Consider the following 72,089-nt stretch of genomic DNA (forward strand, 5'->3'; position numbering starts at 1 on the left):
TCTGTGTATCTTGGCTTTATGATGGACTCGTTTCTAACCAATTATTTGTATCTCAATTTTTACTGGTATTAAAATAATCCATAGTATAAGCAAACCTTAAAAATTTCTGTGTAGCATATAAGAGAATTAGCTTTGAAGATCTTATCTTCCACTTGCAAGTTTATGGAAATGCAACTATATCAAAATAAATTAAAAAGTAAAAGAATTATTTGTCTTACAAAAGGTGTGATTATTTTGATGGTATTATGAAATACTTTTTTGTTTTTAATGGAAGGGATCCAATCAAGGTACTTTTAAACTGAAACTGCATACACAAAATACATTGGCTAGTAATATTCTTGATTTATAAACAACCAACTCTCATCCCTTCCTTCTGAACTTAAAATGTTGAGGCTATCATATTTGTTTAAACCTTTTGGGGGTATAAGGCATGGAGATTAAGCCTGCACAAAAGTGTACATATATTCATATACTTAAGGTTTTGGCTTTCCTTTAGAGTTCTTAGGATCTAGCTTTTATTTTTATTTTATTTTAATATTTTTTCTAGTTTTTATTCATAGAAGCAGATGTATAGTAAAAAAATAAAGATGTTAGGTTCTTTGCACATTGAGATATAATTGATATATAGCATACTAATTTCAAGTGTATAATGATTGGAGATATGTATATATGAAATGATCACCACAATAAGTCTACTTAACATCCATCATGATGCATATCTTTTGGACAGGTTTTAACTATTAATAGCTGATTCTTTTGATGTTTTCTATAAACTATTTCTTAGATAACAAAGTCTAATATCTGATTTCAGTAAGCCTGTCTCAGCGAAACAAGATATGCCGACCATATTCAATAGGATTTTTGATCATTAGTCAAATATAACCAAGTAAAAATGTTTTCACAAAGTCATATCTTGCTAATTGACATTGTACTGACTGTAGAGAAAACCAAACCTGTATGATCCAAGTTAGATTTTCCTTTGAGAAAAGTTATTTGTGAATGTTCAGTTCTAGCCAAGGCAGCTTTTACTTTCAACTTTTTATTAATTTTAGTATATGTGCTGCTGAAGCAAAGACTGAATTTTTATTAATATCCCCTCCTTGGTTTATCTCTTTTTCATGTTCATTTTCCAGTCTGAAATTCACCAGGATAGTTCTCTAAAATATGAAACACATGATTGGATAAATGGATTGAAAAATAAAAGTAGCTTTAACTTGAAGTTTAAAGCAACATGCAGTTTTGCCATAGATTTTAACTTATTTTCCTAAGTTGGTATACTGAAAGCATTGCACTACTAAAGTACAACATGAAAAAATGTTCTTGTCCCATATCTATACCCTATTTCATGGAAATTGTGTCAGCTGGCCTCAGCATCAATATTGAATATGCATACGTATGTGGGTAGAGGCATGCAGTCACAGTAGGCCATATTATTGGCTAATTCAAGTAGACTGTAGTAAGTGGCATAAGCATGATAGGGAGCCTGATAGGTTCATGTGGTTGAAACTTTTCTTACCTCAGGATACTGACTTTACACAGAAATTCCTGTCAGGGTGGAGAAGGAACCAAAGAACTATTTTTCCTTTAAATAGGAAAAATATTTATAAATATTCATATTTATATTTGTATTTACAAATATAAAGCTAAATCAAACAGAACTATTAGAGCAAGTAACAGGAAAGGTTAAACGACCTTTTCTATTTTTCCTAATTTAGACTTATATAACCTTAAAATAATCTTTAAGGTATTCACATTGTTTAATTAAATAAGGAGGCCATCAGCCTAAGGTGGCTGTAATGCCTTGGTATCCTATGTAAATAAACCAAAACCTAAGCCAGAGTCAATGCACTCAAACTGAGAAAATGAAATTTAAAAATAAGCCATCACAAACAGCTAGGTAGGCTCTCCCAGCAGCAGCTGAAGTTATAGCCAATAAGATAATTTCCTTGCTTTGCTTCTCTATGAAAAAGCCTCCTCTAGCTCCTGTCGATGAAGCACTCCTAATCATCTTTGGTTTGGCCTTGCCTGATTCCAATCCATGTAATGTATGCTCAGACATACTCTTGAAGAAAAAAAAAAAAGTTTAACTCGCCTCAGTTTACCTTCTAATAACACTAAAAGGTTAACTGTACTGTTCTTCTAAAGCAGCCATGTACAGTGCAGTGTGGTATGCCTTGTAACTGCACATTTTTCAATGATCTCGTTTAATCTTTTCTAGTAATCTCTTAATCATCTCAATTTATTTTCGTATACCTTTACAAGATTCTGGATTAACGGGTTTTATTCCTGCTTAACAAAATTGGGCACACGGGCTTCTTAAAGCGGACCGTGAACGTTCCTTTGAAGGACTGCAAATAAATCCATGACAGTCTCCCTTTAACTGAGGGACTTAAACTTGATCCACAGATCTGCACCACGAACCTCAAAAGGTGGATTACCGCGGTGGGATTGTGATGACCTCATTCTTCCAAAGGTGGTTCAGGATCAGATACAGCAAACTGGGCGGCGTCCTCACTTTCCTGTCTCACTCCCACATCGATTTCCCTGGACGCTTCCGTGCTGCCGAGCTTAGTGCTTGCCCTCCTGTCCTTGAGCAGCCTAATGGGATCGCTCTCACGTCAACGTCTCCGGCTCTGGATTCTCCCCGCGTCCGCGCCCCAGGGTCGCGGTCCCAGGGTCGCTCAGGCTGTGTCCGTGGTAAGGGCAGGCCTGCGGCTCCATCACCACGGGCCCCTTGTCGGATGGACAGGCGGCCGCTGCAAACTTAGCTGCCTCCCGAACTCACGGAGCATCCCTTCCACCCTCCGCCGGTCCAGGGACCAAGCGTCCTCTCCCGCAGCAATCGGGGCTGGCTGCCGCCCTCGCGACAGCCGTGCGCATCCCTGGTTCGCAGCGCCATCGCCAAGGAGCGGCGGGCAGACGTCTTGGCTCCCCTAGTACCTACAGGCCTGCGCGACGCCAGCTCCCAGGGCAACCGGGGTCGCCTACCTGTGTGTGCATCGCCCCCCCCTTTCCCTCGAGCCCAGCCCCCGCCCGCCCGCTCAGCTCTGCGAGAACGGGTCGCACGGAGATCCCACGAGTGGAGCTCGAGCCCTGAGCCCGGAGGAGGTGCTGACGCCAGCGGTGGGGCTGATCCCGGGCTCCAGGCCCACGCGACACCTTCCTGACCTTCGCGCAAGTGACAGAAACCACGGATACAGCTGATCCGCCTTCAGTTCCGTGCGCTGCGAACAACTGCACCGCCCGGTAGTATCCGAGCCCATCCTCCCGGGTGAGCACGGTTGTCACCGGGGCGGGGGGGGGACCCCCCCCCTCTAATCGATAAAGATCGCACTTCTTAATTGCAAACGTAGCATCGTGTGCATAGTTACAGGGTGCCACCAGCACTCCGCGGGCGGCTCCGGGGCGACGGCGGCCGCCGGCATCCTCAGCCGCCCAGGGGTCCCGCTGCCCTCGCGGCCTCCCTCCGGGGCCGCCCTCTGCGCCAGCGCCCAGCAGCGCCACCGTGACCGCGCTGGCGACACAGGCCGCGCCCCCCGCGCCCCATCACCGGGTGGCCAGCCCCGGGCCTTCCAACCACATTGCGTAAGGTCGCCTCGTTTCCTCGAACACCTGACCGTACAACACCCCGATTCTAAGCAGTGCCATAGTCATTGCTAAAACCTAATAACGAGAGTCCCTTCTCCCTGCTAAACACCACAGCAGCGCATCCTGACCCTGGATCAATGGAAGGGCGGGGGGGGGGTCCCCCAAGACACACGAAGGTTCTGACAGGATGGGCCCAAGATAGTCTTACCAGTGTTTCTTTAAAGTCTTTTAGGGATCCCTGGGTGGCGCAGCGGTTTGGCGCCTGCCTTTGGCCCAGGGCGCGATCCTGGAGACCCGGGATCGAGACCCACGTCGGGCTCCCGGTGCATGGAGCCTGCTTCTCTCTCTGCCTGTGTCTCTGCCTCTCTCTCTCTGTGGCTATCATAAAAAAATAAATAAATAAATAAATAAAGTCTTTTAAAAAAGTTCTTAGAATATGTATGAACATTGTATCCTACTCCATAATATACCATATTTATCTTAATGTAAAAAGAAAGATGCAAATTATTCATGATTTACATACTTGACTTTAAAAACACACACTTCTAAAAGAGAAGTTGGTGTTCCAAAAGAATATGGCACATTTATTCTATGGTTTCTAGTGCTTGTGTCACCTGAGGGGAGGGTCTGGGGGAGGCAGTTGATGATACCTAAACCCCAACCATAGAATGACAGTCTAAGCCCAATAATAAGCTTTGCTTGGTGTGGAAAGTGTGGAGGTAGGGTTGAGATGCAGATTGTGGGTAACCACCAACAAGTTTTTGATGTGGCACTTTTCCTCATCTTATAATAATCCTGAATCATGTCCATTTTTATTCTGATTTTCTAATTTGCTTTTTTTTTTTTTTTACTGTCTTTACCTTGTAAGGCCTTCAACCCAGGTCTTCTGGGTTTCCACAGAAAACATCAAGATGCAGGTGGCTTTTATATCGACCTAAATTGAATCAGTCTTAGTCCAGGATATGGAGAAGCATTTTCTTATAGTACTTCTTTATAGTAATCATTAGAAAGTGTAACTGTGTAAGGTGACTCACTATATAATATACAGTTTGGACTGAAAGAGACCTATAGAGTTTGCTTAAGTCACCGGTAACAGTTCAGTTACCGGTGTCACAGGACAAAAGAAACTGAAGGTCTGGGGTTACAGAGATCACATATCATTTTCCTTTTTTGTGTTTTTACTAGGAAGGTGATTTTTGTACCCTAATAAGCCACAGTCATATCCAGGGATCTGGTTCTATTTAGACTACTAAGCAATTTACCTCAATGCATCCTGTTTTATATCCACTGCCTGTTTATAAATAAAGACACAAATAAAATGCAAGATCCGTGTTTGTAAATAAATCCTTACCCAAATTTCCCTATGACATGTCCAAAGCAGCTGGCTTCTCTAGGTCTCCTTGCAGGTGTTATTTTTGAACACTTCTTTTGACACTCTGGCAGGAAGTAGAAAAGAGCTTGTTAAAAAGTTACAGTATCTCTTAAAACTTGATCCTCCGCCACCTTCCCAGCCCAGCCATCATAATGGGCCTCCTCTTTTTGCTCAACTTAAAATTCTGCTGTTGGAATTCATGGTCTTGCTGTGTTATTTGCTCTCTCTTTGATAGTTAGCCTCCCTCTGCTGTTCTCTTTCATTCCTTCAGGTATTGGACATCTCCAGGGAGCATTATCTCCATGAGAATGAGAAAAATGACACTGTAGGATGGAACAGTGGTGTTAATGGGTCACTGAGTGACAGCTGAGCCTTCTCTCAGAGGTATCAGCCAGGCTAGCACCGCCAGGAACACAAGAGCTATCCAGTAAAGTGTGCCAATTTAATCTTGTCATAGGTAGTCTGGGCTGCAAAGATAGAGCTCCCCTTAAAAGCCCAGCGTGACGAGGCTAAACCCGACTCATGCCAAAGGAGAACACGCAAAGATGCTAACTGGAAAATACCTGTGCCACAGGTCACTACAGAAGATAGCCCTTTTTTGCTTGTTTGTTTGTTTAGCCAACAGGCTGTGGTCAAGATAATACATAATAAAATATGAAAATCCAGGGGCCTCTTGGACATCATATATAGTTAACCTATATTAACCTAGATTCAACTTAAAGACAGATGCAATCATATTTCTAGAATATGATATTCAAGTATTTCCCCTAAACGGATTAATTCCAATAATTTTTTTTGCATTTTTATTTGTCATGTTCCTAAACCCATCCACATTTTTTAAATAAAAGTGGAATTTCCAGACAGCAGTGTAAAAGTTGAATATTCACCAAGGAGCTCCTGAGCTGCTGAGCTTCTCCTCTTATCTGCCCTCAGCTACACGGGATTTCAGGCGCTGCATGGATGACAGAGCCGGGAGTGGTATACTTTTCTTCACATAATTTATTTTTCATCCTGTCATTGTTCAATACCATGTTTATTACCAAACAGAACTAATAGTCATCTACATGCTCACCACTGAAATGCTGTTTGCAATTAAAATCTCCATAAATTCGAAGTTTTAATTAACGCCAAATCTTATTTCTAATCTATTTGAAATTAAAGGAAAACAGATGAGCACTTTTATAAGGCCAATGGTCGACTTTACATTTAATTAATAAAAACCTAATAAAATTGAAGCCAATGATTATAGTAGCAGTCATTCACATCAGTATGACAGAATTTCACATTTCATGTCTAATGGTTGATACTCCAGGGGCATTTCTGAATCTATCTTAAAAGTGTCACCCCTTTGCATCAATAGTATGTAAAATATTTTTTAATAAGTGACAAGGAAATGTAAAAAAAAAAAAAAGAACAGTGATTTGAAGGATATTTGAATTCTTCCAGCAATAATTGCTCTTTTTTGCCAAATGTTAAGTGAAGAAAACTGTTAAAAAGTGAATATGTTCTAGATAAATAATATCAAGTCTCATGATATGATTAATGGCAATGCATTTTTTTCTTAGCTCTAAGATTTGGTAATTAAGAGTGATGAGCAAGAACTTGGTGAAAAAATTAAGACTTATATATAACTTGGAGAATAATTTTTCCCATTTGATCTATTACTTTATCTCCCTTGGAGAAAAGGGAAAATGTCAGTACCATATATTCTGCAAAATAATGACAATCAAGCAAAGTTCCTATTTAATGTTATAATAAGCACGATTATTTCAGAATAGTTCAGAGCCCTGGGCAACCAATATATATATATATATATTCTCACCCCCATGAAAATTCTGAAGTATTGTTAAATAAAATTCAGGACAAATTATCATGACAAGAACATTTGATTAAAAACAAGATGTGAAGTGAGAGTGCTCTTCATTCCACCCAGATAATAATGGTGTTAGAAAAGGAAAGATATTATGGGTTAATTTTTAGCAGCAACTAATAAAGCCACCATATTTCTCCTGCTGGACAAGCAAAATCACGTGAGTCATCATGCTCTCAGCACATAACCCCCTATCCTAAAACTTTGGGACCAGGGTCTAGCAGAAAATGATAAAAGAGATCATAACACAAAACTATAAAACTTTTCAAACTTTTAATAAGCTTCTGATAATTAAAGCTGTAATTGAATATGGCCAAGTGAGATAGAAATAAAAATTCATGTATAACTCGGTGTTAAGATTTAGTATGGCTTCATGTCTCAACCAGTAAAGGATGAATAAAGGTGTCAAAAGTTGTGGACTCATTTCTGCTCAGCATAATCCGCATTCAGAATAAAAATCATCAATTCAAAACATATTTCTAACAAATCAAAACAGATTCAAGAAAGTCTAAGTCAGAGGTAGGTCTATCTGCATTTCTTCCAAAAAGTGTCATTTATGCTTTCTGGGAAAGTGTTTAGTTCAGAAGATTTCAATTCTCAAATAATTAAAAACTCATGTCCCAAATTGTTAATCTTTAAATAACATAAATTTTCCCTAATAACCTTAATTTTAATAGCAATAAAGTATATATTAAGTGTTATAATGAAAATAAACTGTATATCCAATAATGAAATGAGGGCTTCTCTCCTCTGTATAGTTTTTTGTAATAGATTAGTATCTCTTAACTATACCATATTTGATGTTTTCTTTATAAATGACCTCCAACAACCCTTCTTCCCAACAACTTTGGGTAAACTCTTCCCTTTTTCTAGTACCAGTATGCAGTAACAAAATTAGCATATTTATTTCTCTTCACCTTACTTCTTTGAAGACCTGAGTCACTGAACTAGGTTTAGAGAGACAAAGGAATATTGGCAAAATTCCAGGGCACTGCTGCCCCCTAGAAGGAAGTTTGAGCAGCACATTTAGCCATTACAGGCAAATCATTGGGAAAAAGAGCACTCTGAGAAAGAAGGCAAATCTTGCACCCCACTTTAACAACCTCCTGCTGGCCACGTCATCAGTTTTCTTTGCCCTATTCCTATCTAAGTGTGGGCACAGTGCTGCCTATTACATCCTAAACCTAGATCCTGGTAGAGTCCATGGCTCACTCTCCAGAGTTCCTTGCAAATATGTACAGATATAAAGCACAATTTCCTTGGCAAAATAATACCTTTTGAAAAACGAAGGTGAAATTTTAAGCTATCGTATGCATTAATTTGAGATTCAAGGCACTGTTGTATATACTACTCTGGTAGGTGATATTCTGCACATCTTTGCTGGACTTACAAAGTGTGTTCATATGATCCTCATAGAACCAGGTACGGAAGGCAGTTTCTAGCATTCTCAATTTCTGTGTGAAGAAAGTGAGGCATAGAGAGTTTAAGTGGAAGGGAAAAATTACAAAACCAGTAAAAAAAAAAAGTGTAATATTTATTCTTCACTTTTGCTGCACATATAATCAAGTGCTTTCCTTCTGTATGTCCCCTTTGTGTACTAAGTTGTAGAGATGCAATGATGACATTCAATTAGATTTTCCTCAACTTAATCCAGTTCATATGGAAGTGCTGTGCTATGAGCTTTCCCAGATTTTCTGGCACTGGGTACAGAAAAGGACACATCATTGAATGACAGAAGAAGCGACACATGAGCAGCTGTTATAGAGGCAATAAAACTAATGTATTGCAATCCAGGCAATGGTTACAATGACAGTTTGTCTTTATTAGGATCAATGATGAACAAATTAAAAATAGAGTACTGTCAAACTGCAACATTCAAAACAGAACACTCTAATTTTGTAAAGTTGTGTTGTCTTCTTTAATTTGGTAATACAGCAGAGCTGAAAAGGCACACTGGGAAATATGAAAATCAGGATCTCATAATTATGCAATACGTTATGAATATGAATGGCGTTTCTCCAAGCAACCTAAGACAATGCTGTAGATGTTTTATGGAGCTTTCTGTGCGTGAGAATCTTTCTGTTCCCACGGACCCACTGTGTATCTAGAGTCTAAGATATTTCCATAGTACCCAATACAGTAAATCTAACAGGCCACCATGGGAGAAGCCTCAGAGAGGTTTTTAAATAAGAGGCCCAATAAACATCAACCATATCGGTAAACGAAGATAGGATGCAAGAAGAGATTTTAGACTCAAACATGTGAGGCACTCATCAAAAGCTCAAACATGTGAGGCACTCATCAAAAGCACCATATTCAGAAAGCAAGATTATTGCTGAATTATAGAGCAATTTAATAAGCTCCTATCAGGGCCACCAGCTGGCTATGCTGCTTCCATTCTCTTAGGCCATGAGCATCATACTGGAGTTTATGATGAGTTTCTCCAAAAACTCTTAACCTTTATCTACCCTCATCTGGCCCAATAAAATTATCATCTATTTACAAGAATGCATTACAATTTTTAGAGATTTTCCATATTTTATGGAAATTTTCCATATGGAAAATTTGAAAGATTTTATGAAATGTATCATATCCCCATTGACCTGAGGAGAAGCAGATCCAACGTGGTTAATGATCTGTGTAAACTTTGGATATATCCTCAGGTCATACATCTAGGTCATGGAGAGCCAGTCTCACCTTCTGATCCAGTGTTCCTTGTCTCCACATACTACACTGCTCCCTGCAACCCAGCTGCCTATCTTCTGGTGAAGTTTTATATTTATCAGAGCTTTCTTCCCACTAATCTCAATAGAAGAGGAGTTCTCATCTTATCTGGAAATCTAACTCCTCAGCCCTTGCCACACAACCTGCTGTTCACCCATAATGAGACACCCCTCTCACTTGTGTGTTGCCCCCCACCAGAGAATCAGCAGTTCTGTCTTCTCCTTTGGCTCTCTTTCATGCTCATATTTCCTTAACTCTGAAAGAAGATACCTGAGTGGCCATTGTCTCTTTGAGATCTCATCCTAGAGTGTTCCTTTTATCTAGTCAAGCTCCACAAACAGGCAGCCCGTCTCCACGGTCTCCATTTACTTTTCTCTAATTGCTTCCATATGCTTCTACAATCTGTGTCATCAACAATGAACTGAAATTTCTCACATCAAGGACTTGGCTAAATGTAATGACAACTTTAGTATTATCAATCTTTGGAACTCTCCACCACATAACATAAGTGTTTCTCCACAGATATTATCTTACCCTAACTTTGGGGGGGGGGTCATGTTCTTATGTTGCTTATACCCCAAACTTCATTTCCTGATATGTCAACCATGACCCAAAAAAGTAAATGTGGTTCTAAAGTTTAATACTATGTGCTCTATTCTTGCCAGCTTAAATGATTACCCACAGAGTCTCATGTGATTTATTGGTTTAATTCTCACCAGTAGGGAACTGCCAACTATATTTTCAACATAAATTCCCTTCATTCTCTCTAATCTACCAGGGAAAAAGAATATTTTAAAGCTCTGTGGTTATTTAAGCCTGAAAGAGTCTAAAAAAGAGTTCTTGCCATTTACCCCTTTGAATAAAAATTTCTTCCTTCTCAATTATTTTTATCATTAGAAACCCATTCTGGGTTTATAAATTCAATATATACTTTGACTATGAAATATTTTTTTAAAAATTCTACACTCTAAATGCAGAAAAGCAAAAAATATTTAAATCACCCCAAGATAATTGCTGTTAAGTTTTAATGTATTTCCCTTTATTTTTTATTTCTAATATAATTAGGATATATTATGAATTTTTACCGAGCTCTTTTTCTTGGTATTATATAAAATTACTATTAAAATAATCAAAAGCTATTTAAAAGATGATTTGAATGACTGCCAAAAATTCCCCACCCTATGGATGTGCCATAATTAAAATATTTACCTAAGACTGAATACTTATATTCTGACTGAGTTTGTACTATATTCCATACTTAAGGGGAGTACTGTTTCTCAGAATTTAATTTACAACGTTTTTAATGCAAACATATTTATTGTTTTATTTTATTTTTTTTAATTTTATTTATTTATTTATTAATGATAGAGAGAGAGGCAGAGACATAGGCAGAGAGAGAAAAACAGGCTCCCTATGGGGAGCCTGTTGCAGGACTTGATCCCAGGACTCTGAGACCATGACTTGAGCCAAAGGTCAACCACTGAGCCACCCAGGTGCCCCTAACACAAATGTAATGTATTCAATGTATCAGTCTCTTCTGTTATGGTTCCACTCTTTGCAGATAGTCATGTGCTCATATACTATGAATAACTATTTATTGTTTTATACTTTTGTATTTAGTCTTTGAGATAGCCAGAAATTACTGGATACTACAAAGAGGTGATATTATAACTTTATTTTGTCCACTCAATTCTTCCACTGTCATGTATTGTATACTCTGTACTTTTGTTATTTTGGGATGCTGATTTTATATCTATCTATCTATATTTGTTTATCTATATTTATATCTATGTGTATCTATATAGATAGATCTATAGATATCTACATCTCCATAAGCTAAAAATTTGTTTCTAGGCTTTTTAGTTTTATTATCTGTCAGTTGATTCATATGCTAACATTTCCCCGGTTTAATTATTAGAGCAAAAATAACTACATATTTGATAGACCAAGCCCTTTCTTATTACATTTCCTTTCCTTTTTTTTTTTTAAAGATTTTATTTATTTATTCATGAGAGACACACAGAGAGAGGCAGAGACATAGGCAGAGGAAGAAGCAGGCTCCCTGAAGAGAAGAAGCCCAATGTGGGACTCGATTCCTAGACCCAGGATTATGATCTGAGCCAAAGGCAGATGCTCAACCGCTGAGCCACCCAGGTGTCTTTCTTTTCCAAAATCCTTCTAGATTTTATAGCCTGTATACTATTGCATATGAAGATCAGAGTAATTATATAAAATTTTAAAGTAATTAGTAATTAAGATTAGAAGTCCATTAAACACATAGTTAAATTGGAGAGAACTCTATCTTTAATATTTAGTTTTGCCATCCAAAAATATGTATCTCCCAGCTTATTCTGAATTTGACACACGGACATTACGTGGCTTTCCTTGTGAATTCCATTCATTGTTTGTAAGTTGCTTCTCATCTTAAATGAGGGTGGCTTTAATAGACAATTATTTATTGACTTCTTGTTATGTTCCAGGCACTTTGCTGAGTATATTGCAAATGATACTTCACTTAACTATCATATCAATTCAATGGCATAAATAAGATTGCATTTCTTATTTTACTGATGAGAAAACTAAGGCTTTAATAATAAATATTTCCAGGGTGCCTGAGTAGCTCAGTGAGTTAAGTGTCTTGTCTGCCCTTGGCTCAGGTCATGATCCTCGGGTCCTGAAATTCCCTCCCACTCTCCACATTGGGCTTCCTGTTCCGTGGTGAGTCTGTTTCTCCTTCTCCCTCTGCCCCTCCCTCCTCATGCGTGCACTCATACACTCTCTCTTCCTCTTTCATAAGTAAATAAAATCTTAAAAAAATAGTAAATGTTTCCAGGAACCAAATGTCAGAAAGTGATAGAAACTGAACTCAAATCTAGATTTGTCTAATACTAAAGCTTCTAATATTTTACCAATGATTATTAAAAAGGATTAGGCAATTCTTTGAGAATAAATGATCTGTTATAAACAAAAATGTATGTTACAAATGTTCCCAACTGAGTCAAAATCATGAAATTCAGGTATTTAACAGTTCAAGAAGTAACCGTATCGAAAAAGATCTTTGTCTCTTATTTATTCCATGAAATTGCACTTTCTGTAAAATAATAAAAAAACAAAGCAGAGGTAATATTAGGAAGGAATGCAAGTGAGACAATCATTCACTTTTTAAAAGAAGACAGTGAGATTCTAAATGGTACTTTGCATTATGCTCAGTGCCCTTTAAGCTCAAATCTTATCCATTCCTGAAAGGTTACTACATTTATCTGCCATTGCTAAAAGTTGTTAAAAGATAACAAGTTAATATGCAGTCCTTTATGAATGAAAAGGAAGCATGTCTGATACATTTTTAAGGGAAATTGTATATACATTTGCTTTAGCAATTCAATATTGTTAATTTGTGGTGAACCATAGCACACAATTACCTTAAATTCTAAATGACGGAAGATTTGAGGCCAACATGTGAAAATACAGATGGCTTCATATCATTGACAATAAAGTAAAACAGCAACCGACCATAAACAAAAATAAGGATGATGCTAAAACAAGAGTCATTTGTAAATAAAAGGGGAGAGTATCAACTATTGGACATCAGGGGCACTTCAGACTTTGTCAATATGCTAAATCAGGGCCTGCAGTAAACCATGCCCTAATTTTGTATTATGAATATGAAATTTTAGCAACCACAAATATCTTAATCAGGAAGTTAGTAGTTAATAGCCCTTAATCACATGTAAAATTGTATCTCTCAAACTTTGTTCATTCTACTATATAATAGAATCAAAGATTTACATCTTTGAATCAATTCCCAGTCCATCAAGAGGATCCCTTGTGGCTTTTAAGTGGGCAATTCAATCATAATCTAAGCATCCTGGCTGAGGGGCAGGAGCTTCAGAAAAGAAAAAGAAACACTGCATTTGGGGGCTATTTTATTATTGTCCATCTACCTGGATGGTGGAGCCAGAATAACAAATTCAGGGTAAGAAATGCATTTCTTTTTCTTCTAAACTAGCTTGAGAAGCAGCTCATGGTGAAACAACAAACAAAAAAGAGGGAAGAGGAGGGAAGTAAGAAGGGAAGGAAGGGAAGGGGAGAGGACGGAGTGGAGAGGGGGAGGAAGGGGAGAAGGGAGGGTAGGGGAACTATTTGTGAAACCAACAGAGCTATAAAGTCTTCATTCTGAGCAGAATATCCCATCATTTGCCTCCCAATCATTACTGTTTGCTAAAAGATGGAATGTTCAACCATGTGGAGCATTAACATAAGCATTTATCTGTGTCACTTAAGGCAAGGGAAGGAGTATATAACTTATGAAAACTAAAAAGTGACACATAATGTTATCATTAGACCCCACCTCTACTTATCAGCATTGTTTAGTGGTTCTCATCAGGGGTTTCAGAGTTTTTGGTCTAGTTCTCAAGCTTTGTACTGAGACTGAATTAATACCAACTTTCCTGATTCTTCAGTTCTCAGATGGTAGACTGTGGGACTTCTCAGTCCCCAGAACTATGTGACCCGTTGTCTACATCTATACCTACCTGTAACCATATCTATCTATCTATCTATCTATCTATCATCTATCATCTATCTATCTATCATCTATCTATCTATCTATCTATCTATCTATCTATCTATCTATCATCTATCTATCTATATTGATATTCATACCCATAGTTATATCTATATCCATCCATCCTATTGGTTCTACTTCTCTGGAGAACCCTAATACTCTTGCATATAAAAACTTATATTCCCTCAAGTAGAAGACACGTCAGGAACCCAGGCTCCTTCCAATTCTCTGTATCCCTATCCTTAGCCTTCATTTTTTTTTAAGATTTATTTATTTATTCATGAGAAACACAGACTGAGAGAGAGGCAGAGACATAGGCAGAGAGAGAAGTAGGCTCCTCGCAGGGAGCCTGATGCGGGACTCGATCCCTGATCCCAGGATCATGACCTGAGCCGAAGGTCCAACTGCTGAGCCACCCAGGCGTCCCCCTAGCCTTCATTTTTATATTTCAAGATGGCTGCTAGGTTTCCAACCATCACATCTGCTTTTCGGGAGCAATATAGAGAGAACAAAAGAAAAAAATATAGGTGAAGTGTACATGCCAAACATCTTTGAAGAAATTTTCTTTGAAATTTCACATTTCTCTGCTTATATTTAATTATTATATTAGTGTATACTATTAAGTAGTAACAAGGCCATATTTAATGAAGGGTAGGAAACCTGGAAAATACAGTCTTCTCATTAGGCACATAAATAAAATAGAGGATGCAATTCTTCTTAAAGAAGAAGCAGCAGCAGCAGAGAATGGATTTTGGCATAGATGACTATAAGTTTGTCACAGAATAAATTAAATAACACTAGAGGCTACAGTGCTACTAGGGATAAAGTTTCACTCATCCCAAATGATGTCCAGTCACCTATGGCACATATCTTATCAGAGATTTTGCAGTGAAATTGAAAGAAAGCAATAAGAAACTCTCCTAATAAAAGCTTAAACAAAAAAAATAATATATATATATATATATATATATATATATATATATATATATATATATAAAAGCTTAAACAAATATGATGACAACGTGAAAAACCTTTTCCTCAATTGTGGCTAAAAATACAGAAGCACTTCAGGAGCATCTAAGAAAGGGAGTGTAAGTGAAGAAAGGTGTTTGGGTCTAGCCTCTTCAGAAAGCTAGTTATTAACTTCTACACACTTAAGACCTGTGAACTTCAACTAAGTTAGGAGCAACCTCTAGCTAGAGCTGAAGTTTAGCACTGCACATGTGACCTCTTGGGGGGTGTGTGGGGGGTGTAGTCTCCCATATCTACTGTATCCTCTCCCAGCGAGTCCTTGAGCAATTTCAAACTGGTACAAGACACAATTAGCTGGTCTTACCTTTATGCTTTTCTTTCTAAGTCAATATCTTCCAAAATCTTTTAGTGTCCATTTCCTTTCAATTTTGAGTCCCTAACACTTTGTGTGGCATTCATGGTGAGGTCTGTCTAGTGACACGGCTACCACCATTCATTGCTTGTGAATCAGCAATTTAGCCCAATGCCCAATTGCTGCTGCCACTAACTCTCTGGACTGAAGTAGCTGTTGACACTCTGGGCCTCTGGAATTGGGGAGAACAGTTTCACAGACTCATATTCTTGCTGCCTTTGCCCATCTCTCCATTTTTTACCTCCATAAGTTTTGGGGAACGTTCTATTGGAGCACAACAGGCAAAGCCAGCAGGCCAAGTTATGATTGCCAAATCATCTTGAACCACATTCGGAAATTATTTAAATAATTTCCATTCTTGATTCAATGGATTAAGTGACTTGAAATTAAGAACTGTTCCTCCAGATTTTCTTTCTTTGTCCTAAATTTGGAATACAATTTTGGGCAGCTAACCTAACGCTACTTACCTAAACCTGTCTCTAATAACTTAAGTCTAGAGACCCTTAAGTCTCTTCAACACACAAAGAGCTCAGCTATCTTTGAGTTTAAAAATAGAAAGCATAGCTCTTTCCTTTGGGGTTTAAGAGACCCATGACTGGACAGACTTTCTAACAAATGTAATTTTGCCTCGCTTGTGCCTGCTAAAGAAAAGCTCTGCTTATAACACCTTAAAGCCTGAAGTCACCTAGATTATGAGCAGAGAGCTGTTTTGCTGAGGCTCATGCTTTGGCTAGTTTTTGAAGTCTTGCTGGGGTCTTTCCTTTGCTGAGCTCCACGTGACCTGAGTTCTACTTGCCAGACTGCCTATGTCTGCCCATTGGCCAAGGCCCAAGGATCCCTATGCAAGATCATGTGGCTGGCTGACTGCATCTTGTTCAGGCTGCAGCAGTTGAAATCTAACTGCATGACCAAAAACAACCCAGATGAAAACACCATTTATACCCAAAGCTGTGGCCACAAAAGAAGCCTTGTTTAGGTTCTATTTGCTTATATATTCCTCCCTAAAATTTTGATCCCTCTGATTTCTTTCTTAATAAGTAGTCTGGGCATGGAGGTGCCTGGGTGGCTCCATTGTTCAGTGGTTGCTTTCAGCTCAGGTCATGATTCCAGGGTCTTGGGATGGAGCCCTGCATTGGGTTCCCTGTTTCAGTGGGGAACCTGCTTCTATCCCTCCCTCATGCTCATGCTCATGCTCATTCTCAAACTCTCTCTCTCTCATATAAATAAAACCTTTAAAAAATAAGTTTTCTGGGCCTAAAACTGAAACGATGGATTTTCATAGGGCGATTGACAAATTGAGAATTTGAAAAGGTACCAGATGGAGGCCAAATGTCATTTTTATTATATTAAATGTGGAAGATGTAGTTTAGTAAGAAAAGTAAATGGGCTTGCTGACTATGCTCTACAATTAAGCAGACTTAGCCATCAAGACACAAGCGATACTATGAATTTTCACACAAGAAAAAGCAGAATTGTGGGCAGCCCATTGCCAAGGGAGGAAATAAACTGAACAGAATCCCTGAGTTATATTTTCCAAACTTCCAAATCTAATAAGCGCTGTCTCTCCCATGAGGTGGAATGAATCAAGGAGCATTCCAAATGCTGAATGACAGGGTTAGAAGAACACATCAGAAATAAAGATCCCTGATGCTTGCCCAAATAATTTTGTTGAGCCTGATATTAAATAATTAATAAAATTATTTATTTAAAATTTCAATAAATGTAGAGATCAGAAAGCTAATAGAAATTTTAACAAAGACTTGATCTATTCTCTCAATCTATATTTCTCAATGGGGACACTATTCACTTTTTGAGAGGAACAATATTTCAAGGTGCAAAACTGAACTTACACTGTGGATCCTTTAGGATCCTAATCCCTAAGCACTAAAAGGCGGCACCATTCAGTCCAGTGATCACTATTATTATAAAAAAAAATGCTTCCAAAATAAAAATGCTTCCACATGTTCTTAAATGGTTTCTAAGTGGTGGCACCTCCCTCATTTGCTAATTACTACTCCAGGTGTTCCAGAAGAATCCTCAGAGGTGAAAAATTCCACTCTGATTTCTGAAACATTAATAAAAGTTGGATTTGTGGAGATGGGAAGAAATTGTTTTCCAAGCAGAGGGAATAGCATGTTGCATGGCCCTAAGGCCAGGAGCAGCATGATGTATCAAAGAACTCAAAAAACACCTTCAAGTTTGGAGTTTGGAAAGTGGGAGAAGCATTGGCAGAGGAGGCTGGTGAGGCATGCAGGGACCTAGGTCGTCTTAGTGCAAAACATTATGGTATTTTAATAAGGAAATAGCGTGTTGAGATTTCTGTTTTAAAGTCAACCATTTTATTGCAGGACTCTCATTCGTAATAAGCTCATTTTCAGCTTATACTCATTGCACTAACCAGAGCACCTTTCTAATTCCCATAGCTTTTGTCTTTTATGTATATGTATGGAATTTTGCTTATGTGTTTGTTTTGGGAGATTTCTTTTTTTTTCTTCCTTTTTTTCCCCAAATAGAATAAAGGCATTTCATATAAATGAAAACAAAGCATCTTTTAATTACCCATGGCTTCACTCCTCATTGATTTCCACACCATGCTATTGCATTTAAGATGAAAATAAATCCAATTCTTCCATATCACACATACTGCACAAGAGCCTCACTCTCACATTGCTTAGTCTTTACAACTTCAGGAAAGAAAGCTTGATAGATCTGCTGATGAAGGTGTTCAGTTAATTAACAAAGAGTAAAGTAATAAAGACTTACTTTAATTGTGCATTTCCACACTCCCACCCTCAGGACAGGTCCTTTTTTATAAAAGAACACAAGTGCTGACAAAAGGGGAAAAAATCATAAAAAATATAATTACTTCAAAAAATGTGAAGAAATAGACTGGACATTGCACATTCCTTTCTTAAAGCATTTAATGATGGAAAAATCCATTTTATTTTTAAGACAAGAGATGGTGATTAACCAAGTAACAATATACACCTTTATACAATGAATATAGAAAAGTCCTAGTTAATGCTGCTTATAGAATGAACTCATTATGTTCAATGGGGAGACTATAATTTCAGTATATCTGGTATACCACAGCAAGCTCAAGGTTAATTTTTTTCCTCCATTTAACTAAATTCATTCTAATTGTCTGTAATATTCTTGGAGTTTTAGAGTTCATCCTTTTATGTGATTAGATAGAATAAAGTATCTCCCAAAGCATACAAAAGTACTTTCAAATAAATACCTGACATAGCCTTCAGTATTCATTATATCAGTTTCTAGAAAACCAAACATATAATTTTGCAGTAAATTTAAGGACTAAACTTAACATAAAATATTTTAATTCCTAACATATGCTTTCTCCATAGTAATTACATAGCACATAAAAACTTTACAAAACATGTATTTTGGAATTTTTATTTTAAGATAGTTTTTAAATTGCAAAGGAAATACCTAAGGCTGTCCCCGCTAACTGGATTTTTTAAACCAGCAGCAAATGAGACCCATGAAGAATATAAGTAATTATAGTTTTATCTGAGGAATGCTTCCATTCAATTCCATGCATTGCCTTCCTGAGAGTGCTGTACGGTCAGTGAAATTAAGAACTTGATTTTAGGTATGCTAAGTCTGAAATGTTGTGAAGCAGTTTAGACTGTCCAGTGGGGCATCATGTCTCAGGAGAAAGATTTGAGCTGGAAATACTGATGTGAGTTGTAATAGCATGGACCTGACAATGAGTTAAGCTGGAAATATAGACAAGAGTTTAACACTGTGAGCATTGGCACTACAGGGAAAATGACTGCTTATTAAAAGTGTATGCCATAAGAAAGAGAAGAAAATTGAGGCTAGAAAACTGGATAACCAATATTAAAAGGGCAATAAAGGAAAGGGCATCCTGAAAAGAAGGTAAACACAAACAAAAAAACCAAACTGTAAAGGAGGAGAAGGGCAGGAGAATATTTTGCTTTGTTTTACAAACTGAAGAAGAGGAGGGTATCACTAAGGAGGACCAGGATGACCACAGTCACATGTTCTTAAAAGAGCATCTTGCATTTACAACCAAAGTTACCATTCCAGGGGCCAGTGATCTTGTTTCCACAGTTTTGTTTTATTCTACACAATGCCTAGTATATTATATATGTATTTAAATGCTTAACATGTTGATAAGTGTAATACAATCTGTGTCTTCAATTCCAATCTTTTTAAATACTTTATGAACAATATATATTTCATATATATGGATATATGTGGCATAAATATATTAAAATTTTCTGACCCTTAAGTCTGCAAATATAAATTTGTATATATTTTATAATACAATATTATATAACATATGTATATTTGTTGTGACCCTTAAACATGGAAAAATACATATATATATTTATAATAAAGCAGGCTAGTTACATTTATCTCTATAATAATAATATGCTTTCTTATTAGTCACAGGTATCCTCACTAATATACTAATATGATTGCTCATATTTACTCCTTATATTCATATACAGTTGACTCTTGAACAATGCAGGTGATAGGGGTGCTGATCCTCCTCATGGTCAAAAATCTCCATATAACTTTTGACTCCCTGAAAACTTAAGTGCAAATAGCCTGCCATTGACCAGAAGCCTTACTGATAACATAAACAGTCTATTAACCCATATACTATATGTATTAGACACTGTAGTCTTAAATAAAGTAAGCTTGAGCAAGAATATGTAATTAAGAAAATCATAAGGAAGAGAAAATACATGTACAGTACCATATTTATTTTTTAAAAAATCTACATGTGAGTGGACCTGCTCAGTTCAAACCTGTGCTGTTTAAAGATCAATAGTATACATGAATTCTTCATTTTATGGTACAAATATGGCAATTTTAGAAACTGTATATATTCTATTTACTAATTAAATGAACACTAACTACTACAAATTGCCAAAAATTTGGTCACACTTCCCCGTGGAAAATCAAGGAAGTTAGGATTCATCAAACTCACTTACAATAACATCAAATAGTTTGCCTGCTAATAAGTCTAGCTAAAACCTCACTAGCATTTTTATTTTTAAAAACAATATTTTATTTATTTTTTTGAGACAGAGAGAGAGAGCACAAGCAGAGAGGAGGGTCAGATGGAGAGGGAGAAGCAGGCTCCCCACTGAGAAGGGAGCCTGATGTGGGACTACATCCCAGGATCCCAAGATCATTACCTGAGCCAAAGGCAGATGCTTAACAGATTGAGCCACCTAGGCCCCTCTCAAGAGCATTTTTAAACTAAGTGCTGGCATTATGTTTATTTAATATGTAAACTTTCAGGGATTATTCCTGTAAGTAACTGTTGTTAACAGGATTGAAAGTAACTGTTTTCCTTATAGACTTATTTTTTTCTCAATATTGCTGCTCTTGATTTGGGTGAAGGAGATTTGAAAAACATTTAAGTCAGGGGTTGCAATCAGGTTTTGTAGTCTCAAATGCTCAAAAGGGCTAGTTATAAGAACAAAACTAGTGGGTGTTTAATGGTGTGGATTAGACCAGTGTACTAAGGAGCTTATGTCCAGCTAAAGAAGGTGCTACTCAGCTGCAGGCAACATTTGTCTTCCCCATGCTAGATTTTAAAATTGATGCATATGAAATATAGTCTTTATGGCCACCACGGAGAATAGGATTATTTCTTTGTGGTATAATTCACGTTTATACACAATGTCATGTATTAGACATGTGGTTTTGTCTTTAGCACCATCTTCTACCTTCTGTACTCATGGTATGCTTGGTTTGCCACATGAATTGTGGCATTTGGTATTTTAATTAGATAATGCCTTTCTTCATTCTGTTCTAACATGAGCAAAGTTTGACTGTGTAATTGCTGGTTTCCATTTTATTTTCATTGTTTAGATTACCACTTTATTTTAATTATATATCTTCAGAAAGAATTATAGGAAAAAGTTTGAGATGGTTATAATTATAGTGGCATTTAGGTTAAATAGTAGAGAACATATTTTCCAGGTTTAAAGGCGCATTCAGTTCTCTAAGAGTGGGAGATTCAGAGTATTGGACTGAAATGGATGTTGCACTGTTTGATTTGTTGTTGTTGTTGTTATGTTTGTTCAACATTTTAACGAGGACCAAATAAGCTGTATTACTGAAAGAAACTTTTTGAAAACATAAGCTTAAACATTTTTACTATGGAAAACTACAATTTGGAATATAGGTAGCATCTAAGAGAATACTCATGTCTGACTTTAAAATGCCTGGTACTCATCAGGAGCTCATTCCTGTAGTGTCCCTCAGCCGCCTGATGAAGGATAAAGGAAAAAGAAAACTCTTTATATTCATCAGTCTGTTGCTACTTCTGTCCTTCTCAGTTTTCAGAGATAACCATATTCATGCTTGGGCATTAGAGAGATGATGGTTTGGGGAATTAATCTCACAAGCCCAAGCTGCTCCAAACCCCGGATGCAGCAGCCTTTTTTTCTTATCCCTTCTTCTCAGTAATGAGGACTTGACTAGAGAAGTAGGTTTCTTCCCATTCACTGATTTGTATTTCAAGTCCCTTGCTAGGACAAGAGCCTTCCTAGGAAGGTTAGGCTTAGGCTTTTGGACTATGGTTTTCATAACCTAACTACTGCCCCAGTTTTTCTCTAGGAATTATTTCTGGAACCCATAGTCAAGGCCTCCAGGTGTGCTTTGAACAGGAATAGAATTTCTAGGATGAAAAAACGTACCTGCTGCTTGATGTTTAAGTGTGAGATATTGTTGTTCAGGGATCTCCATCACAGAGTTCCACCATTCACCTTTTCTTGCCCCCTCATGTTGGATGCCATAGTTAATGATGTAGCCTGGGTGACTCGCAGTCTGCTCTGCCTTATTTTTTTTTCTGCTCTGCCTTATTAGCCATTATTTGGGTCGCTGATACCCTCAAACCTATGCCAGAACTACAGGTGAGTTAGGCCCTCCACCACTGGCCCATGTGTGTTCCTAGTTAATTTCCTAGTGTGTTCCTCTGATGAAAGTGTATCAGACTATTGGCTAAGGGTTCACTGGCTCTGTCTTTGTCAGCCACCTGAATTTTTAGTAAGAGATGAGTGACTAGCTAAAAGTGCTGAGTAACAGGACACAGGAATAGGGGTTCTCCATCTATAACCAGAAGTTGAACCTACTGAAATATGCATAATTTCAACTCCAGAGCTGGTCAATGTAGCATTAAAGTAATAACTTCCCTTCCGAATTCATGTCCATCTTTCCTCCTTTCAGCTCCCAGAAGCTTCCTCAGAATCTCCTCCCATCACTAATCTGAAGCCTTTCCCTTCTTCACATGCCTAGTACACATATTGTTATTGTTTTTCTCCTACCACAAAGTTCAACTCATAAAACACTGGACGTGATAAAGCTTAGAATCTTCCTTGGGTTGTTCGATAAATAAGCATGTGTCCATAGAAACTGAGAGGCCAACTTAGCTGATGGCAACCCTAACTACTAAATTCTATTAAGGTAAGCTCCATTTCATATGGCAGCATGTTTACAAATGCAATGGTGAATAGAACTGAAGAGAACACTGCTTTATTTAGTAGAGAAAATATAAATAAAAAAATAATAGATGACAGAAATATCTATGTGTGTATCTCCACCTACATTTATATATCTCTTACATTGTTTATATCTATCCATATATATCTGTATGTCTGTATATCTGTACTTATACATATATAAATTTAGATTTCAAAAACTTCTAGAAGAATATGGAGCTTCTGCCCATTATCAGAAATAACAGTCTACCAGTCAGTGATCCCAGCCAAACTTACAAAGTAAGTACCACCCAGAGTATGGTGCATAGAAATTTGTTACTGATCCTAATAGGTTGGTAGGATCTGGATTGAATCCAACTAGAATGGGTGCCTGGAAGAAATTTTCCCTTAGTCTCCATTCTTCTTCCTTTAATTACTCTTCTACTCTGGCCTCTGTGTCATAATTCCAGCACCTTGCAGTCCTTTGAAATAAGGCTGGAGTGATAAATTTATGGTTCCAATCTAACATTACACAGGGATTCCTACGTTCTTCAAATTGGGGCAAACGCAAGAAAACTAGTATACTACCCCTCAAAAAACAAGCAAATGAACAAAAAACACAACAAAAGAGAGTACCACCAAAATCAACAAAAACTGCAAACAGCTTTTCCTAAATTCATATTTATCACCTACCTCTGACAGTATCACATCAATAATCTTTGTTCTAAAAAGCCCTCTGTGGTGGATGGAGGGGAGAAGATATGGAAAGAGTAAATTGTACAGAGGAGTCTATCTTGTTCAGTTATGCTCTCTCTCTCTCAGCACTCTATTACTTTCTTTTTCCATGTTTATGTATGTAAACAATACATTGAGCTAGTATGAAAGACAGATGCCAACAAAATTGCATTTCATTTTTGTCTTCCAATTTCCTTTTATATTCAATGGTGATAATCTTCCCCTACCTTCTGATGACAATTCCAGCATTTCAAATTAACTTTTTGCTTACTTACAGACCATGCCCTCATGATAAGTCAAGAATAGTGTCTCAATTCGGAAATTATTATGTCCATTTCAAGATATGCATCCAAAAATTGACCTTAGTTTACCATTAATCTTCTCTCCAGGCTCTCTGTTAGCCAATATCACATCTGTGATGAAAATTAGAAAAAGTGCCCCTTTGATCACTTGGGAGAGGGCTGGGCAAATAGAACACTGGTCAAATTTCAGTCTCACTCATTCAGTGCATTCAGAACACACTACAATCAATGTTGAGGGTCCGGTCTGTACAATCATATAATCATAAATCATCCCTGCTCCTGTCCCTCAGTGGGAAGGTAAGGCACAGTTTTTTGCCAGACCCTCTCTTCCTTGTCTCCTCTCCCATCAATGAACTAGCAGCTGTTAACCTAAGGTCAGAAATATGAAGAAAGGAGAAGAATAAAGGTCAGAACAGTTCTTATTTAATAGAATAATTCTGCACTCTGACCATGCTGATGGCTAAAAGCTGACTCTGTTTTAAGAGCTATATTCAAGTGATTTTTTTTAGGAACCCATCCATTCACCCATGAAAGACACAAAGAGAGAGGCAGAGGGAGAAGTAGACTCCCTGCAGGGAGTCCGATGCAGGACTTGAGCCCAGGACCTCAGAATCATGACCTGAGCCAAAGGCAGACACTCAACCACTGAGCCACCCAGGTGCCCCTACATTCAGAGGATCTTAACAGGTTTCGTGTTGAGCCCCTTTCTCCAACAGTTCCTTTAATCTTGGCCATGTCCTTTCAACACTTTTCTCTTCCTGGTGAGTCATTCTAGTGCCCCGGAAATACAAATGCATCTCTCGCTGATACAAACTGTAAGACTTCAGACCAGCAGATCCCAATAAAATGGTACTCTCTTCACTTAGCCAACAAACAGTATTTTTCTTGTCCCCTTAATTTCCAGGGCAAAGGTCAGATCACAATCCAACTGTCACAGACATGCTTCAGGCTTCAAACTTCTGTATCTCCTAAGTTCAAAGAATGTATTTCAAGGTTCTCCAGTGTCTTGAAGCTCTCTAATTAGAATTAGCACTAGAAAGTAGTTGCACCTCTACCTCTTCCCCCCAAATTGTGTGAGATCAAGTAGGAAAGCACAGAATGTAAATGCTGTCTCCAAATAAATCCCTTTATTCATCACAGAATCATCCTTCTATAAAACAATCTTTTAGATTCTCCTAGTGGATATATGACTCAAAACTATGAAGCAGGTTCTAGTTAATGCCTTTGAAGTTCTCTACAAGTTGCTTTGTCTCAATTGGCCTCTTAAATTGGCACTATGGTACAAGATTAGACAGAAAAAGTCTCATTCATAAATACTGTTGAACATAGCATGTCTATCAGTTACGAGAGAATTTTTTAAAAATTCTCACATCTCAGTGACTTAAAGCAAAAAGGTTTTTACCTTGCTTCTGTTTTATAATCATTGGCTAGGACTTTACTCTGCATTGCCATTGTCTTCACTCTGTGGGCTGACAATTCAACCATTATCTGGAACACTGACAGCTTCAGTGGCAGAGGGAACTAGGAAGGTAGCATTGTACCCATGAGTTGTATGTATCTGACAAAAACAAAAGAAGGAGGAGGAGGAGGAGGAGGAAGAAGAAGAAGAAGAAGAAGAAGAGGAGGAAGAGGAAAAGGAAGAAAGAAGACGAAGAAGAGGAGGAGAAGGAAGAAGAAGAAGAAAAAGAAGTTTTTACATGGATGCACTTATATTTATCAGGTAGAGAAGCATAATTCTCTTGCAAGGAGAACATTAAATATTTTATCTATTTAATTATACACTCTATCATACCACTCTAGCCACTCCCATCTCAGAGGGAAACTAGAGAGAAGGCATTCAGTGATCTAGTCACTGGTTACATGAAGGAATGAATGTCAAATGATGAGCTATGAATCAAGAAAGAAAACTTATTTACCCATACTGATTTGGAGCTTACATATCTGATAAAGTGGATATTTTAAGTTCATTTTGCAAAATTTTCCTTAATTTCATATATTGTAAATATACTTGTTTTGGTGGTTATCATCCCCAGTACTTAATGAGATGAGGAAAGAACATATAGGTTAGGATATGAAAATATATAATATATATATTATATATATAAATATATATATATAAAATATATAACATAATATATAAACATAAAAGTACATACAACATCTATCATTATATAGATATGGGCATAGCCACTTCACATGGTTAATAGAGTTCATTCTTCTGTGAAGTAGTAATTATCATCCCTGTTTACATATGAGGAAATAGGTTTATAGAGATTACCTGGTTGCTAAAAAGCAGCTGCTTAGTTAAGACAGAGCCAGATTTCAAATCCAGTTCTTAATCCAAAGCCTTATGTCCCTCCCTTAGAGTACCCATGATTGTGATTGTTTAACTGGGACAAGCTTTCTTTTTCAGTATTCTAATATCGTTCCTAGAGGATTCTTTAGGCTGTATTTCCTGATAGGATTCAATAAATCAACTTAAATACAGCAGGAGAATTTTTGTTTTGGTAGAAGTGGTTGTTTTGTTTTTAAACATGGTTCAGTCTACTTTATGAACCAGCTGATGAGCATTTTACTATTCAAAAAGCTACTTATTGCATTTCAGAATATGCAGGGCCATCATATACCCTACTTTCCAAAAAAAGAATTATTGAAAGGAATAGAAATTAGTAGGAGGCTGGGAAACAGAAGATACCAGCTGACTCAACCCCCTCTCCCTCAGATGCTTACTTTGAGAACCATATGTCCAGCTGAAGAATAAAATCATGAAGTTTTAGAATTAGAAGGGAACTTGAGCTCATATGGTGAAATCTCTGCATTTGACAGGTGAGGATAATGAAAAGTTAAAAGTCCAAAGATAGCTGCTAAGATGGCCATTAACGTTCCTCATCACCAGAGTTTATGTTCTTATGTAATCCCCCCTCACACTGAATCAAGCCTAACCTGTGTAGTCAATGAAATATGGTAGATGTTATGGTAATATTCAAGGCTGGGTCATAAATGCATTGAAGCTTTGGGTTTGATATTTTAGATGACTTGCTCCAGGTGAATCCAGCCACCATGTAGTAGGGCACCCAAGAAACCCATGGAGAGGCCCACATGAAAAGGATTTATGTTTTCAGGACCAGCTTGCCAGCCATGTAAGAGAGCCCCCTTAGAAATGATCCTACAAACCCAGTCAAGCCTTCAGATGACTAAAGATCCAGTTGACATTTGACTACACATCATGAAGACCTTGAACCAGAGTTGCCCAATCCAGCTTCGTGTGAATTTCTGGCCTGTATTTCCCAACTTTATGAGATAGTAAATAACCATTGTTGTTTTAAGTCACTAAGTTTGGGGCTGATTCATTATACAGTAGTAGATAGAAACTTACTCTAGGGCAGAGGAGTCTTTGGAGGGAGGTACACAAATTGACCTCCAATCATATTCTGAACTCCAACACTCTTGGATTTGACATTAGAGTATTGTGTTTTTCCCACCATTGTGCAATACCACCATTGTCATGTATTTACATCTGCTTTCTTTCATCCTAGTATTTCCTTCTCTCCAGAATATTTCTCAGAGCATACAAATATCCTACCACTTGTTTTATAAAACAACAACTATTTTTTCCTTTTGCCCAACATTCTTTGTTAGCTAGCCACCCATTTCTAGGATCCACTTAATAGAAGAACAACAGGTATTAGTGAGGATGCGGAGAAAGTGTGGAAATGCAAGCTAGCACAGCCACTCTGGAGAACAGTATGGAAGTTTCTCAAAAACCTAAAAACAGAATTACCCTAAGATCCAGCAATTGCACTACTAAGTATTTACTCAAAGGATACAAAAATACGAATTTGATGGGATACACGCACTCTGATAGTTATAGCAGCATTATCTACAAAAGCTATACTATGGAGAGACCCCAAATGTCCATCAACTGATGAATGGATAAAGACACGAGATGTGGTATATACATACAATGGAATATCACTCAGCCATCAAGAAGACTGAAACTTCCCATTTATGACATGGATAGAGTTGGACTGTATTATCCTAAGTGAAATAAGTCAGTCAGAGAAAGACAAATACCATATGATTTCACTCATATGAGGACTTAATGAAAACAAATGAACATATGGGAAAGGAAAAGAAAAAAAACAAAGGGAAACAAACCTTATGAGACTTAATGATAAGGAACAAAGTGAGGGTTGATGAAAGGAAGTGGGTGGGGGGGATGGGCTAGACGGATGATGGACTTTAAAGAGGTACTTGTGATGAGCATTGGGTGTTGTACATAAGTGATGAATCACTGAATTCTACTCCAAAAACCCAAATTACACCATATGCTAGATAACTAAAATTTATATTAAAAAAGAGAGAAAAAATCTTCAGTAGAGCTATCTATAGGAGCTACCTCTGCTTTCTTAGTTCTAATTCTCTCTTAAACCCACCCCAACTCTTTCAATTATCCATATTTCTCTGAAAACATCTCCAATAAGATTGCCAGTGACCTCCACATTGCCAAAGCCAAAGAACAATTCTCAAGACTTACTCAACTTTTCTATAGCCTTGATAGAGTTGATGATCGAGTCCTCCTGGAACTGCTTTCTAGAGGTCCCAGACACTACATTCCTGCGTTTGTTCCTGCTTCATGATTTCATTTTATTTTGCCTACCCTTCCTGCTATTGCTGACCTCTAAATATCAGCAGGCCTCAAACTCAATTTGGATTTTTCTTCTTTATGAATACTCATTTCATTTGATTTCAGGCAGGCCTGTGACTAATGAGCCTCAAATGTAGATTTCTAGCAGTCTGTGCTCCAGATCAATATAGCCAACAACCCACTTGATAGCTGCACTGAGAGGTCTAGTAGCCCTCACAACTTTAACGTGAGCAAACCCAAACTCTTGATTTTCCTGCCTCAGCCTGTTTGTTCTCAGTCTTTTTCACTTTGGCAAGTATAGTCAGCAAATCTGGCCCTCCACAGTTTTCTCCACTCACTTGGGTGAAAATCCCTGGAGTCATAACTGTGTTGTATCTTTCATAGGTGACTCTACCCCCTAAATCACCAGCCATGTATGCAATATCTACCATTTAAATATATTCTGAATAAGACCTCTTATAAATTTTAGCAACTGCCCTACCTAAGCCACCTTCATATCTTCCTTGGACCAGTTAGTATCTTAAATTCTCACTGGTCCCTCTGCATCCTTTCTCATTCCACTATGGTCTATTTTCTGCATAGCAATTAAAAGAATCCTTAAAACTCTCCAGTGGCTTCCCACTATAATTAGAATAAAATTCATGCCATGATCTACAGGTTCCAAATGAGCCTGTTTGCCTGGCTCTAACTCTAATCTCCTTTCTTCCTCACTCCCCTCTGAGTTCACTGGCTTTCCTGAATGTGAAATACACAAAACTAATCCCCACCCCAAGACATCCCACTTCATATTCCCTCTGCTAGAAATGGACTTCCTCATGTATTCACATGCTTCACTAACCCATTTCCATCAAATTCTTCTCCAAAAACACCTCTTTTAAACGGTCCTTCCCCAATCACCCTGATAAAAACGCATCTTTCTCTCATCTTCTAAACCTTATCCTATTTTGATATTTCTCATTTAACTTATAACCCCAGTCATATTATATCACTCATTTATTTTATTGTTTGTTTTTTCCCAGGAGTATATACACTCTATAAGGCAGGGACTTGTTTTTCCTTCACTACCGTTTCACCAGCGCCTAAACTAGTGCCTGATACACACTGTATGTATTATAAATTATACTTTTGAATGAATGAATGATTTAATTATGGCTTGAGTACTCAAGAATCCACTTCAACAAGTAGATTTTGAATGTTCATTGTTATGCCACTAGCACTGAGTCCCTTGGCACAAAATGGGGACTCCATAAATACTTATCTAACAAGTACACAGAACTGTGATCATGAAAATAGAAATCCAGAGTAACTGGGAAGCCCATGATTTGCCTGATGCTCCAATGCCATTGCTCCCTTTGGACACCATGCTTAAATTATAGCAAATCCTAAAGAGTATATGTTGAAAGAAATAAGTGACCATAACCAATCCCACATACAACATTATATTCCGAGCATAAAAAAGTGAGAAAAAGGATTGGATTTGGTCTAGTGATTTGGTCACTAGAAAATGATGCTTTCCAAAAGAAAAAAAAAAAAAGAATGGTTAGGGCAGAAGCCAGTTCACATAAGATTAAATGAGTTAAAACATGGTGGCTTAAAATCAGACAAAATTTAAGAGAATGGCAGAAAAGGAAGAATAAAAGGAAAGTGGGCAGGTGAGTAATTTAACATTATTTTACAGTCAGTATTGATGATTTCTAGGCATGTTTGTTTCTGTGTAGAGATTGTAGAAAGTGACAATGCCAGTATTTTGAAATGAATATATCTTTTCTTGTTTTCAGGGTCCTTACCAACAGATTAAGAATATCTAACCAAAGCAAAATGCCTTCCAAGGGAAAAAGTGTGATCTAAAATTATCAGAGATGCTGTCCTCTCTAATCTGTCTCGGGTTTCTTTGTTATGCTTAAACTATAAACTAATGATTGGTAATAATTAAGGATTACAATTTTTTAAAGATTTTATTTATGTATTCATGAGAGACACACTCACACACACAGAGAGAGAGAGAGAGAGAGAAAGAGAGAGAGAGGCAGAGACACAGGCAGAGGGAGAAGCAGTCTCCATGCAGGGAGCCTGACGTGGGACTTGATCCTGCTCCAGGAAAGCAGCACTAAATCGCTGAGCCACCTGGGCTGCCCAAGGATTACAATTTAAATAGAACTTTTGTAGTCTTTTTAGAGGTCACTGATACTAACCAATATAAGTTTAATATATGAGAAATAATAATTTGTGGTATCTAATTTGTGTAACATATTTTCTAACCTATAGTAGTTTAGAAACATTAACTTGCTAAGTCTTATAAAACCTCTTCAATATTAATTGTGTCTCCCATGAAATAATTTAGTTTAGAATATTTTTCTTATGTTATTCCTTGAACAATACAAAATTTTTAAGTTCAAGGTAAGGTTGCCTCGGTGGCTCAGTCGGTTAAACGTCTGCCTTTGGTTCAGATCATGATCCCATGGTCCTGGGATCAAGTACCACATCAGGCTTCCTGCTCAGCGGGGAGTCTGCTTCAACCGCTCCCTCTGCCTGCTGCTCCCCCTACTTGTGCGCACTCTCTCTCTCTCTCTCTCTCTCATTCTCTGTCAAAGAAATAAATAAAATCTTAAAAAAATACCTTCAAAGTAATACAAAAAAGTATCAGAAATCAATTTGCATATTATGCCCAAGGTATAATATTTACTAGGTGGTAGGATGTGATTTTATGATTATTTTAAATTTATGGGGGACAGGCAACGTACTTTTGAAATCTCCAGTTTTAATATTTTCTTAGAAACAAATGACCAATTCAGTAAACAATGAAAACATAAGCTCTTTCTTGTCAAAGAGTTATTAAACATATAAACTTTATTGACATTTTTATTTAAAACAATATGGGATACATACATATTATAAATCTTTTTTTAAGATTTTATTCATTTATTCATAGAGACAGAGAGAGAGAGAGAGGCAGAGACATAGGCAGAGGGAGAAGTAGGCTCCATGCAGGGAGCCTGACGTGGGACTCGATCCCAGGTCTCCAGGATCAGGCCCTGGGCTGAAGGTGGTGCTAAACTGCTGAGCCATCCAGGCTGCCCTATACATACATATTATAAAATGATATTAACAAGTAGTGGGATACAACATCTAGATCTAGAAGCTAAGCACTGGGAAAAGTTGATATGGCCATAGGCATCTCAGTTTGTATGTAACCCAAACTGTAAGGATTTTTTATGTTTTTTTTTATTTTAATATTATGGAACTTTATTTTTTTAGGTATTTTAAGAGAACACTATATTTTCCAGAAACTTTAAGGTAGAAAGATATATACTCTACTTGTATACATTTATTGACTAAATACTCTAAAGTTTCTATCAAATGTAGTTTCAGTTTTGTTATTATTTATTACATACAATTAAATAACTGTCCTTATAGTAATCTTCCTATTGAATTATAGTTACATACTTTTTGCCTTTATTATATTGGGATCTTTTTTTTTTTTATGATAGTTACACAGAGAGAGAGAGAGAGGCAGAGACACAGGCAGAGGGAGAAGCAGGCTCCATGCATCGGGAGCCCGACGTGGGATTCGATCCCGGGTCTCCAGGATCGCGCCCTGGGCCAAAGGCAGGCGCCAAACTGCTGCGCCACCCAGGGATCCCTATATTGGGATCTTAAATAAATCTATAAACTCTTATGTTAGCAAAGAGATCTGAAATCAGAGTGGTTAGCTGAGTGCAAGTCTAAGTTAAATGATCAAAGAAATTCATGTTAATATTGAGGTCCTGCGAGATTGAGATTCTACCTAAAGCAAGATTCTAAGAAAGTAGAAGGTAGACTAATTTTATTTCATAAAAAGGACTCTAAAATCTACTCATCAGAAATGTTCAGATAAAATCCAAGAGTTTTCTTTTTCCTTATTATATGTACATAGTTAGATTGTCAGCTGTTGATTTGTCCACTAGATGATAGTTGATCACTTTGTGAACAGATGTGTTGATTCCAAAGATTTCACTATCTCATTTACTCCTTAGTCAGCCAGGTAAGAAATGCCACCTCACATTAAACGTGGAACAACTAAAAAGTGAATTGCCCAAAGATGTATACTTGGCAATAAGCAGAGGCAGAATCAGACCTCAGCTTCTGATTAGATGTGCAGTACTTGGGACACCTGGGTGGCTCAGCGGTTGAGTGCCAGCCTTCTGCCTAGGGTGTGACCCTAGAGTACCGGGATTGAGTCCTACATCGGGTTCCCTGCGTGGAGCCTGATTCTCTCTCTGCCTATGTCTCTGTGTCTCTCAGGAATAAATAAATAAAATCTTAAAAAAAAAAAAAAAGATCTGAAGTACTTTACTCAGCCTTCCCGTTGTCTCTGATGATCCCACCACAAATGCTGAGACTGTTCCCATTTAGCAGTAATAGAAAAATGCAAAAGAGTAATGGCTTACTCTAAACAGAAATGTCTTTATCTCTCCTCTGGAAGGTGCTCTGCTTTAGTCTTTGGATGGCAGGGCTGCTGATTTTGGTTCCAGAAGCGGCAACAATGCATATAGACGAGTCATCGTTGTTTTGTGTGACCATGTGCCAGCAAAAGTTTTAAAATTAGACATTGTTCATGGTTTTGATTGTAATGAAATAAGTTCTTGTATTATCCTTTACCAAGACTCAAAATAAATTTTCTTTGAAACAACTGAAAGTCCCCAAATTCTTTTATTCTATGATCACTATTTCCAATGTTTGATGTTGCTTTCATTTTATTTGCTTGTTTTGGGAGAACAAGGGAAGTGTGTCGCTCCCATCTATGGTATACAGATAAGCACCAACAATGCTCAGGGGGGCTCAAGAGGACCACCCTTCCCCTTCCAGGTCCTTGCCTTTGAGCTGTTGGAGAGTTCACAGGTGAAACTCTGACCAGAAGCAGCTAGTAGCCACTAGTAGGTGCTTTGCTGGCCCAGTGGTAAAAGTTGGTCCCAGCTTCTTCCAAATGCTATTTCTGTTTCTATATCTGTTTTAGAGCTATTTATTGTTTATTGAAGTTTTTTCCTTAGTCCTAGGAAAACAGAAATGTTAATTCCAAGTAACAGGGTATATGTTGTTAGGGCCCACAGAAGCTTGTAGGGATAAGAAATTTGTTTTTTAAAGATTTTATGTATTTATTTGACACAGAGAAAGAGAGCACAAGCAGGGGGAGCAGCAGAGGGAGAGAGAAGCAGGCTTCCCACTGAGCAGGGAGCCCAAAGCAGGCTCAATCCCAGAACCCTGAGATCATGACCTGAGCCTAAGGCAGACACTTAACCAACTGAGCCATCGAGGTGCCCCAGGAAAAGAAATTAACAATGATCATACTTAACAGACATTATGTCTTTCCAAGTCCACAATATGTTTTTCCTTCCCAGTACCATCTGCTTTTTCTTTCATTTATGTAGTGGAACTCACATGCCATTCCTAGTACAATTAGAGCTATTTCTAATTGCGGGATTGTGTTGCCTTTTTGCAACACTTAACTTTTTATCTTAAAATCCAATCTTTATAACATTATTGACTGACAATGGGAAATGGATTTAAAAAATCCAAAAGAAAGTAAGTAGCAATAACATCGATTATATCTACTACTGGATCACAGTCTCTGCTAGGCATTCTAACAAAGGATTCATTCTATGAAGTCATGAAAATAATGTGATCAAACAAATTTTGTGCTAACTTCCTTGTGCCACATGGAAGATTTAATTAACCTGTCTTGTGAGTCACTGAGCCTTTATGAATTCCATTTATATTGCATTGTGGGAATATGACATTTACTTCTTCACACCATTTTGATTCTTTTCAATTATTGCCATGAAAAAAAGAATTATTGAGCAAATGTCACTGCAAAAGAAGCCATGGTCTAGGAGTGGCCATTCCTCCAGGTGGCTGGTATCGACTGCTAAAAAATAGTAATATAAAGAAAAGGCCTAGAGTTTCCCTGTGTGACCTTTAACACCTAGAAACAGTATCCTGATTTTGTTCATTAAATGCCTTGGAAACATATAAAGCAAACCCAGTAGAAAAAGCCAGCTTGGTCATTTGAGATAATCTGAGAAATAGTTTTTACTTTTGAATTCTCTAAAGAAACAGACTTATTTTCATCCATTAAAGACCAAATCTGCACTTCCTTGATTTTGATATTCAGAGCACAAAAGATGTCAAGCTTGTGCTTGATCTCTCCTAGGTACAATAATATATGTCAGTGACCAGTAAAGTTACCACGTCAAAGCCATCTGCACTGTTTCAATTCCCTTAGCACTTGATACAGAGAAGGTTATTCTTTGTATATCCAGAGCCTGACAATCTTTCAGTAATTAGGACAACTTCTCACTGCTTTGTGGATGCTGAAAAAAGAAAAGTATTATGACTGTTTAATGAAATCCATGGTGACCTTGCACTAAGATAATCGTATTTCCTTAACAGATACAAAGAAAAGGCAAATAGATTTGAAAGATGTAAAATAAGGGCAAATCTCAAAGCAATGCACAAAGTAAACATCAGGTGAAATAATACAAAGGCTGGAAGAATTGATTATACCACTTGGTTGCTCTCCTGAGGAAGATAAAAGAAGCAGGGACATGCTCTGTTACTCTGTGCATGTAGAAGCCCAGCTTGGAAACAATATACTGACACTTCTGCCATGCAGATAACTCCAACAAGCTAATGTGCTGAATCAGCTAGTATCATTTAGGAACTTTCTGGGCCTACTGATTGACAGCTACAGAGTGTATCTAAATGGTCTTCTCTTTCCAAGCCAATTTTAATGAAAAGAAAATAAAATTACTTGGAAGAGAAAGAAGATCAAATGCAAAGAAGAAAGCAGGGCAAAACAAAGTTAAAATGTCAAAATTATTTCACCAAAAATGCAAATAGCAAGTGGGATTACTCTAGTACTAGCTAGATAATGAAAGAAACCTATGACCACTATCCTGTGTTTAGACACTTCACCGGAAACACTGACAGAGTACTTGTAATATTAGATGTTTACCAGTGATTTTTGCAGCCTTGATCAATAGATTCTTATCATTTGATTCTGTCTTAGTGATCACGACCATCCTCTAGGCCCTGATCTGAACACCATATTATTAGGTAACCAAGCCTTCTGACATATACTAAATAATTAGTAATTCTTGGCACACAGATCAGAAAGGGGTCAGTTAACAATTTCATTCATATTCTATATACACTATTGCTGCAATTTCAATTTCACAATCTCCTTAACTCTGGAAGGAAAATAAATACTATATCAAGCATATTCTGCCCTAGACTCCAAGGACATTTTATGCCTCAACCCATAACAAGCACCAATATCTTTAAAAACTCTGTTAAAGGTTAGCAACATTTATGCATTTTAAGGAAAGTTCCAGGCACAGCAGAAAAGGTAAGGAAACAATCAACTTTTCTGGAGATTTTTTAACTTTATACTTTCCTTTGAGTAATTTTAACTACTAATTTTAATCACAATATAAAGAGTTTTGAAGGTCTTGATGAAAGAGGAGTTGATAGATTGACCTTAATGATAGTCTAATTTCTATAAATAAAACAAACAGAAGAAGTAATATTGATGCAATATTGTAACATTATTAATTTACAATTTATGTCCCACCTACTACTATTAATAATTTAGATGATTTCAAGAAGTAGGATCACCAAAGAAACAAACAATCCAATCATGAAATGGACAAAAGACATGAACAGAAATCTCACAGAGGAAGACATAGACATGGCCAACATGCACATGAGAAAATGCTCTGCATCACTTGCCATCAGGGAAATACAAATCAAAACCACAATGAGATACCACCTCACACCAGTGAGAATGGGGAAAATTAACAAGGCAGGAAACCACAAATGTTGGAGAGGATGCAGAGAAAAGGGAACACTCTTACACTGTTGGTGGGAATGTGAACTGGTGCAGCCACTCTGGAAAACTGTGTGGAGGTTCCTCAAAGAGCTAAAAATAGACCTGCCCTACGACCCAGCAATTGCACTGTTAGGGATTTACCCCAAAGATTCAGATGCAATGAAACGCCGGGACACCTGCACCCCGATGTTTCTAGCAGCAATGTCCACAGTAGCCAAACTGTGGAAGGAGCCTCGGTGTCCATCGAAAGATGAATGGATAAAGAAGATGTGGTTTATGTACACAATGGAATATTACTCAGCCATCAGAAACGACAAATACCCACCATTTGCTTCAATGTGGATGGAACTGGAGGGTATTATGCTGAGTGAAATAAGTCAATCGGAGAAGGACAAACATTATATGGTCTCATTCATTTGGGGAATATAAATAATAGTGAAAGGGAATATAAGGGAAGGAAGAAGAAATGGGTAGGAAATATCAGAAAGGGAGACAGAACATGAAGACTCCTAACTCTGGGAAACGAACTAGGGGTGGTGGAAGGGGAGGAGGGCGGGGTGTAGGGGTGAATGGGTGATGGGCACTGAGGGGGCACTTGATGGGATGAGCACTGGGTGTTATTCTGCATGTTGGCAAATTGAACACCAATAAAAAAAAATTTATTATAAAAAAATTAAAAAATAAAAAAAATAAAAAAGAAGTAGGATCAGTGGCAGTATTTACAAGAGCAAAACGTATTGTCAGAAGTCCACAGAAGAAGACTAAGGATATGGATACCTGAGAAAGGCTAATAATTTGACATGCCTTGAAAGTGGTTTTCTTTAAATATTTATTAAACATTTCTTAAGAAGCAAGGCTGAATACTTTGTGAGCGGAAAAGGGTATTAGTTGCAGTGGTTTTTTCTCTCTATTATTGATCTTAAAAGTTCAATTCAGGTGCAAATTCACATCCCCCTGGAAGATAAGTAAAGATCAGCAGTTCACTGGACCCATGCACCTTAGAAGGCAGTTCACCATCTGTCAGGTAATAGAAGAAAAAAATAGTATTAATGTATTAAATGTTGGAATTTGTATGTTAAATGCTAGAATTTGAATCTATAAAATGGAAAGATTAATTACTCACAACCCCACCAGTGGTATTACTATTTTAAGCCATCAAAAACACATTCTTTACTTTTAAAAAATATCTTTAACATTCAGTGAGATAAAATATATATGTCTCATTAGAAAATATATAACACATTTTGTGTCCCATGGTAAAAAAGAAAGGAGGATTTCAACAGGTTGAGACCAGAGACTCTTTAATTCAAATTCCCCTATCACAATTGGGGAAAGAAAATGCATATAGGGAAACCAGCCCCTTATTCCTCAGCCCTTGAGCAGATAAACATATGTAAAAATGAATCAGAGGCCTAATGTTAGTACCTGGGGGATCAGAAGTCCTTAAATGCTAAAATAGATGTCTATCCTCGAAGTCCCAGTGAAAAGCCACAGTGGGGAATCCCCCAGAGCAGAACAGTTGCACAGGATGTTCAGACAGGACTGTGTGGAGGAGAGTGATTCACACCCCCAGTGCGACATCTGTTCTCAGCCTAAAAACAGAACTGTACCTACCACTTCTGTCCATCTGGTACCTGCAACAGGATTTAATTCATTTCAAAACGAGATCTACAGACTCATATTATGGAAATAATTAGAAAAATAATTAGAGAAAAACAAATTTGTTCAGTATGATTATATATTTCCGAAAGAGATTTTTTGAAGGCTAATACATATAAACACATCAAAGTAAAAAATCAGATGATGTGTTCAGTGAAATTATTGAACTTAAAGGAGAATCTTATATTGAACATATAATGATATCTGACATTTTGCCAAAAACATTCACTGTACTTCATAATAATAACCTCAGAATCATTTTAGGTTTAGTAACTCTTGCATGTATTTCAAGCAATCTAAGGATTACTTTGGTTAGTTTCTTAGTTTGCTTGTTTGTTCAAGAAGCTACACCTTTTAAGAAATCCATTGTTTGTGCATTATCAGAATGGAGTTATCAATGCCATTCTGAAACCAGATAAAATCAAAGTGTCCTCAAAATCTATTGGTAGCCATGACTGATAGTCCTGGCTGCCCAGTTACCACATGCATTAGTTACCTGTTGCCATTTACCGATTATTCCACACTTTTGATGGTTTGCAACCATAGTAATCAGTTACTATCTCTCATTATTTCTTTTGAACATGATACCTGGAATATCTGCTGAAGACTTAAAGCCTGGAGAATGGAGGACAATTTGGTGCAGTCAGCCAGAATGCCTACCTGTGGACTCTCCATGTGGCCTCTGCTGCTTCACAACATAGTAGCAAATGTCTCAGGAAGGAGGCAAAGCTGGATGGGAACTGTGTTTCCATTTAAGATATAGCCTCTAAAGTCAGTAGCATCACTCCTGCTTCATTCTATTCATTGAGGAAGTTTGAAAGGCCTGCCTCATTTCAAAGAGAGAGACCATAGACTCTACGTCTGAGGAGAGGAGCCTTTAGACCACATTGAAAAAAAAATAGGATGTGGGATGGGCTATATATTGATGCAGTCATTTTTAGAAAATGAAATTTGCTACCCCACTGCATATGGTCCATTGATCCTATACCAGAAAGATCTTTCCCCTCTTAGCCAGACTGTGCCTAGAATCTATCTTTTATAATGACTAGTTATTATATTGAATAAGTTGGGAAGACTTTGAAGGATTTTCATTAAAATTCATTCCTTCTAAATATTTGAGGGCAAAAGTAAAGAAACAAAGCAAGTGGAAGGTAGCAATTTGAATTAAATTATGCATTCTATTCAACCACATTTACCTCTCCAAATTATTATAGTTTCCAGTAACATATCATCCCTTCAAAATTATTTAGAATCCAAATAACTATGAGTTACTGTGTTTCATATATATTTTATTTAAATGATAAGGGAAACAGCATAGAGTACCATAGCAGAAATCTTTAAGAAGCAAAATTTCATTCTGTGAATTATTATTAATGAATAAATTCTTTCTCCTCAGTGAATGCCCAGTCTACCTATACCCTTGTAGTATAATCTATGGCCCATCATAACAATTTGCTTCCCCCCCCCTTTGTAAGATTCCCTTTCCTCCAAAAGCAAGTTTTAAGGTATTTTACAGTTAGACTCCAATCATGTTTTTGATTCTTGAGTACATTTAATGGTGGTGAATCATGTCTGATATAGGATTAGAAAACTCATAAATTAAAATGTATGATTCTCCTTGATTGTAGGTGATACTAAATGTGCGTTAGTTTTAATATTTTCTTATTTGAGATTTCAAAATAATAAATCTCCCTCAAATATAATCAATTTTAATGGAAGATAGTTGCATTTTAAGGACAATAAAGTGCTAAATATTGAAGAGTGAGTTTCATTAGAAATATGATAGTTTTAAGCTATTGAAAGCAGAAAGTTATTAATATTTATGTAAAAAGGAAATAATTAACCAAATTATTAATAGGTAAGAAAATAAAGAACAATGTAGTCAGTAGATTCATTAAAAATTTACTACATCTGAAATGGAATACAAATAAATCGTATTGTGATAAACCCAGAAGCAATGTAACAGATTCAAAGAAAATGTGCTGTATAGAATATCTTCTGATTTTTCACACCTAATCCCATTTCTGAAACTACATTCTGACTATTCCCAATTGCTTCTGATTTCTAGGCAGATTGTCTCCAGTCTCTTCATACTCTCTATTCCACCTTCATTCCTTGAATCAAAATTGCTTTGGATGTTTCATGTTGCTTCTTAAACCCTTCCTCACCTGTTGAGACTAAAACTGCTAGTACCACCCTAAAAGCCATTACTCTTGGTAATCACAAATGCCCCCATGTTTGGGTTATTTTTCTTCCTTTTCTCTTTGCATAAAACTATCTAAACATGCTCAAACCATTCTGTGATCCTTTAAAGGTGACTACTAAGTGCTGTCTGTTTCATACTGCTTTTTTAACTTTCTAAATGAGTCTTAGAGCATGGGCCTCTGTGTTATTCTGGATAAATGTTGGACTATAGTAAGAAACACCAAAATAGGGCAGCCCGGGTGGCTCAGTGGTTTAGGGGCACCTTCAGCTCAGGGCATAATCTTGGGGCCCTGGGATCGAGTCCCACGTCGGGCTCCCTGCATGGAGCCTGCTTCCCCCTCTGCCTGTGTCTCTGCCTCTCTCCCTCTCTCTGTGTCTCTCATGAATACATAAATAAAATCTTAAGGAAAAAAAAAAAAGAGAGAGAGACACCAAAATAGAGAGTTCGTAAGTCTAGGTGAGTGGTCTAAGAATACATCCCCAGCAACTTGATGCTGAAGATCCAGTGATCTTCCTACTTAGTGCTCTGCATCCTAAACCTGCCAGCCTTGATCTTGAGGCCAAGTGGGCTGTGAAGGCTCCCTCCTCCATAACCATATTCCAGCCCGTGGCAAGACAGAAAACAATAGAGGAGAGCACTTCCTCTTTGTGGTCATGGCACAGAAGTTGTGCCGCCATGTCCCCTAAGTGGTAACAGGTCTATGGCTTGTTCTTGCAGCAAAGAAAGCTGCTACATAGCTGCTCATATGAAGCCTCCACTAATAGAAGAAGAAATCAGAAAATAGGAAGCAATCAATACTCTCTGCTGGAAATTTACAGTCAATTGGATTTGAGTCTTAATCCCAGCTCTGTACTTCATTCGCTACTAGGTGTCATGAAAGTCTAAAAGCTTAAGTACCCTGTTCTAATCTGACTTATTCCAAAGAAGTGTTGGGAAGATTGCATCCAAATGACTATAAAGGGTTTAGCCTTGAATTGGGAATATAATATGTGTTCAATAAATGAGAGCTAGTAGAGACAGAAAAGCAGTAGTAAAAAGACATATGACATTGAAGATTAAGTGGGGTAGAATTGATGCTCACTGGATACTTTCAGGCAGAAGCTATGTTTGGTTGGGAGGCTAAGATGAAGAGATAAAGGTAGGTAAGAACGATATTAATTATTTAGGGTAGAGGTGACTATTCAAAGAACATGAAGACTGAGAGTAAAGCAGATGAGTGAAATAATGAAAGCAAACTCAGGATAAAATATATCCCTCATTTCTTCATTGATTTTTGTTTCTTCAAGTCATTTATAAACGGTCAGCAGAAGTCAACATTTTCCCACTTATGTGTATTAAATGCAACATTCTGCATTAATCATGAGTTTCTTATACTGATTGAATGTAGCAATTGCCAAACAAGTTCATCAAGCTCAAAGAAGAGTCAAAACTCAGATCAGTTATTCTCCTCCTCTCCTAGCTACTAACTTTTGTTGAAAACAGACCTAAACCCTCACCAACAAAGATATTACAGAATATATAAAGGCATATAGAAACACATCATATATGCATGGTTGGCAGCAACTAGGGAAACGTTTTCTCCAGAATTCTGAGCATGAACACCAGGGAAAACTAGGTAAAAAGGGAAAGCCAAGTAGTCAAGACTCTCCTCACCCCTTCAAGCAGAACAATTCTGGTTTAACATATTGGTTAAATATGTTTTGTTTGTTTTGTTTTTGTTTGTTTTGAGTTAAAGGATTTATTCTCCTTTTAGAAAAAAATGTGAAATTTTATCTGTCACAAAATTCAGGTTTAAAGTGCTAAATGGACTCATGTCAATTATTTCTCACATCTTTATTTGTAAATTATTTGTTGATATTAGATACCAAAGGATTTTCTTCTACCACAAAGTTTCTCATCCACTATTCACTCATTTCTCCCCAAATTATGCACTTCCTCCTTTGTTAGAACTAGCACAGTACTTGGTATAAAAAAATCTCAGTATGTTTTACTGAACAATTAAATTCAAGAATGAATAAACATTAACTTTCACTGAGCAAACAAACCGCCATCAGAGGAATCTCATTAAAGATCATGTCATCACTAAAGTGACTTAGCATTATGGAGTAGAAAGAACTGTTTGAAGTTAAACATAAAAAAAAGTATTGGTTAAATCTCTCATTTCTAAAACTCATGAGATCTGCCACTAAAGACAAATTCTTGGCAAACTTTTAACAACACTGTCTTTTCCTGTAAAGTGGAAATGACATTGCCTATGAAAACTCAAGTGAAATAATATACATAGGGACCCTTAGTGAGTTGTAAATTGCAAAGCAAAATTAAGACATTGATATTAAATCCAAACTGGAATCAATTTCTATTGGGTTTACACAGACCTTACGCTGATGTAATACAATAAAATGGGTTTTCCTTTACAAAAAGCCCATGTGTAGTGCTCAGTGCTAGGACAAGATTGTGATAATATTTCCAACTTGAATATAATTTTTAATTCCCACACAGATTCTTACTTGTGAGAAACTGGTGCTTATACAATTAGAGACATGAATATTGACCCAATAAAACCAATTGAAGAATAGGGGGAATTATCTGACACTTGAAGTCATTGTTTCACATTTCTGAAGCTCCCAGTGGGCTCTAAACATGAGATGCTCCTCCTCTTCCTTACGCATTATTCTTTTCCATAGTGAATTCCTTTGATTATCAGCATGGAGAATTTCATATGAAACTCATTCGTATGATGTTGGATATGAAATTCTTTGGGTAAAGTTGGTCTTCTTTTAGTAGTAAATTTCTATTTATTCCATTCAGTTCTAAGCAAAAAAATTCTTTTTAAAGAAGTTTTATTTATTTAAGAGAGAGAGCATGAGCAAGTGGAGGGGCCAAAGGAGAGGGAGGAACAGACTCACACCTGAGCATTGAGCCCTACTCAGGGCTGGATCCCAGGAGCCTGAATCATGACCTGGAATGAGTCACTTAAGCGACTGAGCCACTCAGGTACCTTCTAAGCAAAAATCAATAGGGGCATTAAAAAAAAATCTCTACTATTAAGATCTCAATTAATTTTGTTTATGGGATGTGATAAAACATTAATTCTTTGCTAACACATTCCTACTGCAACCTGATTCTCTTCGTGATTGTAATGAGATCCCTGTGACTTTGGGATCAAATGGATAGCTTGTTGACCAGTCTTGGAATCTTGACCATGTTGGTTGAATTTCAGAACTTATGTTTCCTCATCTGTGAAATGATCATAATCCCTATGCCATGATATTTTAGCAGAGATTAAGCAAAATATTGAGTACATAAAAAAATTGGTCAGTATAAAGTAGCAATAATAATTATGCTCCATAATAGTGGAACAAAGCCAAAGCAAAAGCTACATGGTAACAAAACTGTGGCATTAGAGTTAAAAGTGGTAAATCCCCAAAACATGGTTTTATTTTAACAATGTTATCAGAATGATAATACCATTGATTTTTAATTCCAAGACTAGAGGAAACTGAATAGATAATCTGTGTAATCTGTGGTTCTAATATAAATGCACTTGCCCATAATATGATATTAATTTATCCCCAGAGAAACCTTCTATCATCCATAAAATGGGTATCATATATCATCATCGCACTTATTCATACCTTAGCCTAGCTTAATTTTGGCAGATATTTTGTATTGAATCCCTCATTAAGTTTCTCATCTTTGATCCAAAGGTAATAGCTACTTATTTATAAATATTTTTACGAATATTAAAAATTATGATACATAGGGACGCCTGGGTGGCTCAGTGGTTGAGCGTTTGCCTTTGGCTGAGGGGCTGATCCTGGAGACCTGGTATCGAGTCCCACATCAGGCTCCCTGCATGGAGCCTGCTTCTCCCTCTACCTGTGTCTCTGCCTCTCTCTCTGTCTTTCATGAGTAAATAAATAAAATCTTTTAAAAAAATATGAGACATAAACAATAATTATAAATGTTTTAAGCACAATTACAAATGGATAAATATAACTTGTTAATCTGAATTAGTTCATATAAAATGACAGATTAATTCCCACTTTGATAAACTCAGAAGAATGGCACAGCCATCACATATATCATCTCCTCTATCAACAAGTACTTTGATTTTTGTTTATCTATTAAAAGCATTTAGTGATCTCCATATTTTCTCTAATTTAAGCAGCTTATTGAGCTTACCTTAATTTCTACTTCCAGTTTTATTATTAGTTAAAATTAATGTTTTTTAAAATTACTTGATCACATCTAGGAATGACATGTCCAAAGTACTAGAATTAATTCTGATTTTTTTCTGAAAATATTTATACCTAATAACAGCCCTCTTATTTTTTCTCTCTAAGCTTTAGAACAGCTTCTTCAATAAGAAACCTCAACCTTTTATAAATTTATATCTGCTTAGGTCAAATTTTCTTTCTAGCATGAAGATTTATGTTACCTTTGAAAGCAGGATATTCTGTGCTGATGAAAATTTTACTACTGATTACTAATCTCAAGTTTGGGCTAGATACATTTCTGCATGTGTCATATATAATAGCAGATTTTTGGCCTCAACGTCAGAATTTAGCTGACATATACTATGTGTGCCCCTTTACAAACATATGAGAGAATTTGGAAGGATAAATAGAATAACTTTGTATGCAAAATACAAAGTAAAGATCTGTGTATCTCCAATAAATATACATACCAGATGTTTTTCTTGGTATCAGATCCTCTTCATCGAGGAGTGGGTGGGGTGAAATAAAATGAAGACATAAAATGCATGAAATAAGATTTCTTTTCTCAAAAAGAGGAAAACAGACTCTCTTTGAAGTATTTACTGTCATCAGCAAGTTTGGTAGCAACTCCTCAAATATTTATATTAAATCAATGTTCAAAGACAGTATAAGCAGAAGATACCCTACTTTTAAAGGGAAAACTAAATGCTAATCTCTACATTAAGAAAGAAGTTGTATCTTTTGAAGGTTTCATTTATTAAAGAGTAGAGGATTTAGTTTGTTGGAGGGATTCTTTTTACTTAAAATAACTGTTAAAATGTCTCTTTGTATTTATATCATGTTAAATTTACTTCTTCAGTGTAGGCCAAACATCAGGTCTTCATAAAACACATCAACTGAAAGATTGCTTGCAGAAGCAGAAAAGTAGAGATTCTCAGGAAGGAATGGACAACAGAGCATGTTGAAAACTACTGAACTTGTCTCCACTCAGGAGTCACTTAGAGCTGTGCTTCACAATAGTCATTAAACACCATGTGTTCACTGATTTTTCACCTAAAAAGAACAGCCATGTAACAATTCAGATCAGTGGCAAACAGCTAATTCTTTATATATTTTATTCATGTTATGACTGGTCAGTTATCAAAGGAACATTACCAAAGCTTTGTTTTCCACATTGTAGCTACACTAATAAATTTTTGAAGTAAAACAAATTAACATAATCTAAATAAGCCCTTTTGATTTGAAATATGGTTCTTGAGGAATTAGGTAATTGTTCCTCACCCTTAACCCCCAACCCTGACTGGGTGGTTTAGATTACAGAGAAAGAAATGCTTGTAAATTGTTCTGAACTTTGTTTCCAGCACAATGGGACAGCTTATTACTATATTCTCCACAAAGAGTGCTTTGTGGTCGTGGAGCACAATAGATACTATATGTTTTGTTAGCTAAGTAGATATCTAAAGCCAAATTGCCCAAACCACTTCACCCAGTGAGAAGAGTGAGGCCAACTAATGTCTTTTCCTTTCTCCTTTCCCTGTGACCACAAGGCAGTAGGACTCGTTCCCTGTTTCTTCTGATCTTTCTTGTTTACTTTCTTTCTGCTCCAGAGTGGCTTCTGCTAGTCCACAAGTTATTGCCCAGACTTACAATTGGACTAATTTTCTTAGAAATTCAATGACAGAAATCTGCTTTGTAAGTCACTGGAAATGTCCTGTTTCTCCTGAGATTGCTAGAGATCTTGCAGACTCAACACACAGGAGTGAAGAGAAAGATAGAAATTGGTAATGTTCTTTTTTGGGCTTGGTGAAAATTTTGCCTAAACCAAAGGTCTCTTCAGATGATTAATACCTACTCATCTATTCAACAGCTAGATATTGCCTTTATAGAGTATGATATATACAAACTATATTCACAAGGTTTAACAAGTGACATAAAAATTTTCTGCTTTAATGGTATTAAACTTACATGGAGAACACACACAAACATACAGAATCTTATCTCAAAAATTAAGTTAAATTGTTAATTTCACCTTGTTCATAAAATAAGCTATATTTCTAGCACATAAACATTAACCATATGCTTAATCTTGTGATAAAAATATTTCATATTTCTAAAACTGAAATAAAGCATATTATGAATTTTCTTCTTATTTTAGATGCTAAATGATAGAAAAATTGAGTGGGCTATACAGGAAGTTCTTTTAAGAATATTGATATTATAAAACAAACAAACAAAAAAGACAAATCGATAGTGAGATAACATATAGCATAGATATTGATTAGAACTTAGAATTCTAATAATGGAAAATTATCAGTCTTTGCAGGTGGCCTGTAGTCTCATTTTTCAACCTGTGGACTAATATATAAATATTAAAAGTCATAAATATTTTATCATGGCTTTTAAGAAGAAACCAACCACTTGCTACAGTAAAACGCATATATAAGATCATTATGTTCACAGTTTAGGGTCATTTAGAAAGTTTTAAATAGAACCAAGACTCCTCTGGTTCTCAACAAAGGCTTCTAAATTCCTGTCTTCTTAGCAAGATTAAAAGCTTTTAGGATGAAAGAGTGTGTCCTGTGCTAATTCTAATCTCCCACTTTGCCTTGCATTGTGCTTACTAAACTCAAGAAATGACGTCAACACATATTTGTCAAACACCTCTTATCACTTTTCTTAGATCATATGAGGAACAGAATAAAATAGTATTTTGTCTGCCAGAAATTTACAATATTTCAGGGATATTAGTTGTTTCTTTGCTTCTTCTGAGCTGATCAGTTTACAGAAAACCAGGGACAGACCTGTCCAAAAAGAGATAAATTGAAGCAAGCTCAAGTTTTATGTTGTCATTATTTTGCTAGGCTTAGGACATCCAAGCTGTACTTCCTGCAACTCATCAATCAAAGAATAGTCTTTTGTTTCACCAAATTGCAAAAATATGCAATATACGTTACATCATAAATATGACAGTTCTCATTCCCTAGGCCTTTAACTGTGGAACTGCATTCCTACTTTCTAGACTATACTGCTTTTTGGATGCCACTCAAATACAGCAGTGTTGCTCTTCCTTTAATAGTAATGAAAATCATCCCTCTTGATTTGTAAAATACTGCACAATTTAAATTTTTGGAGCTCCTATTCCCAGGTCCTACCCTAGTTCCTAAGATTTTAGACATTCAGAAGAGTTATAGTGTCTTAACCTGGACACTTTCCCTTTTTAAATTCTGATGAAAAATTAATCCAAGAACCTCGAAGAATTTATCTTTTGTGTGGCTGTATTTAGGTGCTAGGTTCCAGAGATGCAAAGTCAAATAAAATAGGATTTCTACTCTGATTTAGAATAAACATGGCTAGAGATCAAGTTACAAGGGGTTAAAGCATGAGAAATGAATCCTAGAGTCTACACCACATAAATACACAAATGCAGAAGTGAGCCAAGGACAAGATTTGGGTTCAGGAAGTCTGGCTAGAGCCTGTGCTCATGGGAGCAATGGGAACATCAAAATAAAGAGCAAGTAGGGAAAAAAAAGCTTGCTATCATTGTGAAATACTGGAGTTCTTTAAATTTCAAAGCTAAAAAAAATCAAAATATGACAACATATTAATCATGAAGATTAATATGGCACAAAGAAGATTCAATTACTTGGAACATTGAATTGACTCATAAACTTCACTTTCCAAATTCACCCAATTTCCATATACACCCAGAATGTAGACAGGTTATGGATTTGCTCCAGATGTCTGTCTTCTGATATGCTCTCTGGTACTTTATGCCAGATTTGCTGATTGGGAGTTATCCTTAGTATTTTCTTTCCCATTCCTCCCAATTACTTCTTTCAAAACCTCATTAAATTACGTGACCTCAATATACTTGGAATCACTCCTGTTATCCCCAAACCTCATTATCTAGTTTCTGAGACTGGTTGGCTTCATTCTAGGTAACTCCCACACAAACACATATTAACCTATCTTCTTGTTTATAAACTTCTGCCTCAGATTGTGGTTTTCATTATATTTTTAAAAATTTAAGTATTTTTCCTTACAGTTCCAAATCACACATAGGTACTACAGTACATATTTGTTGAGAAGGAAAGACAGAACTGATAGAAATCATTTTCTTAGGCATGGTCAAGGATTGGAAAATGTATAATGATAATCTCATCATCCTCTACCCTAGCAAGTATCAATATACAACTGTGTCAATGCCTAATCATGAAATGATGAAATAATGACAAACACACTTTTTTTTTGACCATTCATATACTTTGATAAAAAACAATAAATAAAAGTGGATTATGGGAAATTGTCTTGGGAAAGAAAGATAAATAATGAATAGTGATCAGAGTAGAGGCTTGGATAATAGCTATCCTGTAGAATAACAAATGCAATGTATTAGGGCAAGCTGGACTAAGCTATGGTAACAAAAACCCTGAATATCAATGACCTAACATTATAAAAATTAGTATCTCTTATTTATGTATAGACCTTTATACAGGTTGAGCATTCTCAGATTTGTGACTCTTCTCATTGTGTGTCTTTACCATGTCAAAGTCACTTTTGTTCATTCATAATGATGAGGTCAAGAAGATAGGGCAGAAAGCTTATTTCCAAGCCAGAAAATTGATTTGTTATCTTCTATCTAAATTTCACTGGCCAGAACTGCTCACATGGGAAACTGGGAAAGATAGTTTTTTTTTTTTTTTTCTTTTGTGTTAGCAGGAAGAGGAAACAGGTTAGAGAGAATCTTTCCAGTCTCCACCACATGGAGCATACTTTTTAAGTCACTGAACATTACAATAACATAGAAGTTCAAGACCTTACATGGACACTCTGAGCCACTATGTAATATTCACGGTTTTGTTTTTAAGAGCTTCACTGAAGTATCATTTACATGCTGTAAAATTTGCCCAATTTAAATGTATAATACAATGGGCTTTTTTGAAACTTAGAGTTGTGCAGTCATGACCATGATTCAGATTTACTACATTTCCATCAGCCCAAAAAGATCCCTAATGCCCATTCGGAATTAACCCCATTCTCAATCCTAGTCACAGGCAACAATTACTTTTTTATTTGTCTCTGTGGATTTGCCCTTTATTAAACAGCTCATATAAATGTATTAATACATGTGAGCTTTTGATTCTTGCTTCCTTTCATTAGCACCACGTATATGAGAATTATCCATGTAGTAGCATGTAGTCAGCTCCTTTTTATTGCATTCCTTTGCATGGATATACTATACTGGTTTATCTATTCATCTTTTGATGGACCTCACATTCTTTCTACTTTGGGCAATGATTGATAATGCTACCATAAAAATTTGCATACAAGCTGTTGGTAGCTACATATTTCCTTTCATTCAGGTAGATACTTAACAATGGAATTGACAGGTCAGGTCATATGGTAAATTTATGATTCACCTTTGTTTCATGTATATCAGGGCTCTGTTTATAGGTATGAATGTGTTTGTTATATATTTTTATGATCTTTTTATCTCTAAAAATGTTTTTTCCTTAAAGTCTATTTTGTGTAATGCTACCATAGCCACTCCCAAGTCTCATACCATTATATATATTTTTTAAGATTTTATTTATTTATTCATGAGAGACACACAGAGAGAGGCAGAGACATAGGCAGAGAGGGGCAAGCAAGCTCCATGCAGGAAGCCCAATGTGGGACTCAATCCCAGATCCCAGGATCACTGCCTGAGTGAAAGGCAGACACTCAACCCCTGAGCCACCCAGGCATCCCTCATACCATTGTAATTTAAGTAGCTTATCATTCTCAATCATTTTACAATCAGCCTATTTGTGTCTTTTGATTTAAATTATGCCTCTTGTAGATAGTATATATTGAGATCCCTTTTTCTATACAGAATGACAAGGCCTTTTGGTTGAAATATTTAGTCTGTTAACTTTAATGTAATTATTGATAAGGTTGGATATATGTCCTCCATTTTGCATTTTGATTTCATTATATCTTATGTCATTTGTTACTCTGTGCCTCTTTTCATGCCTTCTAAAAATACATTTAAAATTATAGCAAAATATAGAAACTTTACTCCAATATAGTTCCATTTCCTTCCCCTTTTCTTTGGATAGTCATTGTTATATATGTTCCATCTTTATATGTTATAGTACAAGCCCAGCAATTCAGTTTTATAATCATTGCCTTGTGGAGGTATCTTTTAATTCAGTTAAGAGAAGGAAAAATAACAAATTATTATATTCTTTTTGTACTTACCAATGTAAAAAATTATAGAAGAGCTCTTTATTTCTTTGCATGGATTTGAGTCACCATTTAAAGCCATTTTCTTTTCACCTAAAAGAACTCATTTGGTATTTCTTATAAAGCAAATCTGCTAGCAACAAATTCTCTCAGGCTGTTTATCCAAGAATATCTTTAACTTGCCTTCAGCTTTTGCAGGATAGTTTTTGCTAAATGAATTCTTGGTTGGTACTTTTTTCTTTAGCCCTTTGAATATATCACCCCACTCCTTTCTAGCATTTATTATTTCTGATGAGAAGTCAGCAATAATCTTATTGTGATTACTTTGTGTATAAAAAGGCATTTTTCTCTTGCTGATTTCAAGAATTTAATTTTGTCTTTGTCTTTCAAAAGTGCAACTATGATATATCTAAGTATGAATCTCTGTGTTATCTTACATAGAGGTACATTGTGTTTCTTGAATGTTTGAATTAATGTTTTTCGTCAAATTTGGATTCTTCAAATATTTGCATGACTTCTTTCTCATGCTGGGACTCTCATTACATGTATGTTGGTTCAGTTAGTGGTTTCTGAGAATAAAAGTCTCTGAGAAAATAAAATAAAAGTCTCTGAGAATTTTTATTTATTTTTCTTTCTTTACTCAGATTTAATAACTTCTGTTGGTTTACCTTCAAGTTTGCCAATTTCGATCTCTCCGGAGCATGTATGTAGCCTTCCTAAAGACCAAGGATATGTAAGAGCATCTCAAGTCCTTCTACACTTGTATTCTTTGCATTCCGCTGTTAAATTTCTGCACTATATGCTGCTCTATTACACGCCTCAGCCAGTGGCACAATCAAGTATCTATAATGTTAGCTTTTTATACATTTTGCCACTGAAATAAAAATCGGTTTTGGCCACACACACAAGGGTTAGGTTTTTTTTCTGTTCTCTCAATCAAGTCATCTCTTTCCAGCATTAAGGATACTGATCTTCATTGTCTTTGCTGTCTTGATAGAACTGGAATACCACAGATCTAAAATGGAGAGTGAGCATCCCCAAGCTAACGGGCCACAGACTCATTGTCCTTGCCATGACTTATTTATCTTGAATGCTTCTCCATTTCTTTTGGTACACATTTGATCAACATTTAGAGTCTTGAAATGGTTGTTTTAAAAGCCTTATCAAATTTTAATATTGTTTTTCAGGAAGAAACTCTGTGGAGCTCCTCACACAAACACCCTGGAAGTCCTCAACCTGACTATCAAGCTTTAATAAAAACTATGAACATTGAAGTTGGACTTTTTTCAGTATTTCTTCAGTGAGGAAAACTTTCCCTCAATGTTGTTTCTCAATGACCGTTGTTTATTCTAAGATCTTTCATTAAAGATAAACAGCACTGGAGAAATAAAGATTTTATTTCACTGGGGCTTTTGGAGAATTGGCTTTCCTACCCTGTGGGGAAGTGGCTGTCTAAAAATGAAACTAATACTAGAGAAATTAGAACCTAGAAATGGAGACTGGGGAGCCAACACATAAAACACTGTTTGAGACTATATCTAAACCCATCAGATGTAGCCCAGACATAAATTCCTTTATGTCATGAATTAGGATGAGCTGGATTTCTGTCACTTGAGAAAAACCATAGTATTGTACCATACTCTATAATTGTACTTATGAGAGTTTTAATACTGTATTTACACAGATGTTAGTTTTCCTTCCTCCAAATGGTAAGCTATAAAGGAAAATGAGTACTTGTTTTGCTGAACATTTCAATTTCTATAGGATATTGTCATGTTTTGTCTTTCAGTAACCACTAGTTCAGTGAATGCCCCATTCCACAGTCTTATGGGACTGCTACTGTTCTGTAGAAACTGGACAAGGCAAAGGGAAATTCTTGTTCTTGCTGTTCTTTGAATATTAAGGTGAAATGTGTGACCCAGATTTGGCCAATCAGATGTTTGTATTTTCATCTTTAAATGTTAGTTTAGTGACATGACAAAGAGACAAAGGGAGAGTTAGAATCTATTTTTCACTCTCAGCAGAGATACTCCTCAGGAGTTTTAACCCCACCCTGAACATAATTTTATTGTGTCCATGTAATTTCTTGAGCAATCTTGGTTACTAATTATCTTTCAGTCCCAGTTCTGCAACTTCAAGTTCATTTCTTTTGTATGATCTTGATGCAGTTCCAGAAATTTTTTTTTTGTCTGATTCAATCAAAATTTGCCTCCAAATAAACGTCACTGGTAAATCAATGAAGCTTTCATGATTAGCATGAATAGATAGTAGTTAGTGAAAAAATAAATTTTTTGAGATAAGAATTTGGAGAAGACATTATGTTTTTATTTGGATAGATTTTTTTTTCTTTTCACTGAATTCAGCTATATATAAGTATGTATGGAAATCCACTATAATAAGCTATCTCATGACAATAGTCATGATAAGTCATAGTTGATTTTCCCTAGATTTCCATTTTTGACAAAATTATAACCAAACATATTAAACATGAAAATATTCATTCATTTAAAAATACTTAGAACTTCCTATGTGCTATGCACATGTTAAAGATAAAGCACAATTCAAGACAAACCTGTGCCCTAATATAACTTACATCTATAATTCATTTATTTACCAAAGAGAAAATTTAAATATATTTTAAGACTGCACTTTTTCAATTTTAAAGTATCAAAACTACTTTAAGTGGTAAATGGCAAACTTGGGAAAACATTTGTAATAATTTTGAATGATAAAAATTAAAACTTTAAATATATAAAGAGAACTTACAGAGATTCACAAAAATAGATGTTAATTCTCAAATTTAAAAATGAGCATTGTTCATAAATAAACAATTCACAGAACTGCAGCACTTTTAGGTAGTAATGCCAACTAAATATTAATGATTGTATAGTCAGGCACTCTCAGATTCTATGTTGGTAAGAACTTTGTTGCTAAGGAAAATGTTCTATATGTTGCATAGAAAAACGTTGGCTAAGTTCCAGAATATTTTTTTTTGTCAGATTCCCACAATTTCAGTTCCTTTCTTCCGTTCTCATTTTAACTAACTTTATGGGCCCATATTGAAATATGGATCAACAAGCATTTCCACACTGAAAATGACTTACATTCTAATTTATATGTATGTTAGTTACCAAATCAAAGGCCTTCTTCCTATTTCTAAAATGTTAAAATTCTTTCCAAAAACTGCACACCTCTTTTGAGTGCGTTTTCTAATATCTTGTTTATTTGAATTCAAAGTACAGGGAGTACACAGATTTTTCAAAAAGTATTGTAAAAGACACCAGTTCAATGTCATGAATAAATTACCTTTCACTTATCCTTATTTGGCAACAACTAAAGTCATCAATTAAGTTTCATTAACATATTTCATTAGGGAACTGTTACCACTGTGTAATCAGAAAAAGGTTAAAAACCCTTTCCCTTAAAATGGAGTATTTCTGAGAAAGCGCAGTAATGATTCTAATAGCTATAAAGATTTTTAAGGCATTAAAATCCTTAGTTCTTCCTTTTCTTCATGGAAAATGGCATTTTGTTCTCCTTTTGTGAAAATGAAATGTTAATAAGAAATAATTATGTGCACAATAATATAAATGTAGGAACATTTTTTATTCATTATGTATAAAGGGAGAGACAGTAAATGTGAAGTCAAAGAATAAAAAAGTAACACAGGAAATCTAAGGTCAGCTGCATGAAGGGATATTTCTCACCATAAAGTGCCTTTATTAAGAATTCTAGATTCATCCAACCATGGTACAATGTAAAGGTTCCTTGAAGTAAATAACATTCTTATTCATTTTACAATTCAAAAATCATGAAATTACTCAAGAGTTCTAGCTGTGCCACAAAACGGCTTTTTTTCCTTTCTTCTTATTTTTTATAGTGTAATGGTAGCAGTACTCCCTGGGAGTCAGACGTCCAGGCTCAGACGAGGAGTTCTGCGTTGTGTGTATGAAGCAAAGCCCCACAAATTGCAGCCTGCCCTCCCATCCATTTTCCACTATTGTAGATTCCTTTTAGCCACCTTTCTCTTAGCATATTATGTGCCAGGCATTTTACAAATATTGTTATCTTATTTGATTGGCCAACCTTATAGGTATGCAATCTGAGGTTCCAGAAAGCTCAGAAAGTGTATTCAGAGTCATACAGGTAATAACCTAGGCTTCTCTGACTCAAAGTTAGACTACCCCTTCAGTGTGGCAGGACAGAAATCATCTTCATGCTTGTTTCACTGGCTTATTGTTGTGATTGGTTCCATTGAACTGGTGTTAGAATGAACATTTAATTGCCAAGAAACCAGTCTGTTTTATTTTTCCTCAGGATACATTTTTCGGAAGTTGAAAGCACCGACTCATATCAGGATTCATAGAAATATCACATGGATTGCAAATAGTTGACACTGAACAAAGCAAATCTGTTGTCAAGTCCATACCTGTGAAAATTAATCACATTAAGATTGCTATGAATGAGATTAAGTTTGATAGAGCTTGATTCTGATACATATTCAGTAGAATGTGTATTCACAGAAAAATAACCTCAAATACAGAAGGATTCTGACAAAGATAAACAAAGAATAATCAGGCTTGGTAGAATTGCTGTGCCTCTAGACACAGAACCTTGCTTAGTTGTTTGTTTGCAAATCGAATCAACTTTCTGGATAAAGGCTTTTGTAATGAAAACACTTCTTATTTAAAATGCATGATTTTTAGTTTATGAAACACATTCTAAAATATTTTACTATAGAGATGCCTGGGTGGCTCAGCGATTGAGTGTCTGCCTTCAGCCCAGGGCGTGATCCTGGAGACCTGGGATCGAGTCCCATGTCGGGCTCCCTGAATAGAGCCTGCTTCTCCCTCTGCCTGTGTCTCTGCCTCTCTCTCCCTGTATCTCTCATGAATAAACAAATAAAATCTTTAAAAAATAAAATATTTTACTATAAATATTCATTAACAAAGCACAGTACTTGGACATCATATTGTCCCCATTCTTACCTAAGTTTTAAATTCGAGACCTCCTGGAAAGGCATGAACAATAGGTATAAAATCTGTCCTCACGTTGGTAACAGTGTTCATTCTTGAGGAATGAAACAAAACCAGGTTCTCAGACTCTGGTGTATAAGAAACACCTACAAACCTTACAAAAGCCACAAATCCTGGATTTCCCCTAGGGAGATTCAGATCCATTAGAATTTCTTGGAGGCCAATGAGGCTGCAGTTTAATACATGCCCCAGGTGATTCTGTTGAAAATGGTGTTGGAACATATTTTCTAGAATTCTCCTTTATAAAATACTGATAGCTTCATGAAATATTAACCTATGTGGCTTTCTTCTTCATTGTTGGCACCCTTGGCAGCCCTTCAACGTCACACTAATCTTTTTAGTGAAAGTTTCATGTAGTGGCCAAATTTTCAATTAAACACAATTCTACTCAAATTTAAATCACACACACCATTTATCACAGCTGCTAAACCTGCTGGCTAAATAACTTTTATGTTCCACTCCAGAGGTGCCTCATTTCAATGATGAATTAACAGATCCCTCTAAAGTTGCCTGTCTACCTGCTCTTAGATTTTATGAGTATGTAAAGAGCATCTGATCCTCAGGTGTTGGTGTTAGAAGGGAAAGCAGAGATAGAGGTTCAAGGGAAAGCCAGCAAGCTGGATAGGCAGGCCAAGTAAGGTTGCATTCCATTGGATGGTAACCATTTGATGTCTGTTTCTCAGATTTTCAGGTTAAAGAATTCAATTTTGTCAGAATGGCCCAAATTCAGGATGGAGATAGAGAATGATTCAATAACAATAGCAATGACAATAATAATATCAACAACACATCTTAGGAATGAATAGGTACTTATACAGCATTTTACTAATTTAGGATTATGCATTTTATCACTTATTTTAATTTCAAGACTATTCAGGAAGGTGATAATATTACACAAATTTGGCAAAAACGAGAAAACTAGGTTAACTCAATGCCCAGGAAGGAAACTAGTGAGTAGACCAGAATGCAAATCTGCAAATGTACCATGAGAACTATAACCAGCAAAGCACCCTAGAGTATTCTCTTTCCGCTAAAAAAAATCTACATAGGAAATAAAATTAATCAGAGCAAGGAGAGTTAGTTGAATGAACCTAATCGTTAATGACATCAAGTCATAATAGCCTGAGGCATCCATGGAAAGTGCTAGGGAAATGCTGACAAATTATTCTTCTCAGAGTCCCCTCTCTTCATGCTTTGGCTAATTATGCTATCTTCAGGAATGTTAATGTCATTGATCCACTTATTTTTCTTTCATACCAATTCCATTCTAGTTATGTACTCCCATGTCAACTCTCCAAACACACTGATTAGGTGAACCTTTCTCAAATCTCCTCCGGGATAAACTAAAAGACCATTTCACAGGATGAGTTACTTCCTTGGATGACTAACCTACTACATTATTTATTCATTCTTACTAGTAAAGTTTTTTTGGAAATTAGTATTTCCATATTTTAAAAGGCCTCTCACTTATGCTCATCTACTTATTATATAAGAAACAGAACAAAGTAATAAGTACCTTAAATCACGGTGAAAAAAATTTGCAATCTTAATCAGTTGATAAATACTTATTGAGGATTTACTTTATACAAGGTAATGCACTGAGTGTTATCTCACTCCATGCTATAATACCCCTTTCTAATTCTAGAACATGCTGAACAATAGAAACTTGAAACTTGTAAAGAGTTTACTCAGCAGCAATTTTAAGGGAAAAAAAAATCAAAAAATCTTTTATAACTAAAGTTTGGTTAGGACTGCAGAGACCTTTAGTAATCTTCTTGATATTTTTTTCTGATTTTTCTCATAAACGTTTTACTTTAGATTAGTTTCATATTTACCAGAAAAGTTCCAAAGGTAGCATGGAGAGTTCCCATGTTCTCACTCAGTTACTTCTAAGGTTAACATGTTATACGAATATGAAACATTTGTCTTAACTAAGAGCCAAGAGTCAACTTTGGCAAATAACTCTTACCTAAATTCAACACTTTATTTGAGATTCACTAGTCTTTTCCTCCAGTCCCTTATCTATTCCAGGACCCTATTCAGGATACCACATTATATTTAGTCATCATTTTTTCTTCTGATGTGTGACAGTTTGTCATATTTTCTTTGCTTTTGATATCTTGACAGTTTTAAGTATAATCAGTCAGATACTTTGAAGAATTCCTCAGTTTGGGTCTGTCTGATATTTTTCTCATTTTTAGAATGGGATTATATATTCTTGAGAGGAAGACCACAGAAGTGAAGTGCCATTCTTACCATATCCTATCAACAATTCATAACTTTCACTCATGACATTCACCTTGATCACCTGGTCAAATTAGTGTTTGCCAGCTTACTCCACGTAAAATTATTCTGCTTCCCAACTGTTTTCATACTGTCTTCTTTGGAAGCAAGTCGCTAACCAGGGTCCATCCTGGAGCAGGAAGTGGAAGGATGGAATGTTAATCCTTTTCCATGACATGGGTAAACAATCTAGTTAAATTATTTGAAATTCTTCTGTATAGATCTATCTCTTCTCTATTTCTTTGCTTAATCATTTATTAGTATAGGTATTATTTTTATGGATGTTTATTCTTTACTTCAGGATATAATAAAACAGTATGTTTTTTATTTTGTTGCTCGAGTTATCTTACCTTGGCTATTAGGAGTTCTTTTAGATCAGCTCCCTCAATCCTTCAATAAGTCATTAGCCTTTTATTTTCTGAAACTTTCCTTATTTTCTGCAATCTCCTTGTTTTTGTTTCTAAATTGCTCCCTAACCTTGAACAAGTCACTTACATTCATTGACATTACTCTGTCAAATTAAATTCTTATTTGTTATATTACTGGAAATTACAATGTAGTAAATCTTTAAAAAAAGTTAAATGATTCATTTGAAATTTTTGCTCATGGAAAGAAGAAACTGCACACGGGAATGGAGCTTCTTTCTTGAAAAATAAAGTGGCAACATTATATAAAATGGAAAAAGAATAGATTTAGATTAGTTTTAAATGAAGCAAAGCATGGCTATTCACTCATTGATTGGGTCCTCTGATCAAACAAGCTTGCTGATTCTGGGCACTCAATGCAAAACTGACTGTCCTTTAGGATATAATTTAATCTACCATCCCAGGTAGAAGTATGGGTCATGATCTTCTGGAAAGAATGAGTGTTTTGCTGTCAGTTACCTTATTTGGCCCTCTTGGGTAGGGTATCAAAAAAAATTACAAGATATGGGCCTGATCCCCACACTGTCACATTGCTTTTTAGGAAATGGGATAATAGTTTGATGATTTTATTCCATTTCCATTCATGACCATCTATTGCATCATGTGACAAGACAAGAGCTATGAAATAGTTTTTTAAGACTCTGTATACCTAACAATTTTTATTATAATATAAACATAACAGTCAATGAGAGGCTTGGAAAGTTTTTTGAGTCATAATACTAGATTTCCCATATTAAACCAGAAAAAATAGGTCTGATTCTTCATCAGATTCTTTATAGCCAAGTGGAGGACCAACAATATCACCAAGTTTTGAAAATCACATTGGCTCTTTCTCTATTTTTAGTGTGATGTTTAAAAATTCTAAGAGATCTATAAAGAAATAGAATATATGTCTTTTAATATAGAACAAATTCCTTTTCGGAAGCAAATATACTAGAGAGGTGAGTGATGCTAAATGCTACTTGTTCTATCTCAGTGAATTAGTGGTGCTAACTTGGGAACAATATATCAAATCTTGTGAATAGCAAGACATGTGGCAAGTTAGAACCAAAGGAAGGATGATATATTTAAAAAATAATAATAATAATGGAATTAGAGTTTTTGTATACCTGTTGAGTATGTCATGCAGGAAATAATGAAATGTTTTGTTTATTTATATTCACCTCAGAATTAAGTTCAAGAAAATGAATTTTTGTTTATTATGCATGGTGACAGAGCATAACAGACAGATCTAGGTACAAATTCCTATGCCATCACTTACTAGCTATTTCACCTCACCCAAGTGACCTCTTTGAATCTCTCTTTTCTTGGCTGTAATCCCTTTTAGGATTAATACAAAGACTAAAGTGAAATAAATGTAAATGTCCAGCATAATTTCTGCTACATAGTTGAAGTCCAATAAATGGTGATTTTTATGATAATTATCAGTCAACAAATACTGACTACCTTAGAAATACCCACTTCAGTGTTAGGTCTGGCTGAGGCAAAGATGTATAAATATACGCTCTCTGGACCTGAGAGTATATCAGTAAGGGTCTTGTAGGACACAGATTTCCACTCAGATGGTTTAACTGGAAAAGGCTCAAGTGAGACAATATTTAAAGGGATTGACTAAAAGGAATCAACAAAAAATGGCCAGGCATCCAGGTGAGCCAATTCCTTAAAATATATCTCACTCTGTATATGTATTCTGTCCATCAGTTGCTCTGGAGACCCCTGATTGACATCACCCCTGAACTATTTTGGAATTTATTTTTCATGCCCTCTCATGCATGAATCCTTCTAAGGCATCTAGGATATTTAGTAATTTCTGGACTAATTAGCATAATGTCATTAATGTAAGGACTAGTGTGATGTTCTGGGTTACTGAGATCATCAAGATTCCCAAAGACTCTACCGTGACAGATTTCAGGATATTGCAGCCACCTCTGGGTAAAGGTACACTAGTTAATTGTCTTTATAAGATGAAATTGAGAAAAAATATGTGCCCTGTTGTTATATAGCAGGTATCAGAAACTGAGTTAATTTTCTCAAAAAAAAAATGTTACTTTGCAGTTGAAATTGTCATCACCATCTGATTAATTTTGTGATTATATTCAGTCTTTCTGGAAAACTCATCTAGCATTTTCATAGGTCAGATACATTAAGAAGTAATATCATAGGAATCACCACTTCTGTATCTTCAAAGTTTTATTTTTTTTATTTTTATTTTTTTTTAATTTACGATAGTCATACAGAGAGAGAGAGAGAGGCAGAGACACAGGCAGAGGGAGAAGCAGGCTCCACGCACCGGGAGCCTGTGTGGGATTCGATCCCGGGTCTCCAGGATCGCGCCCTGGGCCAAAGGCAGGCGCCAAACCGCTGCGCCACCCAGGGATCCCCTTAATGGTGAAATTATCTCTAAAATTCCCCTTAGGGAGCAGCATTAATACTAGTTTACTAATTTGATGTATTGGTGAGAGGAGGTAGCTCCAGGTACTTGTTCTTGGCTCTTCCTTCCATTATAATCATTACTTCTTATGTAGGAAACCAATGTAGAGATCTTGTTAAATTATCTGTTCTGAGTATTATACATAGTAAACTAGGAAAAAAAAAACAATGACAAAATATGTTTAGGTCTGCTGTACCCATTTGACCATTTGACCACTTGACCATTTTTTACAGCAAATGTGGGTCAAGACTCCATTTATCAACATATTACCATAATCCACTATAGATTATGATAGAGTTTTGAACCTTCAGAAATTAGCACCACCTCAGCACTGCATTTCTACTAAATCCGGAAGGTCTAGGTGTTTTCTTTCCTCCAATAAACTGTTACCTTAATCAACGGCTTTTCTAGTGAAGGTCTGGGGGAAGATTTACAAAATATTCTTGGCTAAATTGCAGGATTGTCTTGCAAAGGGATTAAATCCATCCCCAATTGAGGGCTTCAGTGTCTATAAATAGGCTAAATTCTGGGAAATTCTGGAAGGACAGGCCCTAAATTTCTACACTATTGACTCTAGTGAGGGATACTAGTCACCAGACCCCTGATCTAGATTTTTTTGATTATTAAAATGTCAAGCAACTATGATGGTTAGTTTTGTATTAACTTGTCTAGGCTATAGTACTTACTTATTAATCAAGTACTAATCTAGGTATCACTAAGAAGGTATTTTGTGCATGTAGTTAATATCTGCAATACATTAATCATTTACAATCCTTCAAATGAAGATTACCCTTGATTATGTGGGTTGGACTTATCTAATCAGTTGAGGACCTTTAGAGTAAAAACTGACATTTCCCTGAGAAAAGGAAATTCTACCATAAGACCATCATCTCCTATCTGATTTTCTAGCCTACCAACCTGCCCTACATATTTGGAACCTGCCATCCTACAATTACATGAATTCTATAAATCTCTCTCTCTGCCTCTTTCTCTGTCTGTCTCTGTTTTTCTTTCTCTCTGCATATGTATTTGATTGACTGAATTCTCAACCCTAGGCTAGGCAAAGGACTCATATCTTCTTCCCTGAGATCTCTGATAGATGCCTGAAAATAAAAAAAATGGAATGAAGTTCTGCTAGCAAAGGACCAATGGTGTCTTGTAAAAGTACTATAAGGTATATAGACCACAACATTATCACATAAGGCTGTCAAAAATCATATTATAAAAGATATTTATTATTAAAAACTGCTAAATATCCTCTCTAATCCTATAACAAACTATTTATTTTAAAGTTTAATGGAGGGCAGCCCCGGTGGCGCAGCGGTTTAGCGCTGCCTGCAACCCGGGGTGTGATCCTGGAGACCCGGGATCGAGTCCCACATCGGGCTCCCTGCGTGGAGCCTGCTTCTCTCTCTGCCTGTGTCTCTGCCTCTCTCTCACTCTCTGAATAAATAAATAAATAAATCTTAAAAAAAATAAAGTTTAATGGATGCACTTTAGAAAAATCTAGTGGTAGAGAGGAAGATTTTGGTATTGGTGCTTTATATTCAAAATATAAATAAATGAAAGGCAGTAAAAAATACCCAAAAGATTTCTCAGGCTTTATCTAGTATCAAAGCTTATGTTTATATATATGTGTATATACACATACACATACACACTATATATATATACTGAATATCAAAATTTGGTCACTTCATAACAGTTACTAAATATGATAATATTTATTTATATAAAAGTAATGATTTGTTTTTCCAGGCCTCTGAAAGGAACAAATTTAAGTTTTGGAAATAAAAGTAAGAAAAGTGAGTGTTTTAAGGGATGTATTTGTTAGAATTTTAGACTATTTTAAGAATCCTTTAAGTTTCCTGGAAAAAAATCTCTCTGAAATAAGAACTTTATCACATATGTTTGGAAAAAATATTTTTGGGAAAGTATTATCCTTCTATAAACACCAATTCACATGATTTGTTCCCGGAATAAATATGAAATCCTTTCGTGAGTTGTTCTATCTAAAATGAAATATGCAGATAGTCTGAGTCTCACATGACTAAGAGCTCCAGCCGTTCTTTCTCTGTTGTATAACACAGAGCCTTAGACATCTCTTGACACTTGGCAGACCCTCATTATTGGCCTTATCACCACAATTGTCATTTACATCTTTCAAATCAATTGTTTATCTCCTCTCTTCAATGCTTGGCTCATAGAGTACTCAACAAGTCTTTGGGATGAAGAAGGAAAGGAAGGGGGAGGAAGGAAAGATACAATATTTAGCAACATTTCTAAAAATGCTAGCTAGCCCACACACTTGATGGGACTAAGCTGTTGTACTCCTTCTCTTCATTTTTTCTCCCTCACAGGGATGTGGTTTGAGGAAGACATATTTACAAACACCTACACATACTTAAGTACATATTTCTTTCCTTCTTGAATTATAGTCAGTGGTTGGAACAGTTGGATTTCATCAGTATTAGAAGCATTCATTAATTCATCACTGATCGTTTCCATAGAGGAATGATGACATTCTTTATAAGGCAGGATTGAGCTATACTTTAAGGAGATGCTCATGTAAGATGGTTTATTGAAGACATGAAAATCTGGGAGCTACTATTGAGCAACTTGGTGAAGCAGGGAGACATCGCTTAAATGTATTCATTGGTTCTCATAGGCCTTCTTGACCTTGTCTAATAGTTCCCTAATGAGACTACTGGTAACATTGCTGTCTGGTTTTCAAGTGTGCCAAAACACCTACTAGCCCACCGTGGCTCCAAAATGCATAATCCTCTAGTTTGTGTTCTTGAGTCTCTTCACTCTGGCTTCTGTCCCCTCAAACAACCCTGCCTAACTAACCTTGAGAAAAGTAATTACGCCCTCACTATTGATTAGAAAGGATCCATATTTAATTATGTGTAACATGTTCCACTATCAAACTTTCAGTTTGGCGCACCAACGCCTAGTGAGTCCTGTTGCTGTGCGCTTATATAAACCATTTGGTTAATGAGCTTCTGTACAAGATGTTGAATTTTCCCCAGTCCTTGTATTTTATGAAAAATGCTCTCATATCTTAAGGTCAGGGTTGGACCCTTTCATGAAGCCTGCCTTGAAGAGTGTTTATTTAATGCAAAGTGAATCATTACTGAGCACCCTGTGCATATTTTTGCAGCAGCCCTGAGTGATTCATATGTGCCATTATGTAAAATCTTGAGATCACACTGCCTAAAGTTCAAATACAAGCTATAGTCAAAATCAATTGCAAAGTAACTGATTCTGCTAAATCATGAATACAGTAGGTTACTCAGAAGAGAACTGCTTCCTGCACACTACCTTTTATATGAAAATAATATGTCTACTATTGCTTCCAACAATTGAATTGAAATTTCCGTTTTCTTTACCTCTAGAATTTTACTTCTAAATGTTTTTAGTCCCTTTTGATAAAAGCTTGCTATGAACTAACCATAGTGGTTAAGCTATAAATAATACATAAAAATGTTCAAATGAGAGGAGATGTCTTGCTTTTACAGTCTTTGTATGGTATTAATAGTATCATATAATTCTATTCCTGCCAAATAATTTTCCACTGATGCTAATGAAAATGTCTTCAATTCAATACACATAGAAGATGTCCAAAATTTGTATGGGTGGGTTAATATACAGGACACCATCATGCTTGTAAGCAAACAAGCTCATCTATGATATTTAAAATTCTGAGAGTATATTTCAAATTAATTAGGCCAATAAGATCAGTTGCTATTTAAGGCTAACATAAACACAGAAAAGAAATAATAAAAAATAATAGACAAAACTTTGATAAAAGTTCTGTGCTCTACCAGTATCATCATTAAAAATATCATAGCATTACTCAGAAAAGTTAAATTCAAAATTATTCAATTTTACGATTGTATTAATCAAAGATAATTATACACAGAGATCCCTTAGAGGCCACTTTATACTTACACTATTGTGATGGGGCCCCGTCCCACAAAGGACTGTATTTGAGTTCATTTAACTTTTCCTGAGCATTCATTGTGAATCACTTGACTACAGATAAACTGAAAAATTAATTATCTTGAAGAGATGAACCCTTCACACAAGTTTTATTTTTATATAATATGAAGTATAAATATACTAATATTCCAAATAATTTAATCAATTTAGACAACCAAAATTGTATCTAACAGATCCATGGTATTGAGCCATCTACACTCTTCTGATCTGATGAACATTTGTTAAAAATAAGTTGACCACCATGAAAATAATAAAATTTGGTGTTCAGATTTAGGAAATTCCATTGTTGTAACCACTTGGATAGCATTTAACATCACCTTCACATATAAGCAATTTTCCCAAAGGTTTAAAACTTCATTAGCAAGTTTTAGAAAATTTTAAAGCTTCACAAAATTTATCTTTTGATCTTTAGACATCATATATTCCCTTCCTTAATTCTCTTCTGGTATGGATCTCTCTATGACTTATATGAAAGCTGCAAAATTCTCTGTCTATCTCTCTCTCTCCCTCGCTCTCTCTCTCTCTCTCTCCATAAATCTCAAAATATTTTTTAAAGCTCAAAGGACTAATAATGCTGTGGTCGGTACACTGAACAGCTATTGCAATGCACAGACACTAGACACCATTACCATGGACTCTTGATTTTTCCACCATCACCATGAATAACATTTGACTGTCCCTCAGGAATCAAAATCCCTGACAGAAGCATCCAATTGGCTAAGCCACATGTCCTTAACTTGGATGCCAAAGAACAAGGAGAGGTATTATCTGTTCCATTTCAGCCATTGTGGTTGGAGGTGAGATACTGCTTATTTGTGATTCCCCAAAACTATTCAGTTCTGCATTTATAAAAGCAACAGACATCCCTTCCCAGCTAAAATACTTCAGTCTTCCTCTTCCTTATTTAAAATTAATCCCTAACAGCTTAGGTATGGTCTTCAAGGCTACAAATAACCTGGAAGAAGATCATTTTTCCACCCTTATTTTTTACCTTCCAATTTTCCCTAATCTCCTACCGCATGGTTTAGTCTGATTATTTACACTTTTTCCAGATTTTTATGATATTTAATGTTAAGCTTTATGCTTAAAACATCTGTGCAAATCATCCCTGCCCATTTTCTTCCTCTTCCTCGATAGCAACTTCACTTTTGAGTGTCCTTCACAACCAGAGCTATTGATTATATCCATTCTTTTATGTAAATTAATCCTTTTATTTTTATATTGTCACTTTCATAATAGAAATGCTGACATTTTCATATGCTTTCTATTTATTTTCTAGTTCATATTATACTGTAATATTAGTTAGAATAACTTCTAATTTCACAAAGCAAAATTATCCTTTATCTTTTCTCACCATCCTTATTTACAAATCCCATTGCTAAAGCTTCAACATTTCACATATGAAAGATTCACTCGGTAAATAAATATTCTTTGTCTGCCTCTACATACTATGCTGTTCCAAGCACAGCGGATTTAAAAAAATGAATACTTGACGGGATGAGCACTGGGTGTCATACTATATGTTGACAAATCGAACTTCAAAAAAATATTAAATAAAAAAAATTAAAAAATGAATAAAATGAACTTACTCCTATGGAGTCTATATTCCTATGGAAAAGGAAAAAGAAAAACTAGTAAATTTCTAAATGATACAGTGTTAAGTAGTGATAATGCTGTGACTAAAATAAAAATAGGGTAGGAGAATATAGAGTAACATGGAAAGAAAATTGTTTAAGTAAGGTGGTCATGAGAGGATATTCAAAGGAAGTTATATATAAAACAGAGACCAGAATAAAATAAAGAAGACAAGCGGGTCATCTGGGAGAAGATCATCCAGCTAGAGGAAACCATAAATGCCAGCTTCTGAAGAAAAGCAAACTTGATATGTTAAACATTAAGAAGACCACTCTATAAAAGTATAGAGGGTATTGCAAGAGATAAAGGAGATCCTGAGAGCTTTGGTAAATCTTTGGGTTTTATTTTAAGTATGCTAGCCACTGGAAGATTTTGAACAACAGAGTTGCATTTTCTGCTCTATATTCCTAAAGATCACTCAGGATCACAATAGAAAATTTACCATACGGGACAAGAGTAGAGGTAGGGAGATCAGTTAAATGACTACTGTGATCGTTTAGGCAATAGGTGATGCTGGCAATGTGAACTAAAATGATAGCCTTGGAATTGGTGAAAAGATGTCAGATTCTGCATATACTTTAAGGAGAGTTCCAATGGGCTTATTGATGGATCAACCGTGAAATAGGGAGTCCCTTTTTAAACATAAACATTTTAAATCCCCTCTAGACATCAAAACAGAGATTTTGAGTAGCTACTTGAACATACGGGTGTAAAGTAAAAGGAAAAGAAAGGGTCTGAAGATATGTATGTAGAGGTCTAATATTATTAATGATAATTTAATGCTCAAAGAGTAAGTATAGAAAGACAGAAAAAGATAAAAAAGAGAAAGTTAAGGCTCTGGAGGATTCAGTAAAGTGGAAGAAGAAAGAGCAACCTACAAAGCAAACCAAAAATGAATACCAGATAATTTCTTTCTTTCCTTCTTTGTTTTTTTTTTAACTTAGTAACTTTATTTGTACAGCTATTTCTTTTTCAAAGATTTAATTTATTTATTCACGAGAGACACACAGAGAGAGAGGCAGAGTATATAGGACTCTGCAGACCAGAGAGAAGCAGACTCCATGCAAGGAGCCTGATATGGGACTCAATCCCGGAACTCTAGTATCACTCCCTGAGCCAAAGGCAGATGTTCAACCACTGAGCCTCTCAGGCATTCCAGCTATTTCTTTTTAATTCACCCTGTTCATCTAAGTAGGAAAAATAGGTACCTGAGGCTTTCCATTTCCTTTTACTTAGATAATTTCATTAAAAAACACATTGTATTTCAGTGGTAGTTCTTATTTTTCCTTTTTAAAAATTTTTAAATTTATTTTGGGGCACCTGGGTAGCACAGTCAGTTAAGTGTGTGACTCTTGGTTTCAGCTCAGGTCTTAATATCAAGGTTGTGAGATCAAGCCCCTTATCAGGCTCTGCACTCATCAGGGAGTCTGCTTAAGACTCTCTCTCCTCTCTTCCTCTGCTGTTCCCCCACCCCAGGCATGCTTGTGTGCTCTCTCTCTCAAATAAATAAATCTTAATTTTTTAAAATTTTACCACAATAAATCTAATTAATATCCATACATAGTTAACATCACCATACATAGTTATAGAATTTTATTTTCTTGTGTTGAGAACTTTTAAGATCTACTTTCTTGGTAACTTTCAAATATGCAATACAGTATTATTAACTATAGTCACCATGCTGTACATTCTACCCCCAGGATTTCTTTATTTTATAACTGGAAATTTGTACCTTTTGACTCCCTTCACCTTTTTACCCACCCCCAACCCCATGCCTCTGACAACCACTAATCTGTTCTTTGTATATATGAGCTTGTTTTTGTTTCAACATATAAGTGAAATCATATGGTATTTGTCTTTCCCTATCTTATTTCACTTATTTTACTCAATGCCCTCAAGAGCCATTCATGTGGTCACAAATGGTAAGATTTCATTCTTTCTTTATGGCTGAATAACATTCCATTGTATACATTTATCATATTTTTATCCCTTCACTTGTCAATAGACAGTTTTTTTCCCATATGTTGGCTATTATAAGTAATACTGCTGCTAACATGGAGATGCATGTATCTTTTCAAATTAGTGTTTTTGTTTTCTTTGGGTAAATACCCTGAAGTGGAATTACTCGATCATATGGTAATTTTATTTTTAATCTTTTGAAGAACCTCCATACTGTTTTCCATAGTGGCTGTACCAGTTTATATTCCTACCAACTGCACAAGAATTCCCTTTTCTCCACATCCTTGCCAATTCTCGTCTTTTTGGTAATGGCCAATCTGACAGTTTTAATGTGATATCTCATTGTGGTTTTTATTTGCAATTCCCTGATCATTAGTGATGTAGAGGATCTTTTCATAAATCTATTGGCCATCTGTATGGCTTCTTTGAAAAAACATCTATTCATATCCTCTGATCATTATTTAATGGGATTGCTTGGATTCTGTTATTTAATTGCATGAGTTCTTTATATATCTTGGATATTAATTCCTCATCGGATACATAATTTGCAAATATTTTCTTCCATTTTGTACATTTTTTCTTTTTGTTGATGGTTTTCTTTGTTGTGTGGAAGATTTCAGTTTGATGTAGTCCCACTTGTTTATTTTTGTTTTTGTTGCCTTTACTTCTGTGTTAAATCCAAAAATGTCATCACCAAGACTGATATCAAGGAGCTTAGTGACTGTGTTTTCTCCTAAGAGTTTTATAGCTACAGGTCTTACATTCAAGTCTTTAATCTGTTTTAGTTATTTTGATTGTATGGTATGAGATTATGGTCCAGTTTCATTATTTTGTATGTAGTTATCCAGTATTCCCAGCATCATTTATTGCAAAGACTGTCCTTTCTTTGTGTGTTCTTGGCTCCTCTGCCATAAATTAATTGACCATATATGTATGAGTTTATTTCTGGGCTCTCTCTTTTGTTTCATTAATCGATGTGCCTGATTTTATGCCAAAACTATACCGCTTTGATTACTATAGCTTTCTGATATAGTTTGAAGTCAAAATGAGTGATGTCTTTTTCTTTTATCTCAAGATGGCATTGTCTGTTAAGGGTCTTTGGTGGTTTCATACAAATTTTAACATTTTTTAAAAATTTCTGTGAAAAATGTCATTGGAATTTTGATAGGAATTGCATTGAATTTGTAGATTGGGTTAGATAGTATCATATCTTCTGCAAGTCATGAGTTTACTTCTTTTGTTCTAATTTGAATGCCTTTTATTTATGTTTTTTGCCTAACTGTTCTGGCTAGGATTTCCAATACTATGCTGAATAAAAGTGGTGAGAAAAGGCATCTTTGTCTTATTCCTGATCTTAGAGGAAAAGCTTTCAGCTTCTAAGCATTGATTATGGTGTTGGCTGTGGGCTTGTCATATATGGATTTTATTATTTTGAGGTACATTCTATCTCCACTTTGTTGAGAATTTTTATCATGAATAAATGTTGCATTTTGTCAAATGCTTTTTCTTCATGTACTGAGACGATTTTATGATTTTATCTTTCATTTTGTTAATGCGATATAAAAAAGTGAAAGAAAAAAACCAGAGGACTCATAATAATAAAATCAGAAATGAAAGAAGAGGCATTATGAAGTGATAGTACAGAAATGCAAGGGATCATAAGAGACTATTATGAACAATTATTTGCCAACAAGTCGCACAACCTGAAGATATGGATTAATTACTAGAAACATACCACCTCTTAAGACTGAATCACGAAATAACAGAAAATCTGAACAGACCAATTACTAGTAAGATTGAATCAGTAATCAAAAACCTCCCAACAAACAAAAGCTCAGAACCAGATGTTTCACTGATGATTCTACCAAATATTTAAAGAAGAATTAATACCAATCTATCTCAAACTTTTCCAAAAAAAAAAAATAGGACGGGTCACTTCCAAGTTCATTTTACAAAGCCGATGTTATTACCCTGATACCAAAACCAGACAGGATGCCTGCCATAAGAAAGAAAATTACAGGCCATGATGCTTGATGAATAAAGATGCAAAATCTTGAACAAAATATTAGCAAACTGAATTCAATAATACATTGAAGAGATTATATACCATGACCAAGTGGGATTTATTCCAGGTTTGCAAGAATGGTTCTCAACATCCACAAATCAATCAATGTGGTATAGCATATTAATAAAATGATAGGTGATTTCTTGAGAGCTGGGAATATTCAATGTTTTACAGGGGTGATCTTTTTTTTTTCACATGCTGCTGAGATGTAGTTTGTGAAGTAGCAATTTGGAAAGCTGAAAATCCTTGGTAACCTTGACCAGAGAGTTTAGGAACAAAAGCCTGATAAAAGTAGACCGAAAAGAGAAAGAGAGGTAAAGATCAATGCATCAGTCTTTAACAGGTCTCTTTCCTTCCATTTTAATTCTCTCTTAATACTTGTAGGACATCAGCATATTCTTTGTAAATGTAAAATAGATTGTGCAGTTCTGTTGCTTGAGGCTAGATTCTTCTATTATCTACAGCAACAATGTTCAAACCTTAATGTTTATAAAAAGAGCCTAAGTGTGCCTATTAAAAATGCAAATTCTTGCTCTCCGCTATCACTGATTGTGATTGACTTGGCATGGGACAAGGTACAGAAACTTCATTTTAAACAAACCCTCCAAGTGATTATACTGTGGGTAATTCAAGATTCTCATGTAATAGTTGAACCCTGTACTATTTCTCCACCTTCTTTCTCTCTTCTTTCCTTTGTCTAGAATTCTAATATATACTCATATTTTTTTTATTTTTTTAAGATTTTATTTGCTTATTTTAGAAAGAGGGAGAGCACTCAAGAAGTGGGAGGCATATAGAGAGAGAGAGACTCTCAAGCAGACACTGTCCTAAGTGCAGGGCCCTATGTGGGACTCAATATCATGACCCTGAGATCTGATCTGAGCTGAAATTAAGAGTAGGGTGCTTAACTGACTGAAGTACCCAGATGCCCCAATGATATATCCTCATATTTCTAGAAGACTCCTATTTATCCTTCAAAACTCTGGGTTTACTCCCTTTTTTAAGCTACCCTCATATTGCCAATCATAGAGGTCAGTAAATATTTACTAAATAAATGGAGTAGCTATGATTATTTTTCCTTTGCTACTTTGTTAAATCCCCAGATGGTTTATAAGTTTTTGCCTCTCTCAATCATTCATGCAATTCAGTAAACATAATTCCATTTATATGTATCATACTACCACATTTCTCCAAATGAATGTGATTAACATTTTTTACACAACCAAGACAAACCCAAAATTTTTAAATGAGGTTGTTTTTAAATAATTCTAAATATTTCTCTGTATTTCTGAAGAAAATGTCAAATGAGTTTGCCCTGAACTGCATAAATGATCCAAGCATCCAATCAGATTGGTGTCATGAGTGAATCACAAGGGACACTTCCTTTGAAATT

General features: G+C 35.9%; 1 protein-coding gene across 1 annotated transcript; it reads right to left on the reverse strand.

Annotated features, from left to right (window-relative positions):
* Positions 1 to 2,376: 2,376 nt before the first annotated feature.
* Positions 2,377 to 41,086, reverse strand: PDHA2 (pyruvate dehydrogenase E1 subunit alpha 2). Its single transcript, XM_055313265.1, is given in 10 exon segments — positions 2,377 to 2,448; positions 2,451 to 2,639; positions 2,641 to 2,876; positions 2,879 to 2,972; positions 2,974 to 3,104; positions 3,107 to 3,160; positions 3,163 to 3,194; positions 3,196 to 3,227; positions 3,229 to 3,479; positions 40,948 to 41,086. Coding segments are annotated over 10 exon segments (1,230 nt in total).
* Between the last annotated feature and the right edge of the window lie 31,003 nt (positions 41,087 to 72,089).

This window comes from Nyctereutes procyonoides, unplaced genomic scaffold (genome assembly GCF_905146905.1).
Source record: "Nyctereutes procyonoides isolate TBG_1078 unplaced genomic scaffold, NYPRO_anot_genome, whole genome shotgun sequence".
In the NCBI taxonomy this organism is placed as follows: Eukaryota; Metazoa; Chordata; class Mammalia; order Carnivora; family Canidae; genus Nyctereutes; species Nyctereutes procyonoides.